Here is a 64359-nt window from a genome sequence, read left to right on the forward strand (position 1 = left end):
CAACCCCGCCACTGATGAGTAACATTAAAGTGACTCCAGCGCTAACATATATTCTTTTGTCTGAAAATTGGGCCTTTACTTGGGTGTCTTAAAAGTTTAAACAGACAAAACGCTGAAAAATATATCAAATGGGAAGGTTATTGGTGTCTTGAAATAGTTCAACACACAACTGTGCAAATTCACTTTATTACAGTAATTCTTAATTTTTGTATTTTTGAAAATAATTATGATGAGCACAATAGTATTTAAAACTTTTTGTCAGTAGGTTAAAGTATTGTTCACCGGTCCGAAGGTAATATCAATGTTTACCGGTCAGTGAGTAATAGCAATGTTCACCGGTCAGTAAGTACTAGCAATGTTCAACGGTCAGTAATTTATCATGTTCATTGTTCAGTTTGTTATAAAATTGTTCACCATTCAATTAATAATAACATTGTTCATCGTTCAATTAATAATAACATTGTTCATAATCATTCAGTCAGTAATAACATTGATCACCGGTCAGTAAATAATATACGATTACTGTCTTTTGATGAGGTAAATATGTGGTTTCATTGACTTTTGAAAAACTGATATGTCAGTTTTCAAAAGTCAACTAAACCACATTTTTACCGAAACAAAAGACAGTAATTGTTTTATTCCGTATTCCGAGAGAAAAACTGTATGTTTTGACAATTATCTACCAAACCATATGTACATCAAAAGCACGCGACGTTTTGAGCGGTGAATATACTTTTTCCGCAGGTGAATATGTAGTTTTATTCAAAATCTAGTCCAAATAATTATGACGTCTTGAAAGGCTATTATATTTTTTTCTTTGACGCCTTACATCGTCGCAGGGTCAAAGCAAAAATTTAAAATAGCCTTCCAAGACGTCATAATTATTTGAACTATTCAAAATCCAATTCATATAGAAAACCCTGCTAAAATAAAACCGATATTGAATAATAACATTGATCAACGATCAGTAAAAAAACATTGTTCATCGTTCAGTAAGTAATCACAGTGGTCACGTTCAGTAAGTAATAACATTGTTCATCGGTCAGTAAGTAATAACATTGTTCACCGGTCAGCAAGTAGTAACATTGTTCACCGGTCAGTAACTTATAACATTGTTCACCGGTAAGTAAGTTATATATAATTTTTACTGGTCAGTAAGAGTAAGTAATAACATTGTTCACGGGTCAGCAGGTCATGTCATTGTTGACGGTCGGTAGGTCAAATATTTGTTCATCGATCCGAAGGTAATATCATTATTCATTGTTCAGTAAGTAATAACAGTGTTCACCGGTCAGTAAATCATAACATTTTTCACTTGTTTTTCGTGATCAATTTTGAGATTCCTATATAAGGACAATATATAAACGGTTTTTTTTAAATAACGATGATCAACCGAAACCTCTTCGAATATTAGTTATCTATTTAATATAATCTTCACATCAAAATACAATTTTCACCTCTTTTTTCTTCCTCTGATAGATTTGTTTTTCATCAACAAAACAGGAGTATACCTCTTTCTTATCGTATAATGATATATAATGATCAGCTTTTAATTACCCCAACCAGTAAAAATTGCCGTCGATAAATGCCATTATGTATCTCTTATTCGGTTATATATTTACAAACTATTCACTTCTCAAAGAGTTTTACATAGCCTGCCTTAACAGTACAAGATAAGAAGATGTGGTATAATTGCTATGTAGACAACCATTCAACAGAGCCCACATAAAGTTGATTTAAGCGACTATAGGTCATTGCACGTCCTTCAACTATGAGCAAAACCAATTGGTACAGTCAACAATAAAAGGCCCCGACATAACAAAGTGTTAAAAAACATACGAAAAAACCAACGGCCTGATTTATGACAAAATAATAAACGAAAAACAAATATGACAGACAGCAACTAACGACAGCCCATGAATTACAAGCTCTTGACTAGAGACAGGCACATGTATAATGTGGCGGGGTTAAAAGTTTGTGAGCGCTCAACCGTCCCTTTAACCTGGGACAGTGATGTGACTGCACACAATATGAACAAACTGTAACATTAAGTTGGATATCACTTGACTCATAACGTTAGCACATAGCATAGAAACAACACACAAAAAGTCTGGAATAAAGAGTACTCGCAGTTAGTGAAAGCTAGTTCAAAGCCAATAACAACTAAAAAATACTAAGTGGATTATGTTCTTTCGAATTAAGGTATCAATCAGTTCTCTTCCGACGAATTTAGTGTAAAGACGTCATCAATAGTCAGAGAAAAGCATGACCTTGTGCAATGCAAAAATAAGTACATGAAATCGACAAGATGTAGGACCATGAGTTTAAGTTAAGAAATAGCAATACATATCTAGCTATATTTCAATTTATCAAAAAAAAAAACAGGTCTGTTTATGTACTTTTGGTTTAGTTGCTCCTAATTACGTTTGAATATTTTGTTTTCTTAACTACTGGTTCAGAGCATGCCTAATGAAAGAGGGACGAAAGAAACCAGAGGGACAGTCAAACTCATAGATCGAAAACAAACTGACAACGCCATGGCCAAAAATAAAAAGACAAACAGACAAATAATAGTACAGATGACACAACATAGAAAACTAAAGACTAAGCAACACGAACCCCACCAAAAACTTGGGGTGATCTCAGGTGCTCCGGAAGGGTAAGCAGATCCTTCCATAAACAACTGTCGTCCGTACTACAATCGGCACCAATCCCTCATACCACACATTCGTTGCCTAGTAAATAGGGAAGAGTAGCTATCGAGATATGAGAATATACACATGTACAAAAATGTATGCTGACCGTGCATGTAATTCTTTTGTTGAAAAAGATGAAAGTGCTTTTTCACTGATTCTATTTCAAATATAATTAAAGATGAAAATTACTCAAGATCATTGTGAACTTGAGCTTGAATTATCCATAATGCTTTGGTTTGAAATGAAACCTGAGTATGGAAAAAGATTAAAGTGAAAAAAGATATTTAATTAATAACATAGTGGAATATAAGCAAGTTTCAGTTGTGATGTAAGCAAATATGGTATTAATTGTTTGAAATGTAACATAGACAAAGATATTCATATTTATTTTTTATAAGCAATGGAATTTTGTTCTTTGAAAAAAGATAATTTCAAATATAGTATAGCCTGTCGAATCTTGTACTCATGTATTGGTATTACATCTTGTAGCCTATATTAAATCATACAGAAAAGACAACACATTGAATTACATATAAACATTAATAATTGGACTAGACTCGAGCAAATTCAATTTGTAGTTCTGAAGAATCTCAATGCTGTAGTATAATTCAATTGGGAAGTAGGTCGCAATTTGACAATCAATCCAACGCACGTGACTGAACAACAAAATAATGCACATTAAATCCTATATCTGACAGTAAATATATCATGAAAATGTCACCAAACTAACTCAAAGACAGACATCGCATCATACTGAAATCTTAATGTTCTTTCTGACTAAGTAATTGTATTATAGTGTAAAATAATTTTTCATAGACAACAAATTAAGTTGGAATATAAAATCTTTAAACAGTTTTTTCGGATTTTGTACATTCTGTAAACTTGGTAATCACCAGTGGCTGGATTGATGAAAGCAAACATAGACACTTGCTGATGTTCAAATCTCCTTACATGTCGTTCTAGTATCTTGCAACCTACAGAATCGCCAATCTTTCCAAAAATTATGCCGGTTGCCAAAAGATGTTTTATATAAAGACATTGGTGTTAGTAAAATGTCTCGGTAAACCTGTTGCTCAAATCAAAGTATAAAAAATGCCATTTTGGTCGAAAGTGCACATGTTAATAGTGCCATGTTTAAGACATCACAATTACATCGCAAATGAAACTGATGATCTTCTGCGACTACATCATTCTATTTATTTATAAACGAAAATAATAAATTTAAAGACTGAGGATTACGGAATTTTAATATTTTTTACAATTTTATTAGAAAATAATTACTGATATGCACCTCCTATGAAATTCATCGTTTGTTGACATTTTGTAAATTTATTTTGAAAATGTTGAACAAATGTACTGCACTGCAAAATGTGTATATTTAAGAGATTAACTTTGTAATTAAGAACTACATTGTGTTAGCTGCAAAGGTTATTGTTTATTGGATTTTTTTAACAACTGTATTAAAAATAATTAAGAATTAAAATATGAAAATTCCTTCATTTTTATAACAATGCTATTGTGAAATGTAGATTGTTAAGACCTATAACCATAATAACCTTCAAAAAAGTCAAATCAATCAAAAACTGATAAATAATAAAAACCCCAAAAACTTACCTTTACTCCCCTGTTGCCACATACATTAAATTGACAAAATCCAATAATCCAAAACGTTCATCGGTTTAAAAAATATTGAAAATTAGAACGCCAGCAATGCGATATTCTTACAGTTGACGAAGGAACTGTTCCTCGTCATAATTCGATATAAATCACCAAAATTAAATTGTCCAACGAGCAGACGAAAATTAAATTTGATTTCCACCAATTAACACAAAATCATTCCGTGCTGGTCTAGAAATGGTTTCTTACTGTTTAAATTGATTTAATGATTAAGGAAAAAATCAGTTTGGGGAAATGATTGCAAATTTCTACTTGCTATACCGGATCAATCTTTCTGTTTAATAGAAGAAGATTAAACACCCCAAACTGCAACATATTTAGTAAACCACATTAGTGGTCGTGGAATAAGGTGAATACTAAATGTAGTTACTCTCATTATATTAAAGCTCCAATGTCGCCGTAGGTTGAAATTTGCGAGAAACTGTCCGTTGATTGGGAGAATAAAATCCTAAGTTTCTGTAGCTAATGAGATACTGTTGTATTTATGGTTTCCTAAATGAGTACTGAAATATTGTACACTAAGTACCTTTCATGAAAGTCCTTTATATTGTTTAGAGGTAAACAACCCCCATATGTGTATGTATATAGGTTTTAAATTTTAGATAATTGACATAATCAAGGCAAACTTAAATTTAGGAAAATGACCTTTTATGAGCTATTGAAGTCTTATATGAAAAGAAAAATGGGTGTTGTGCGGCAAAATATTTTACCTTGTATCGTAGGAATAAAACCGAGGAGTCCGAACATCTGTCAAAAAATTCCTAAACCTCACCTAAGTACATCCTTAATTTTTAAGAGCAGATTTAAACCCTTGTTACACATGCTTGAAAGATTGAAGATATATAGTTGTAACCATTGTCGTAGCGTTCCTGTTTGGCCACATGATATTCGAAGACACATAAAAACAAACGTGCCACCGCGCAACGGCAGCAGCAGCAACAACAGCAATATCCCTCACTAGCAGCAGCACCCCTCTCCCAAGTAACAACAGCCATATCCCCTTCCCAAGCAGCATCAGCAATATACCACTTCCCATATGCAACATCCTTTCCTCCAACAGCAATATCCCTATTCAGGGCAGCAGCAGCAGCAATTTCCTCCCCCAAGAAACAAGATCAATATCCCCATCCCCAGCAGCATCAGCAATATACCACTCCCCACATGCAACATCCGCTCCGTCAGCAGCAATATGCTTATTCATAGCAGCAGCAATATTCCCCTCCCTAACATCGTCATCCGTTTCTTTTGTAGCAGTCAACAGCAAAATCTTGTTTTTAATCATTCATTCATCATTATGGTGTCTGCTCAGACCATCCTTTTCGATTGAGACTTGTTGATTATCTTCAGCAAAGCGTTCCTCTAATCCTTCTTGGTTGTTCTGCGCAACGCTACTAGAAAATGTATTTGGTTTTCAAATATTCGAATCGAGGTTCCCGTCGGGATTTGTTCTCTTGTGTATTGAAAAGTAGACAATCGGGTTCTCTGCCGGGAACACACATTCAGTCTGTAAGCGTCTTCGGAATAAGGCGACATATAACCGTACAGTGTCGAGGTATAGTTCTTAGAGCACTTTCGAACGTCCAGTATAAAGTTTTCAGTCTCCATGACAAAATGGAGCAAGGAAATGACATCAAATTTAGATTATTTTTAATCTTTTGCAATTAATTGAACAACGAAAGTTACGAGTATTCAAAACATAGGAACAGACCATATAATGACCAAGGTCTGTTAACGAGTAGGACACATCATGTCGTCACTTTCAAATTTAAAAAATAAATCTTTTGATACTAAATAAAAATAAGTGGATGTGGTATGATTTCTAATGAAACAACTATTCACAACAGACCAAAGTATGACGTTGTTAAAAACTGTAGGTCACTGTTTGGTCTTTAACAACAATTAAAGTAAACAATAAAAGGCCCCTGTATAATATTAAAATGTCAATTGTTCTTGAACAATTGAGAGGTCTGTCCTTTTCATTATGTAAATTATATGTTAAATAAGCGTATAATGCATTGAAAAGCTCTAAAACACACACAAAACCCGTAAAATATGGTCAAAAACACATAATTCGGAATTTGGGACATGACCTTGACTTTTGACCTTATGACCTTTGTCAAGGTCATTGGTCCACGATGTCATAACAAAAGACCCCATAAGTCTAGGACCTTTGGTTCATGAGTTAAAGCTTATTTTGTCTTTTCTAAAACAGTTAACAGGGGTTATGCCCCTTACGGATAGGTCAAATCTCTTCGGTCAAAACGTAAAAAAGTTGCGCCTTTATGTTTCAATTATTTTTCACTATTTACTATTTCTGTAAGTATTATCGTTTTTGAGATATCCAATAAATAAGTTTTAAGGTGAAAGGTCAAGGTCAACCTGAAAAAGCTTTAAAACACCCTAAAAATCCTTTCAATAAGGTCAAAAACACATAATTCGGTATCTGGGACATGACCTTGACCTTTGACCTTTTGTCCTTTGTCAAGGTCATTAGTCTCCAATGTCATTGCTGAAGTCGTCATGGGTCTAGGACCTTTGGTTTAACAGTAAAACCTGATTTTTTTCTTTTTAGAAACCTAAACTAGGGGTTATGCCCCTTACAGAAAGGTCAAATGTCTTCGGTCAAAATTTAACAAAGTTGCACCTTATTGACCCAAACATTTTCCACTATTCAAAACTTCTGTAAGTATAATGGTTACTGAGATTATCCCATAACAAGGTGTAAGGTCAAAGGTCAAGGTCAACATACAAATCTGACCTTGAGGCATTTTCAAAGTCACAAAAATTGATGATCATTGGTGAAGATCCTAGGTGGCTACGACTTACGGTTTCTGAGTTTAAGTGGCCAACCGAGATCGGTTAATTTTCATAGGGGCATAACCCTACCAATGAGTCGTTGAATCTTTTCGATCCAAATGTAACGAAGAACCAGGGTCTGGTCCTGAACAAATTTCACCCTTCGTTTTTTTTTGTACCTATTACGGTTACGGTGTTTGAATGATAGCAAGGTTTTAGGTTTCGGAGGGATAACTCCGGACCGACAAAATTTTACGACTCACAGGGTGAGTTCCGGATAGGTATTTGTGACACCGATACAAAGTGTGAACCTAAAAGCGACATGGCTTACGGTTACGGAGGGAAATGTTGTCAAAGTTTGGCGGAACAAAAAGAATAATAATAGTCAGAAGAAATACAGTAAGGTCTTTCCCGTTTGGAAAAGGAAAGACCGTAATAATGTAAAACCACTGAATAGACTGATTCATGCTTAAAACTATAAACGAAAAACAAATATGACAGACAGCACCTAACGACAACAGTCTAATGACATTGGACATGCATTTGGTTAAAAGGGCTTTTTAATGATAATACAAACCATTCCAAAGTTGGGAACAAGTTAAGAACATATCGTAAATTTGAAAACATTTTCAAATTAGAAAAATATTTATGTGTGGTAATGAAAATGAAAGAAGGTTGTTAACTAAATTTAGAGTAAGCTCACATAACCTAAACATTAAAAAGCGAAGATATTGTAACTTAGATATTTTGATCAATTAAAAAAAGTTAATAAGAATTTTAGTAAACTTTCAGATGAAAACAAATTAATTTGGCTGTTAAGCAACGAAGATATAGACATCATTTATATAATTAATAAACTTTTAAAACAACTGTCAAAACAAAGAGATGCACTATTATTGAAAAATTGACTTAAGAGCTGTCCCCCTTTATTATATTTTATTGTATGAAATTTTTGTGTTCCAGGTTGAATCCAAGTTGCTGGGTTTTATTCACCAGTTTTGTATATTTTATGCAGTTCTTATGTTTATATGTTCAATTTTTTAATCAACTCAATCATTCAAATCATGTTGAGTATTGTATGTTTTGTCTTGTAGTCATAATTAAACTGTAATTATTCTGCCCTAGTACAGGCACTGTGATTAGTCAATAAAATTATTATTTCTATTTGTGTTTGCACATGAACAATATGGCGGTTTAAGCATGTTTTGAGCGCTCAGCCCTCCTTCTAGCTTTGGACAGTGGTGTAACAGCACAATATAAAAATCAAACTGTAAATCTGTTTCAAAGGGCTTGACTGATTAGTTCGGCACAAAGTACCGCAAACAACTTGGTTCGTGTTTATCAGTATTTAGTTTTCTATGTTGTGTTGTTGCTCAGTATTAAGTTTTCTATGTTGTGTTTTGTAGACTACATTTTGTTCCAGAAGGAACAGATATTATGGCATTGTTTATAACAAAGTTTCTAGGGGAACTTCAGTGAGGCGGAACAAATATTCGTTGACATTGTCAGTTTGTCATCGACTTATGAGTTTGAATTAGACATATCAACGAGTTCGTACTTACATAAGCAACACGACGTGTTCCAATGTGGAGCAGGATCTGCTTACCCTTCCGGAGCACTTAAGATCACCTCCAGTTTTTGGTGGGGTTCGTGTTGCTCAGTCTTTGGTTTTCTATGTTGTTTATCTGTTTGTCTTTTTTTTTCTTTTTTAGCCATGGCGTTGTCAGTTTATTTTCGAACTCACTGTGAGTTTGAATATCACTTTTGTATCTTCTGCTTCTCTTTAGAAAAAAGAAAATAAAAGACAAAATACCAATCCAAGAGTACTCGCCAATTTCAACTAATGAATAAACTATGATTTCCTAGTATACTTTTAACGTGAAGTAGGCTGTCATTTCATTCATTGATTGGTTTTTATTTTTTATTTATCTACAGTGCAGATCTAATTTATGAAATCAATACTAGCTGTAATTGAATGATGTATTTATGTCACAAGACTATTTTGTCCTTTTACTACCTTCATACATAGCACCAGTAACCCTGGTGGTATATACTTTGTTTGACGTGTTCAACTATCTATCATCCCATTTTCATCTTATGAGTAATAAAATAGATTCCAATGAAAGAAATATAATCAAAAGAATAAATATTTGAAAAAAACGTCTGTTTGGGAAGGTTCTCATACAATACTGAACCATAAAATTGTACATTAAATCAACATGACGTTGTGTATGCGAACGATATTATGTAGAATATAGATCTATGTAAATATAAAACACACTTCGAACAAAAAGAGTCATCGCATGAAATCTAAGGATTTTTCAGTATTACATTTTTCTAAACGGAAGACTAAAATTTTGTCCTTACAAGTCGTATCAATTTGAAATATTTCAACAGCACGTGTAGTTTCAAGCACACATAATAAGTGATATACAAATGCTACTATGGCACTCAGAATGTACATCTGATACTTAGACACAGTCAGATATCGGATACATAGAGAACGTGTCCAGAATACAGTCGCTGTATTATGGAAGAGTCCTTGAATTGATTCAGCTGTATTTCCGTTATAAGCATTTTGAATAGAAGAATCTTGAAATTCTGAGTTACGATACAGGGTTTGTAAGAATAATTTAAGAAAAAAATAACACGGTTTAACTCCATAAATATTTAATACTTTTTTAACATTTTTTTTCTCTTAAGGAATGTTTCCAAAGAATGAAAGTCGAAAATTTATTTGCTCTGTTTCTTGATTAAATACTTTGTAAACATTTCATGCACCAGCAGGTCGAAAATGAATTAAAACAAAAAATCAAGAAAGTTGGTTCTGTCTTTTGGCTGTTTTACATTTTGTACGTGCAAATAGAATAGCACTTCTTGAACACCGGATATCGGAGTTTACGTCCAACTTGCCGTACCTGTGTATTCATACACCCCGTAGAGCCCATTCAAATCGGATCTGATAAAAAATGTGAATAATAATACACGATAAAATATTTATAAGGAATAAGTAGGACAACTTTTTCTTTCTGCTTTAAAGATAATCATAAAGGATTATTTTGATAAATGTTGATAAACACAAAGTTCTGCGACATCCTGGATTTAAAGCGCATATGCCATACTGATGAGGTCGTAATATATTTACATTAATAACACCTTAAAGCTTAAATCCACCGAATTTTCGGAATTTCCACTGTAACTGAGTAGAAAGGTGGTATGTTGAAATTTGTATGAACGAACGACTGAACGATTCATTTTCATAAACTGAAAATATAGTTGCAGAAATATAATACGATTTCATAGTTCTTCTGGTGAGTCCATGTCACCATATAATGCCATATCTGCGTTGTGTGTCGTCGGCTATTATCAATGATTTTACCACATAAAGACGTATCAGAGCGCTATGTTTCTTTGCCTATAACCGATGATTTCACCACATCATGCCAAATCAGCGCTGTTGGTCTTCAGCTGTAATCGATGATGTCATCACATCATGTCACATCAGCTTTGTTGGTCTTCAGCTGTAATCAATGACTTAACCACTTCATGTCACATCAGCTCTGTTGGTCTTCGACTGTTATCGATGACTTAATCACTACATGTCACATCAGCTCTGTTGGTCTTTATTTGTAACCGATGACTAAACCACTTCATGCCAAATCAGCTCTGTCGGTTTTCAGCTGTAATCGATGAATTAATCACTTCATGCCATATCAGTTTTGTTGGTCTTCAGCTGTAATCGAAGATGTCATCACATCAGCTCTGTTGGTTGCCAGTAATAATCGCTGACTTAACCACTTCGTGCCATATCAGCATTATTGGTCTTCAGCAGTAATCGATGACTTAACGACTTCATGCCATATCAGCTTCATTGGTTTTCAGCAGTAATCGGTTACTTAACCACTTCATGCCATATCAGCTCTATTGGTCATCAGCAGTAATCGGTTACTTAACCACTTCATGCCATATCAGCTCTATTGGTCTTCAGCAGTAATTGATGACTTAACCACTTCATGCCATATCAGCTTTGTTGGTTTTCAGCTGTAATCGGTTACTTAACCACTTCATGCTATACTAGCTATGTTGATTTTCAGCTGTAATCGGTTACTTAAACATTCCATGCTATACCAGCTCTGTTGGTCTTCAGCAGAAATCGGTTACTTTACCACTTAATACTATATCAGCTTTGTTGGTTTTCAGCAGTAATCGGTTACTTAACCACTTCCTGCTATATCAGCTCTGTTGGTCTTGAGCTGTTATCGGTTACGTAACCACTTCATGCTATATTAGCTATGTTGTTCTTGTCTTCAGCTGTAATCGGTTAACTTAACAATTTCATGCTATGTCAGCTCTGTTGGTCTTCAGCAGAAATCGGTTACTTAACCACTTAATACTATATCAGCTCTGTTGGTCTTCATCAGTAATCGATGACTTAACCACTTCATGCCACATCCTCTCTGTTGGTCTTTGGCTGTCATCATTGATGTAATCACATCGTGTCATGTTATGTTTTTTTTACAACAGAGAATGAAAAATATGTTAAACATTGTTGTTCTAAAATGTAATCATATCTTCTCAATTGAAAATGTTGTTGATCTCGAAAAATTCTGTAGATTTATAGGCGATCTCGGTATATTCCACTCTCTATTATCAAACGATAAGTATCAAATGAAGTAAAAAAAAACATTCAAAGAGGAAACTATGATAAGGTCACTTGTTTGACCTTTATGAATTGAAAATCAAAAAGTATTTATAAAATCAAATAATATTCTTTAAGAGAAGGTCATTATCTTTCCGAAATCAGCAATTAAATTTTCGAATTTTGTCTTGCATATTTGCATTAGGCTTTCAAACTTCTTGCGTCTATATAATTAAGGTTAAACTGTTTAAATTGAAAAGCAGATTGGATTTGGAATCATCACCATGCATTGATATTACGTTATGAAAAACTGCCTTTGACAAAAAGATATTTTGTTACCAGATGTCTAATATACAAAGTTATTGACGTGACAAACACATGTTTTTTAGTAAGGCTATTGCTCATACTTAATGTAACAATAACAGGTAAAACTTGAAAGTGAGAAATGTCAACTTGGAGGGGAGAAATGTCAAGTTGAAAGTGAAAAATGTAAAGTTAGAACTGAGAAATGTCAAAATGGAAATATTTTTCTTTTAATAGAATGTCCATACCAGTCTTTTGTAATTATTTTATTATATTACTCTCAATATTATTAAGAGGAAATATCTGTATATTTTATATAGATCACCAGATATCAACGCTTCAAAGAAAGAAATATGAATGTTCCTCAAAGGACATATTACTATAAAAGTATTATCCAGTCACCGTCTGTGATTCTGTAAAAAACGACACCGGACAATATCTACAGACAGACGGAGATTATATGTATCTGTCTTAACTGTGTATTGATGGATACAGAGTCAATAAAATGGACATTTATTATTATTTCTCGACTGGAGAGTTTCGGAACAAAATATAATTGAAAGAACAGCTAAATGGAAATTAATAGGATGGAATAAATGGGAATTGATAAAACATTGGAACATTTGAACCTTGGAAGATAACCGTATAGTTTTACGTACCAACGTTCGTGTGGATGAACGTAATATTCATGATGTATATAATTAGTAGACAGATATCAATTGTATTGTTGTGTATACCATAGCAAAACATATGACAAAAATAGAACTTTACATTTTTACTCTAATCAAAATATAAAAGCTAACATGATTTTTTTCTCCAGAAATCCTTGCCACTTGTTATGATCTAGCTAAGAAGACTTAAAATGAAATATATCTTTTAGATATAAATAGTTGACATTTTTTTATGTGAAAATATATTTGATATGAAACCGATTTAAAAGCTTTAATTATATCGAAATCATAACAGTTAATTCAATAAATTCATAATGTTAACTTTCATTGTAATAGAGAGGCGAAAGAGGGACACTCAAACTCATAAGCCTACACAACTGATTACGTCATGGCAAAAAACGACGAAAAGACAAGTAAGAGTCTATAAAAAAAAGTAAGAAACCTAAAGACTTATATTACTTTGTCATATGGCTGATTCTTACTTTTGCAAGTTCTTACATTACATTGTCATATGGCTGATTTATATTATTTTTCCTCTAATTTTCGTGCTTCTTTCACATTTCTCGATTGGTGTGAGAAAATTATTTCTCACTTCTAGAGAAAACTTCTCGGCAAATGATTGGTCGAAATTTAAAGTGGAGAACAATCGTAACACACTTGATGCAATGGTGGAATTTATATGTCATATGGCTGTTTCTTACACTACTTTGTCATATGACTGTTTCATACATACCTTTGTCATTTGGCTTTTTCTTACATTACTTTGTTGTGCGGCTGATTCTTGCATTACTTTTGTCATATGGCTGATTCTTGCATTACTTTGTCATATGGCTGTTTCTTACATTACTTTGTCATATGACTGTTCCTTACATTACTTTGTCATATAGCTGGCTGTTTCTTACATAACTTTGTCATATAACTGTTTCTCACATTACTTTGTCATATGACTGTTTCTTATATTACTTTGTCATATGACTGTTTCTCACATTACTTTGTCATATGGCTGTTTTTCATATTACTTTTTCATATGACTGTTTCTCACATTACTTTGTCATATGACTGTTTCTTACATTACAGTACTTTGTTGTACGGCTGTTTCTTGCATAACTTTGTCATATGGCTGTTTCTCACATTACTTTGTCATATGACTGTTTCTCACATTACTTTGTCATATGACTGTTTCTTACATTACTTTGTCATAAGGCTGTTTCTTACATTACTTTGTCATATGGCTATTTCTTACATTACTTTGTTGTACGGTTGTTTCTTTTAATACTTTGTCATATGGCTAATTTTTAATACATTACTTTTTTCATATAGCTGTTTCTTACACTACTTTGTCAAATGGCTGTTTCTTACATTACTTTGTCATATGGCTAACTCTTACATTACTTTTTCATATAGCTGTTCCTTACATTACTTTGTCAATTGGCTGTTTCTTACATTACTTTGTTGTACGGTTGTTTCTTGCATTACTTTGTCATATGACTAATTCTTACATTACTTTTTTCATATAACTGTTTCTTACACTACTTTGTCATATGGCTGTTTCTCACATTACTTTGTCATATGACTGTTTCGTACATTACTTTGTTGTACGGCTGTTTATTGCATAACTTTGTCATATGGCTGTTTCTCACATTACTTTGTCATCTGACTGTTTCTCACATTACTTTGACATATGACGGTTTCTTAAATTACTTTGTCATATGGCTGTTTCTTGCATTACTTTGTCATATGGCTAATTCTTACATTACTTTTTCATATACATGTAGCTGTTCCTTACATTACTTTGTCAAGTGGCTGTTTCTTACATTACTTTGTTGTAAGGCTGTTTCTTGTATTACTTTGTCATATGACTAATTCTTACATTACTTTTTCATATAACTGTTTCTTGCACTACTTTGTCATATGGCTGTTTCTCACATTGATTTGTCATATGAGTGTTTCGTACATCACTTTGTTTTACGGCTGTTTATTGCACAACTTGGTCATATGGCTGTTTCTCACATTACTTTGTCATCTGACTGTTTCTTACATTACTTTGTCATATGACTGTTTTTTAAATTACTTTGTCATAATGCTGTTTCTTACATTACTTTGTAATATGGCTGTTTCTTACATTACTTTGTTGTACGGCTGTTTCTTGCACTACTCAGTCTTATGGCTAATTCTAACATTACTTTTTCATATAGCTGTTAATTACATTACTTTGTCAAATGGCTGTTTCTTACATTACTTTGTCATAAAATTATGACTGTTTCTTACATTACTTTGTTGTACGGCTGTTTCTTAAATAACTTTGTCTTATGGCTAATTCTTACATTACTTTTTCAATTAGCTGTTTCTTACACTACCTTGTCAAATTGCTGTGTCTTTACATGACTGTGTTATATGGTTGTTTCTTCAAAAGAAATGCAAGTAAAATGTCGTAAAGCTTTCTTAAATAAACATCTGCATCCATAAAATTTGCGATTGATAAAAAAAATTTTAACTGTAATTGGTTTAAGACTAGCTATATTCATACTACTGGGATAAATATTCCATTATAAAAAGAAAATCGGATTACGATTAAGCCATTTTCAGGTTCTGTCAGATCCGAAAATAAAATATAAAATTTTAATCTTACCATTACTAAATGGTCCTTAACGCTTGATTGTATGTGACAGGGTGACAGCTCATATTAGATAAGTTTTATGGTGCTTTTATTAATCAAAAGACAGGCAATAGTCAGATATGGTTAATTGGTTTGTGGACAGTGAGCTAATGGTTCTTACTAGAGGTTAAATTAATTTATACAAATAAACGTCAATTGCAACCAGCTATTCCCAAACTTAAAGTATATATTCTTCTGAACTTAAATAAGAACAAAAATGACCAATGTGGAGAGTTGTCTCATTGGCAATCATACAACGTCTTCTTATCTTTATATAAATTCACGTGTTATTTTCAACCATTGGAGCGTATAAAATGTAATTTAGATCTTTTTGGAAGGACTCGATTCAAACATAGATTTGAAAGAGGTCCCCGACAGCTAGCTTAGCCTTCAGCAGCTTCAGAAGTATGTCTACCATATGCAAATTAATACATAATAAAAAACTACACAAAACACATTTACAATGAGTTTTTTATTTAAATTTACATATTTTCACTAATACTAATATAACTTTGCTTAGAATTCTGTTAGGTAAAACTGTAAAAGTATGATGAAGTTGTTTCAGTTGTTTTATAAAAAAAACCACCATTGTATCAAACTACCATTGTCTATTCCTTGTGAAATGCTGGAGATATCGTCTTTCCCTTTTGCATACTATCCTTAACCCATGCTTAACGAATTCTCCGTTTGGAGATGTAGAATGTATAAATACGAAGTCACGCCCGGTCTAAATTGGAAAGATAAATACAATGCCACGTGTAGGTAAAATCCCAAGTTTTGTTCACGTTACAGAACACTTACATTCACTCTTTTAGGGGTCCGTAGGTGGCATGTTGCAAGGCAAAAACGTTGCCCCTATCCAACACTTTTCAAGTGATAGTTTAAATTTTACCATCATTCGTCCAGGTCGACCCACTTTGCATATACTGCCTACTGGAATTATTAATGAAATATTTACCACTGGACCTTTGGTGAACACAATCCATCATGTATCCCTTCAACTAGACAACAATGGAATAATTTAGTCTACATTGATTCATAATTAATGTAGGACTACCGTCACAATTCAAAACTGAACTTGAAAATTTATAAGATTTTATGTAATAGTCCATAAGCACTTTTCCCCTTTCTTAACGTCGACCTTTCTAAGCTCAGTATCGTTTCTGATATATCTTGTTGCTGTGGAGATCCACATGAAGACTCAACACATTTCCTTTTTTCGTATACAACATCAAGTTTATTTCAAACCAGAAGCAGTACAGCTTATATTATATCAGAAATATGTGCTTGTAAATTATAACAGAACATGTTAAATACAATCGGAGGTAAGACTATGAGTTTTAATAATTCAAAGGATTGTCATGAAAATTTTATATCTGTTGCGTATTTTAAATATTTTCGTAAGTTAGATAATTCCTTTACATCCTTTGTTGACAATAAATGAACCAATTTTAAAACATTTACATTTGTTTAATAATGCTTTTTTATGTACAATTTTTTTATGTTATCATATTTTAAACTGTCTCTTTACTCTGATTATAGGACTGCATTAATTCATAACATATTACAGCACTGACGATTTTCCTTTCGGTCTAAAACTGTTGATTCGCAGAAGTATAATGCTTACGTACGAGAAATGTTCAGAAAAAGTTGATTCTATGAATTTAGATTTTCACATACCGAGAACTGACTATAGTATGCTTGAATCGGTTATCTAGAACTTTAACTGTTGGGATTGGAAAAAGTTAGTTCCATTTCGATTTTGGAAACTTCCTACCTCGCTAGGTAAACCCAATTTGCGACAGTAAAAAGATGCGGAAATAACCAAAGGAACAATCAAAATTCATAAGTCGATAAATCCTTCAATTTCACTTTGCCAAGGTAAAAACACCATACAGTAGTATTTCACACATATTCGTAATTATGTATTCCATAAAAGGGGTGCATCGGTCGAGTTGTGATCTTAATAGATTTTAAGTAGATTGATTGATCTTAACTTCCAGTGGCAAATATTTCATGCAATGACGAGATTTTAAGTAGAAGAAATAGATTTGTGGGTGAAGTACACTTTTTATATTGTGAAGATAGTCTGTTGACGATTTATGGAAAATGATGGAAAACCCATTTGAATTCATTTCAATCCATTAGTTGCTGCGATAACCTTGTCCTTTGACCAAATGACCTTGGGATATTTTCCCCCAAAGGCAAATTTTAATCCAGACTGGTAAAGATCTTGATCTATTGCTCAATAGATAATTTCCTATAACGAATCTTTCAAACTTTGTAATATAGGAACGGTGACATTACCTTTCAATATTAGCAACAATATTCCAACTTCACCCCGTATGCGATATTCAAAGCTTGCAGCAGCTGCTACTCAGACTTTGTAAAACGTCGATGTTTGAGCAAAAACTTAATGAGTCACGGTTTTGTCAGAGTACGTCTCGTCCTTTTTCTCAAAAAGTTCATCGGAAAGTACCAAGACCTAATAGATAAATATTCAGTGTCTACTTTACAAATTAATAATACAAAATTTTCTTGAGTTATAGATTATAGGTGCTGAAGCTGTGTAACTTTTTATTTTACTTTATTTTCCCGTTATTTGTCTTCGTGCTATTCTGTTTCTATTGATCGTATGACTTTTGACGTGACTTGGTATTGATGCATCCCACCATAGGGTTTTTGACTTTTAACTTTGTGCATTCCCGGTGCAGGTGGGTCCTGAGGTGCGATTTGGAAACAAAGGGTGTTTATTGTGTTGTTTCTGTTTTGTTTACCCATGTCTTTAGTTTACCTAATCCTCACTTTATCGAGAAAGTGTATACTATATACGGTATACATGTACTATCAACGACAAAAACCTTTTTTTTTTGTTGCTGACGTCATTGTCTAACTGTCTAAGTTACGTCACTGATGAGTCTTTTGTGTACAAAATTTAATCCTAGCATCTATAATGAGTTTATTACTATCTACTTCACCTTTTTTGTTGGAGTCTTTAGTATATCTGTTTTATTTTTTAGTCAGTTGTGTTGTATGTCTGCGATGTATGTTAATAAAGGTTTGGCTGCTGAATCCCAAATATTGTCATATTAACCTATTATGTCTGTTCGGGTTGCTTACCGAATTTTAACAATATAACGGAACTATAAACAACTGTCACACAAGGGGAAGGGGAAGGAGGTTAGCTTACTATAAAATCCAATTAAACCCACCATTTTCTTCGGGAAATGTCTGAAACAAGTCAGGAATATGGCGGTTGTTTTTCACTAGTTCCATTGATTGATAGTGTTTGATTTTGTCAGCTTTTATGGACTTCCCCTTTTTGAATTTGCCTTGGAGTTCAGTATTTTTGTTATAGGTTTTTCTCAAACCTTAAGTTGTACAAGGCCAGACAGGGTTCCTATTCTTTGCAAGGATCATTTCTAACTCAACTTTGGTGTATGTATCAAGAAACTAAAATTTTGCATAAATTTCAGTATATCAATAACTGTTGTGACCTTGACAGTAGACCTTTGACCCCAAAATCAATAGTAGTATTACTAACTCCATGGAGTATTATAGAACCAAGATTGGTTGGTACCATATATGTTGACAAGTGGATAATCCAATGCCTTTATAGGACAGCATTCATCATGTCATAATCCTAAAGACTTCCTCATAATTCAGCTAATAATTGCTAGTTGGTTTAAGCTCAACCTCAAGTAGTAAACAACTTACATGGTAATGAACTTTTACCTTCAAGTTGCCTCAACCTCTCATTAAACAGCATTTAACATTCATGGTGATTACAATTGTTGAAGGCTGACCTATAGTTGTTTACTTCTACGTCAGTGGTCTCTGGTGAAGTCTTGCCTCATTGGCAATTATGCCACGTCTTCTTATTCTGATACAAAGTCTAATCAATGGGGTTGAATCATAAATTTGGGTGTTTGCTCAGGAAGTTTAGCCTCTATCGAATTGACATATTTGCAAACTGGACATTAACCTCAGTTTAGATCTTAGACATTTCTCCATGAAAACAAATAGGAGTCATTATCTCTGGAAAAGTTTGCCCACAATGGTTATATCCGACTGAAAAGGATTCATCTGTACTAATTTAAAATAAATGGAGATTAGCCTCTCTATGGTGATCAAATATACCAAGTTTAATTAGGATTGTCAAATAAGTTACAATACGAATATATGTGTTAAATTTCAAATCTTTTCCTAAACAATAACTTGTTTGGTTGCAGAAAAAGGCAAGACCATTGAAAATATAAACACAAATTTGACAATATTTGCTCCAAATAAATTTAAAAGAAACACGTTTTGATATTGGAAGTTTATTTCTGGGAAAAAGACATGAACTTGTAGAATTTAATAACTTCATGGAAAAAGTGAAATCAACAACATTAGGTTGATTTACTATAATCTCTTTAAAAGAATTAAAAGGATGCTTATAATACAATAAAATAACACATTATGTCACACAATGGTACAAATTTATGTATTTACAAATCATATTTACAGTATTTACAAATAAATAGCAGTAAAGTGCTTAAAATTTACAAGTTAAAACAATAATAAAACAATATTAAAAATCAATTTTCTGAATTTTTTCAAAGAAACCTTTGTTGGGTGATGTCTGTTTATTTAATAATATGGTCCAATGTAACAATCAAACTGCACCTTAACCAAGATGTTTATGAATATTACTGAATATTCATTAGCTGCCGACAGATATGGGAACTCTTTAAGATAGATGAAATCTGTACTTTAACGAATCATTCTGAGGTAATATGATTTCAGGTAGTTAAAGTAAAAAATTAAAAACATAAACTCAACTTTTTATTGGCCAGTTTTTTAATGTAAAATTTTTTTGAATGAGCAATTTATCATAAGAACATACTTCATACTTAGGGAAATCACCTAAAGTCTTTGCATTTTTTTCAAAAACAAAAAGGCAGAATGGTCCTAAAAAAAACCAAACATATAATGATTTCCCTCTGAAGTGTATTTGATAAATGAATAGCCCAAAAAGTTATCTTCATCACTATATGAGCTTAAACCTATTAAATTGCAGTTATTTACCTAGTTGTATTGAAAGTAAAATATAAGGGCCATAAATACAATGAATTTCAACAATTTAATCTTTGATCGGGAAAATTCAGCTATATTGCTAATATCTAAGGTCATTAGGTTTCATTTTCTACAATCAAAAAATTCCTAGTTGCCTGTTCTCATGAAAAAAATATTCCATAAGTAATATGGAATGAAATTTATACTAGGAAAAGATTAACTGACAATTTAATATCAATGCAAACAGAAATGTTAGTTTTAAATTCACATCTTAAAACAATATGAACGGAAATTGTCTAGAATGTTCCCACTATCAATTCTTTTACATTGTACATAATCTTATGGAAATAGCTACACACAAAGTTAAGCTATTTTGTATGACTTTTGTATATTGTTATGTAATCGGTTTGAAAATATCACCACTGCTTGTGTTTTGTATTCAGATTATTGAATATCAACTTTAAATAAAACTTTGAACTGAATTCATTTCAACTTCTAAACAACAATTTACCATTTTTTTAATACTGTTCAGTCAACAATGTATTATAACCTGTAAGTAATGACAATATATACCATTCAACTGTTACAACTCTTATGCAAAAATATAGTTTATGATAAATATGAGGTGTAGACATAATCATTTTACTATAATTGACAATAAAAACAACAAGTTAGGCCTTATACAATAAACTATTTGCTTCTCAAGCAAATCATAGTATCCAGGTGAGACGACATGGCCCTTTTTATTTAAATCAAACATTTAAATTAGACAATAACCTCGTCTTTACAGATATTTGTTTATTTCATTCAGTACAGGATTTTTACAGAGGTGCTGGGTGTCAGCTAGGTTAACCATTATCTTTTGATGTCTTACTCACAAATATATTACAATCTAATTTATCATTTTCCAATCCATTCTTACCCTGTTGTTCCATTGTTTATAAAGTCAAAATAAGTCCCCTCAGCTGATCTTATGTAATCTCATTAAAATACATTGTGTGTCGAGGCTGTGCTTACAAGGATCTGGCAATGCTCTTGTGTACTCTCTTTTGTGATCATTGGGTTTCGAGATGATACACATCTTAAAAAAAATTATGAGGCAGAAATTTGATTGGCTGACATAATTAATGATATGAACAGAAGTAGAAAGTAACATTGTCAATAACTTGTAAGTGAAGTGAGGACATCTGTATGTTTTATGTTTAATATGGAAATTTTAGTGTCATGAATACAATTTACAAAATGTGTACTTTGCAATTATTCAAACTATGTTCATTTGCAGTTTTTGTTCTAGGGCAATCAATAAACAATGGTCTGACTGTGAGATAACTGACAATATTTCAGTTTCATATTCAAAGAGTCAATGCAACAGTAACACAATTATTTATTTACTAATAAACTGTTATCACAGAGATATGTCTCGCCTTTTTGTAATTTTGATAATGCAAATGTTGAAATTACAATAGCAATACTTTAACATGTAAGTTATGCAAATATTCAAAGATCGATGAACCATGACTAAGGGTACATGGCTAAACAATCTCCATGGAATGAGATGTGCCAATGCTAATACAACTGCATACCAAATACCATTGACTTATTATAAGTCGTTCCCTTTAAACAAACCTAAACACAAACATTAACTTGTAAACTATGTAAAAGTTTCAAAGTCAATGAACCATGATCAGGGGTGGGGCTATATAATCTCCATGGCAACGATACTTGCAAATGCCAATACATTTGCATACCAAATATCATTGAAACACATTAGCAGTTTATCTTAAACTGATCTAATCACAAACTAATACATGTAAACTAAGCAAAAGTTTCAAAGTCAATAGACCATGACTGAGGGGGCGGGGCCAAATATTCTCCATGGAAATGAGATGTGCTAATGTTTATACAACTGAACACCAATTAACATTGGCCTACCACTAATGGTTCCCCTTGAACTGACCTAATCACAAACTCATACATGTTAACTTAGCAAAATTTTCAAAGTCTATAGACCATGACTAAGGGGGCGGAGCCAAATAATCTCCATAGAAATGAGATATGCCAATGCTTATACAACTGCATACCAAATATCATTGACCTAATCACAAACTAATACATGTAAACTATGAAAAGTTTCAAAGTCAATAGACCTTGACTGAGGGGGCTGGGCCAAATAATCTCCATGGCAATGAGATGAGCCAATGCTAATACAACTGCATTCCAAATATCATTGACCTACCACTAGTGGTTCACCATTAACTAGACCTAATCACAAACTAATACATTGTTGACGCTGCCATCACCGCCGCCGCCGGAAACAGCATACCTATGTCTCGCTTTTTGACTACGTCAAGGCGAGACAAAAATAGCCCGTCTTTTTCAACTGACTTTTTTTGACTACTGTGAATTCATTTTTTTTTCTGTGGGTACTGATTTTCATGGATTGATGAAAACTGACGTTGCGTTTTAACAATTTTCTGTATATAATCCTGTAGAAAACTTGTTTTATATTTATTTTGTATATATTTTATTGTTTAATTTGATTTTAATTTTTAACCATGAAATCTATTACCCTATAAACAATAATGACTGCACATGTGGTTTGTATAGTATTAACACTGTAGGTCTTCTGTCCCTGACAATACCTACAGTATTGTCATAAACAGGAAGTGCATGAGAAGTAAAACATTTATTTTCTGGCCAATGAAACAACAGGAAGTAATGTCCATTTTTAATGAACAATCTTACCTGGCAATAATTAAAGAGCCACAAAAACTCAATAAGTTATAACAGGACAAAAATCTAACTTGGTGTATCAACAATGTCTTAACTCATGGCACAAAATTAAATATCTATGAAGAAAAAAATTTAGATTAACTTCTATAAAAAGGATTGGTCAAGTGTCGTCCATTTTATTTTGACCTAATATATTATGAGATGAATCTGTAGTTTTTGATGCAGTCTGGTGAGGCGTGAATGAGATCAGATGTGAACTGCTGCTTGGTAATGTTGTTCCTGGAAAAAACAAAAATGTAACATTAATCATTTATATATCAGAAATATAACAAGTAAACAACTGGCACTGCTAAATTAATCTCTCCGAAATTGACATTAATAGAGAGAAAACTTTTTTTTTCTAGGATCAAAATTGCTAGTCCGCTTGGAAAGATAAATAAAACGTTGAATTATTGCTTATTTTTCACCTGTAAAGTAAAAAAAAAAAATATTTTCAGTAAAAGTGAACTTGGTTTTAGACACATTGCCCTGAAAATCAATAGGCTTCTTCCTTTTTTCTATATCTTCCATCTGTACAAGTTTTATTCCAATCAATCAAGGGAAATTCAAGTTACAATATTTAAACCATTTCCACCCAAAAAAGTCATGACCTTGACCTTTGACTCTTAAGATCGATAGGCTACTTTTAACTTCCCTTTATCTTTCATCTGTACAAGTTTAATTATGAATAAGCAAGGTGAACTCAAGCTACATTATGGAAACAATATCAGATACCTTGACCTTGACCTTTGATCTGTATAAGCTTCATTCCGATCATTCTAGGGAAACTCATATCACCATCGGGAAAACATTTTACTTAACAAAATCTATTTATATTAACAGTGACATTGAACTTAAACCTATCGACCTCAAAACCTTTAGTCCCTATATCTTCCATTTGAAAAAGTATCATTCCAATGGTTATGAAGCAAGAGAAACATGAGTTACAATCAAGAAACCCTCATTCATAAAACTAGAGGCTCTCAAGAGCCTGTGTCGCTCACCTATATATACTGATGCTTTGGAAATCATGTAAAATAAGGTTAAAATCATAATTAATAGTATTAGATATTAGATATTATAATGATATCTAAGATAATAAAAAAAAACTGCAAAATTTTTGTAAAATTACTAACTAGGGGCAGCAACCCAACAACGGGTTGTTGGATTCGTCTGAAAATTTCAGGGCAGATAAATCTAAATCTGATGAACATTTTTGCCACCCTTGTCAGATTTGCTCTAAATGCTTTAGTTTCAGAGATATAAACCAAAAACTGCATTTTACCCCTATGTTCTATTTTTAACCAAGTCGGCCATGATGGTTGGAAGACGGGGTCATCAGACAAATTTTTTAAACTAGATACCCTAATAATGATTATGGCCAAGTATGGTTAAATTTGTCTCCAGTAGTTTCAGAGAAGAAGATATTTGTAAAAGATTAAAAAAATTTACAAAAAACTGTTAAAAATTGACTATTAAGGGCAATAACTCCTAAAGGGGTCGACTGACAATTTTGGTCATGACAACTTATTTGTAGATCTTATTTTGCTGAACATTATTGCTGTTTACAGTTTATCTCTATCTATAATAATATTCAAGATAATAACCAAAAACTGCAAAATTTCCTTAAAATTACCAATTCAGGGGCAGCAACCCAACAACAGGTTGTCAGATTTGTCTGAAAATTTCAGAGCAGATAGATCTTGACCTGATAATCAGTTTTACCCATGTCAGATTTACTCTTAATGCTTTGGTTTCAGAGATATAAGCCAAAATCTACATTTTACCCCTATGTTCTATTTTTAGCCATGGCGGCCATCTTGGTTGGTTGGCGGGGTCATCAGACACATTTTTTAAACTAGATACCCTAATGATGATTGTGGCCAAGTTTGGTTAAATTTAGCCCAGTGCTTTCAGAGGAGAAGATTTTTGTAAAAAGCTAACGACGACGGACGACGACCGACGGACGCCAAGTGATGAGAAAAGCTCACTTGGCCCTTAGGGCCAGGTGAGCTAAAAAACCAGCTGCCTACCTGTACTACTTGTAGATGACAGCATGGTTGTTGATGAGACTGTTGATGCGGATGGTAATGCCACCTCCTAAAAAAAATAATATAAAGAACTCTTATGAAATGTTTGTCTGGCTATCTAAAATCAAAACTATTTATCTACAATATCTAAAATTGGTTGCTTAAAACATTTACCTGGTGTAAATTTGCTTGATATATATACAAGGTTTAAAACTGCTTAAGTTCCAAGAAAAACCAGTTCCGTACTTAAGCAAGATTTACTTCTCAACTGTAAATAAAGAGCTTGAATTCTTATGAAGCAAGAATCTTGCTATCTGATTGGTTAAATACCTGGGGATAAAAAAATCCAAATTTCCAAAAAAATTAGAATGCAAAAATCCCCCCCCCCCCCCCCCCCCCCCCCAAAAAATAAAAAATATTTTGCCAAAATTGTTTAAAAAAAAGTTTCCCACAATTTTTTTCGCTCAAAAATTCCCCCCCCCCCCAAAAAAAAAATTTGACAATGCACATCAACATCGGTGTTGAAAAAATGTATAACGGGAGTTCTTCGTAAGAAATTTTCAATTTTACACCCCGGTATAAAAATGTGCAAAGGAAAACTTCATAAGAAATAAATTCATAATCTTGGCATAGATAAGAATTTATTATTTTCCAAATTAGGTCCCCAGGGGGGCATACACATATAACAATTATAATCTTTACAACCTACTGTATTTTACATGACATTCATAAAATACACCTAAAATATTGATAGAAAGTGATACAGGCTGTTATATGTTAAATAAAAATAAAAGTGACGCTTCCCAAATTTGTACTTGATCTGAGTTTTGTGGTAATAAGTATTGTGTATAAGTTTCATAACATCTGGTTGAGGCACACTTAAGTTAGAGAACGGAAACGAAAAATTCAGCAATTTTTCCATTTGTAAACAGGCACAACTCTAGAATGGAAAAAGTGACACCACCAAAATTCAAACTTGATCCGTATTTTGTGGTAAGAAGCATTGTGTACAAGTTTCATAGCATTTGGTTGAGGCTAACTTAAGTTAGAGAACGGAAACAGAAAAAATCAGCGATTTTTCCATTTGTAAACGGGCATAACTCTTGAATGGTAAAAGTGACACCACCAAAATTCAAACTTGATCTGTATATTGTGGTAGTTACCATTGTGTATAAGTTTTATAACAATTGATTAAGGCAAACTAAAGTTAGAGAATAAAGGGGCATATCTCTAGAACGGTTAATGGACGTCATACTTAACTCCAAATTATACACAAGAAACTAAAATTAAAAATGATACAAGACTAACAAAGGCCAGAGGCTCCTGACTTGGGACAGGCGGGGATAAACATGTTTTTTGAGATCTCAACCCTCCCCCTATACCTCTAGCCAATGTAGAAAAAACAAACGCACAACAGTACGCACAGTAAAACTCAGTTTAAGAGAAGTCCGAGTCCGATGTCAGAATAGGAAACAAAAGAAAATAAACAAAATGACAATAGTACATAAATAACAACAGACTACTAGCAGTTACTGACATGCCAGCTCCAGACCTCAATTAAACTGATTGAAAGATTATGTCTTCATCATATGAATATCAGGCACAATCCCTCCTGTTAGGGGTTTAGTATTATACCATCATAAAATATATGAGAAGAACATAACCCGTGTCATGCCAACAACTGGTTTTAGAATAAATATGTTTAATTCCGATGCAAAGACCCTATAAGTGAATCAATTCACCAAAGTTTCATTAGAATTGCTGAAAGCATTTTTGAGTTTTTGTCCAAAAACTGGAAAATCCCCCCTTTTTCTATGAATAAAACCATGTAACTCGGAAATGTAAAATCTAAAATTTATAAAAATTGAAAGGGAGCTCATGTCAATAGATATAAACAATTCACCACAATTTCTTGCAAGTTGGTGAAAGCATTCTTGACTTATTGTCCGAAAACTGGAAAATCCCCCTTTTTTTAATGAATAAAACCCCATAACTCGGAAACGTAAATTTCTAAATTTTATAAAAAACGAAAGGGAGCTCACGTCAATAGATATAATCAATTCACCAAAGTTTTATGCAAATTGGTTAAAGAATTTTTGAGTTAATGTCCGACATGTTGACGACGGACAGAGGTATACCATAATACGTCCCGTAAATGGGCGTATAAAAGTATTTAAGAGTTGCTACTCCAGAGATGTGGCAAATGTATTTTATTTTTTAAATTTTTTGCTGGAAATGTATAAATATAATTGATTGTTTATCTGCAACAGGTACCAAGGGACGATGCTCTAGGATTGTGAGCTTAAGAGCTTAAGGTGCTGAAAATTCTGTACACTGCTGATTACAGTAGAAAGGCTTGTATAGTTCGCACTGGTACATAGTCCGCACCCCCTTCTCCCCACGAAATTTTAGGTAAAAAAACTTTTTGTAACTGTTAGAAAAGGTCTAATGAAACTCCAGTAATTTCAAATCCTGTGCGGTCGTTTGCGGTATTTTCTTGGAAAAACCTGTTTTCCATCATCAAACAGAAGCTGAAACTGCTTGTCAATGATTCTAGAACGCTTCATGATTGTTAAAATAAGTTTAATTCACTTAAAAAACAATTTAGAAACTTGTGTATGTTTAAACAGGAAGTTTAAAAAGCATGTGTAAAAGAAGAAATTAACCGGTGAGAGTCAAAATCCGTACATAACAGATATCACTATAATACGACTTTGAAAGTAAAACAGTTCCATCCTTTTGTAAAACAGTCTTTAATATATCTATCACATTAATGTTTGAAGGGTCTTACGCTAATACAAACCATATTAGTCAGTATGAAACACCAAAACGGAACGAACAATAACCGATTACGTTTTGTAGTTTACAAATTCTAAGCTGGTTTACGGTTGTCTTTTTTACTATGTTTGTATCGTTTCAATCAAGCAGATGCCAGTTTATTTCAACCAATGCATTGAAAAGAAACGAGAAATTTGTAATGAAAGGTTTAGTTTTTATATTTATCAGTATTAATTTGATATTGAATAGAAATAACTTATTAATATGGATGAGTTAAAATTATTATTCTGAAAAATGATAAGAGCGCCCTCTACAATATAAATAACAAAGATGGCTGAACGTAAACAAACCACCTCACCCGCGAAATTGAAATTTTTCTCTTATTTCTTGCTTATTGTACTCTATAGTCCGCACCCCGTCTGGAAGGTCCAATTTTGGAGAATAAAACCACGGACTATACAAGCCTTTCTACGGTACACAAAGTTAACTAATAATGCTGAGTGCAGTGTAATGTAACCACACAATGACAACATAGAAATGTTTAACAAAACTAAATAACTAAACATGCCTGTTCCAAACAGTGAACCTCATCAGTGGTTGTTTTTAGTTAACTTAATTCATGTTTATCCATTGAAGAATTGGTTGTTGATGACCGATTTTTGGATAATGTGAAATTTCTTTAGTTTGTTTAGTGGGGATTAAGATCTTTACAAATGGTGTAGAAACTTGTCTCTTGTTGAAGATTGTATAATCAGATATCTTGTTTTGTTTTTATTTAATGTATGTTGATCTAGATGCTCAAAGTAGGCAGTATTGTTCACTTATGACTAAACTTAAAACTGCCTAACGTTTTAAGGATTTCATAAATAGTAAGGTGCTAGGTCAAGTGCAAGGGTCTAAGAAGTCTAGATAAAATGCTCCGCTGGGGCGCAGCTTGATACGACCGCAGAGGTCGAACCCTGAACAGTTGGGGCAAGTATGGACACAACATTCAAGCTTGATACAGCACTGAATTTGGATTGTAATTAAATATTTGACACAGCATAGGTTTCTGACACAGAATAAATGTGGTCTAAGAACTTAAAAATTTTTAATTTATCTATTCAAACCATATCATTATTATTTGCTTTTATATATAAATCAGAAATAACCAATTTAAAATGGAAAATTTTAAAGAAAAAAAGGGGAAAAAAATCCCCCCCCCCCCCCCAAATTTTTTTAACCCCCTTATGATTCATCACCCCCAAACTCAATCCCAGCCTTCCCTTTGTGGTATGGTACCTTGCAGTACACATACATGTGATGGACTGTGAAACTAAGATCAGGAGTTTTGGAGATTAGGACTCCGATCAGGATGTTTTTAATCGACATAAATTCTGTCGTAAATGTAACCGTGTGCTGTAGAAATTGTCTGTTAAAGTGTGTTTTCTTCAACTCTCCATCCGAATGTATTATGTTTATAGTACCTTTGTACTTATAAATTTTCTCTATCTTTTTAAACTTTCAACTTGTTCAATCTAACATTCTTCTTTTTCAGTATGTTCTTTAAATTTTTTAGGTCATATCTTTTTTACCATTATTCATTGCAATCAGAACATTTGCTTATCTATCTGCAAGTAGATCTTTTATTTTTATCTTTATGCAAGTAGATTTTTTTTTTTATCATTATATGCAAGTAGATTTTTAATGCATGATAAATAACACATTCAAACTGTGAAAATGGGTCATAGTTATTATATAAATTTCAATTTAAGCCTTGAAAGGAAGTATAGAACCCTCAAATAATTTTCAAATTATTATTTTTTTATTTGTCCTAAAACATTTAAAATCATTTAATTACCATCCTTTTATGATTATTTGTTCAATTTATATTTTATTTATATTCTTTTTAAAAAATTTACATTATTTAAAGGAAAGTAACTTAAAACAGGATAAATCAAGGGAAGTAACCCAACATTCATTTTAAATAAACAAAGTTTTATTACACAACGGCAGTTAGCCTGAGGTAAAAATCGTTTATTACCAGTATGTTTGACACCCAAGGTGACAAGTGAGGCCATATAATTATGCATGTTAATTGATTTACAGGTAAAATATAACTTCAGTAATGTCAGTAACACCAGATATGTTGGGCTGAAATTTTTCATTCATGAAATATTTCATACACGGGATTTTTTTGTCTTCAACGGGAGGTCGGGAGGAGACCCCTGAAAACGGGATTATTGTACTCCCGTCGGGAGGTTCACATGTATGAACTGTACAATTTCAGAGAGATCCATACACTTGAACACAAGTTATTGTCTGGAAACAAGAAAAATGCGTTTTTTGGCCCCAAATTCCTAAACATTTAGGGCAAATACCCCCAATCTCAAACCCAGCTTTCCCTTTGTGATATGGAATCTTGCAGTACAATTTCATAAAGATCCATACACTTACACACAAGTTATTGTCCTGAAACTAGAAAAATGCTTGTTTTTTTGCCCCTTTATGGCCCCTAATTCCTCAAATTTCTAGGGAATTACCCCCAAAATCAATCCCAGCCTTCCCTTTGTGGTTTGGTACCTTGCAGTACAATTTCAGAGAGATCCATACACTTGAACACAAGTTATTGTCTGGAAACTAGAAAAATGCTTATTTTTGGCCCCTTATTCCTAAACGTTGTGGGCAATTACCCCCAAAATCAATTCCAGCTTTCCCTTTGTGATATGGAACCTTGTAGTAAAATTTCATAAAGATCCATACACTTACACACAAGTTATTGTCATGAAACTAGAAAAATGCTTGTTTTTTGCCCCTTTTTGGCCCCTAATTCCTAAAATTTGGAGGCAATTACCCCCAAAATCAATCCCAGCATTCCCTTTGTGATATGGAACCTTATGGTACAATGTCAGAGAGATCCATACACTTACACACAAGTTATTGTCATGAAACTAGAAAAATGCTTGTTTTTTTCCCCTTTTTGGCCCCTAATTCCTAAAATTTGGAGGCAATTACCCCGATAACCAATCCCAGCATTCCCTTTGTGATATGGAACCTTGTGGTACAATGTCAGAGAGATCCATACACTAACACACAAGTTATGTCTGGAAGTTACAAAAATGCTTATTTTTGGCCCCTTTTTGGCCCCTAATTCCTTAACTGTTGGTACCATAACCCCCAAAATCAATCCCCACCTTCCTTTTGTGGTATTGAACCTTATGGTAAAATTTCATAGAGATCCATTCACTTAAACTAAAGTTAGAGTGCGAAAACCAAAATGTCTTCGGACGACGACGCCGACGACGCCAACGTCATACCAATATACGACCACAAAATTTTTTTGCGGTCGTATAAAAACCTACTGAAAAAAATATTCAAGAGGACTTCTCAAAACTTATCAAAAACAAACATTTAGAATAAAAATAAAGTCAATTAAATCAATTTAAGCCTTGAAAATAAATGAAAACTACTTTTGGAACCCTTTAGGACCAGACAATCTAGTGATATATAATAAACAGTTAAAGGCAAAGAGTGGCATTATAGTTGCCATGTGGCATCCAATCAGTACAAAATGAATAATCTTTAGCCTTTAAATAGGACCAGACAATCTAATGATACATCATAAAGTCATATGAAACGAGTTTCTTGTAATTTAATGTTATCGAAATTATTGAACCAATGCATGCACATATACTAAACTAAGTCCTATATGCACGTTTTTTTTTAATATTTATTACGAATCTATAACGTATTATCGACAAATTATCTTTCATTCAGTGAATGTTGATCACAAGCTAATTAATTTTCAAGTATGTTGCCGAAGTTTACTGGATCATGACATTGATAAATATTCAAGACTGAACAAATAAGTGAGTTGATAGCACCTATGATATATTTTTTTTATATTTTCCATGCGTTTACAATTGTTAATTAAACTTTTCCTAAATGGTTGTTAAATGATTTGTTGTATTAAATTTGTTCTTTAAGAATCAGTTATTACTAATCACCTTCCAGTGCACATTTGTTTAATTTCTTTCATCACAATCCCCCCCCTCCCCTCTAGATTCTGTAGAAGTTCTATTTAAAATCCTTTGCTAGTCTTTAGTTTAGGAGGAGTTGCCAATACTAAGTGAAGACAGACAGACAGACAAATGAACAAATTAGCACACAGACATATAAATAAACATAAAGATTGAGTTAGCAGGGGTATCTTAAGCCTTCATTTTAAAATAACCTGTGTAACTTTTCTGCACCACGTACACAGACTATTGCATACTGCATTCTTCCTTGAACCAAGAAATATGTAACTATCCTTTAAAGTATGACTTTGTTTTATACCTCTTTGGTTTTAGCTGCTCCTTGTTCTGTAGTGTTAACAGAGAATGGTACTGAAAGTCTGGCATTGACAGCCAACAGATGATCACGTCTGGCTGTTAAGGATTTTACATGGTCCTCCAAACGATGGTTTTCATTTTTCAATTGATGTAAACAATTTAATAAGGATGCAACTGAAAAATAATTAATGTTACATATTTCATATTTCTCAACTTCTATTCCTAGTGAGCTCCAGAGGATTATTAATGCATGTATGTTATACTTATCATCAATGATATCTTTTGGTAATCAGATATTCAAATTTGCAGGAAAATGTAAGCTCCTCTTGGTGTAATCAGTTAGAAATTTGTAGGAATGCATGTGCTTCTTTTCTGATATTTTGGAGGAAATCTTGATAAAAACGAAAACCGGAGAAGAGTTTGAGATTGAAGCTGACTCAGAGCAATGATTTTTCTCAGCTAAATTTTTCATGAAATTATAAAATGACATTTTTACTGAAGACTTGTGTCAATGGCCAAGGAAATGACAGTAAATGAAAGTATCACAGCAGATAAGGTTAGATAACCATTTCTCTAATTTTCATGCTTTTTTTCACATTTCTCGATTGGGGTAAGAAAATATTGCTCATCTCTAGAGAAAAACTTTGTTCTCACCAAATGATTGGTCGGAATTTAATTATGACGTCAAATTTTCTTGTTTTCTTCGGATTTTCCTATTGTGATGTCATGATAAAGGCGGCCATGTCTGATGACGTCAAATATAAAGAACACAACTTTCTGCAAATCTTTGAAAAGGAAGGATAAACTTTGTTTAGATATTGTCTAAATATCATTAGAGAAACAGATTCCACCACTATAATTCGTGTATTACGATATTTCTCCACTCTCAACAGTTAAATTTTTCAGTATTTAAAAAGCTTGGCAAGCTCGCGCTTTAAATATTAAAATTTAACTGTCTCAAGTGGAGAAATATTGTAACTTGATGCAGTGGTGAAATCTATATATTAATATTAAACTATTTTAGCCTTATGAGGTATTCTGATACTTACTATCAAAATGTTGTCCTTGCTGCATTAAAAACTGAGATCCTTGTTCCCATTGTCTTTCCAGTAATTGTTCCATTGTTGATGGGAACTCACTGCAAAATCAAATTTCAACAAATTTTAAATTCATTTAATGTTTTAATTATTACAAATGAAAGAAGGAGTATTTAATGTTTTCATGTATCATCAAAACTCTATATATATAAAATCTAAGTATCGGATGTCCTTCAATACAATATTATTTCTTCTCATTTGTATATATTTTTATCAGTATGGTTTAAATATAAAAGTTAGTTTTGCCAAGCTTTTAAAAGTTTAAAATTGAACTGCTGAATGAGGAATCATATTATAGGAGGTGGAAACTGTTCTCTAATACTTTTTAGATGATGTATAGGCAATCTCCATCTCTTTTTCAATGATCAACGAAAACTTTATTTTTGTCTATGTGACATCGTTGGACATGGTTGGCTTCATTCCAAGTCACAAAAGAGAAATCTAAAGAAAGAATGAAAATTTGACAAGGTACATGTGAGTGAGTTTTAACCAATAAAGAACTGAAATTTAACAAACCAGACATTGATCATGAAAAAATTATCAACTGTTCAGGGAAGTACAAATTGGCTAAGAATTAGATAAATATATATATTTATTCTCCCCACAACTAGTCCACATGTGAATAATTGTTATATATCATGTATATTTACTGAGAAATAAACCTTATTCTGTGAACTGACTGTTGAAAGTATGGGAATAATGGACACACAACATGCATGATTACTACTTATCCTGAAATTTAACCAGTCTACTGAAGCATTAAAATGTGGTCAAAGTTATATGTGATACTGTAAATTCAGAAATTATTGCGTGCATTTATTATTGCGATTTTGTCATTTTAGACTAAAATGCGATTTTAATTTTTGCGACATTGAGAAAAATCCTGTTTAATTCATATAAAAAAATTCAAAATGCGAGTTTAAATTATTGCGATTATAACTCTGTCGCACTTTTCGCAATAATAAAAACATCGCAATAATTTCTGAATTTACAGTAATAAATGGAAAACAGTCAATCATTAAAAGATTACAAATGAAAAAAGTTACATGAAAAGAAAACTAGTTAAAAATTGCTTACATCCACTTCATTTGAAATTTGGTGGATAGTTGTCTCATAAGCAATCATACCACATGTCCTTATTTTTTTAGTTGATACACTTGGGAAAATAACATTCAAAGGAGTAACTACAGTGAATTTCATAAAATAAAAAATAAAATGGAAGTCACATAATATATCGTTTTCTTGTTATAATAATTAAATTGAGGTAAATATAAATTAAAAATCTTTTATAAAATTAAATAATCAGAGTTGCCTCTCTTTCCATAGATTTATAACATAACATGTGCCAAAAGTTGTTGCTTTCTGATTTCTTATCCTTTCAGTGTTTAAGCCTTTCTGTGTCCATGTAGTTTGTAACTGTCATAAATCTGATCAAGCTTTCAAACAGCAAAGATACTGACCTTGTTTGGTTGACTTCTGATGAGGTAGATGAAGCTACAGATGGAAAGACTTTTGGAGGACATGTCAAGTTCAGGTTACTGCTTGGTGCTACCAAAGAAAAATTACAAAGTTATAAATTATTTTTGGAGGACATGTCAAGTTTGGGTTACAGCTTGGTGCTACCAAAGAAAAATTTTGGTCATGTTGACTTATTTGTAGATCTTGTCTTGCTGATCATTATTGCGTTATAAAGCTTCAATCTATCTATTATAGTTTTTATGATATTAGCAAAAATGGAAAAAAAATGGTAAAAATCGTCATTAAAGTGCAATAACTCTAATAAGAAATCTACTGAAGATTTCAACTATGTTGCCTTATTTGTAGATCCTGCCATGCTGATCACTTTTGCTTCAAAAGATTCTATCTATCTATTATAGTTTTTAAGATATTAGGCAATAACGCAAAAATTTGGTATAAATTGTCATTAAAGGGCAATAACTCTAATAAAGAGTTGTCTGACAAATTTGGTCATGATGACTTGTTTGTAGATTTTGTCTTGTTGATCATTGTTGATATTTAAAGTTCCTGTCTATCCATTATAATAATAGATAATAGACATATAAATTTAAAATGGTAAAATTTGTCATTTAAAGGGGCACTAGCTGTCAAATTCATATTCAACGATTTGACCCAAATTCTCATATTAGATTTATAACAATGTAAAGCATTTATCCAAATTATAAAAAGTCTAAAATAAACAATTTACAGCGCATGGGCTCGATGATATGTAGCTTCGTTTCTTGTGTATTTTAGTCTAGACGCCATCTAATCAACTATCGAGATGACCCCGAAAACAACCGACAGTCACATAACACGATATAAACATAAACATAAATATAAATAGATATATGGACCTTGTGCAAATGGATTTTTCTATGTCTGTTTGATTTTAATTTTAAGGTTAAAAAAATAAGTTAAGTTTCGATTTTACCTGTATATGAATGATTTTTTGTGGACCGAATCAGTCAATCAAATGATTTACCTTTGTTTCACTTTCAATGTTGACATTCTTTTCTTTTAATAGCCTAACACGCATCAATCATGCATAATCCATCTCTAGCTAAGGGGTTAAATTGAAGTTCACATGAATACGGATTCAATGAGGTCGAATTATTCACTTGCAAGTGAATAATTCAGCATCTATGTTTCTTAGCTTATTTTGACAAAATTGAACCATAATGGCAGCTAATAGCGAATTATTATTTCACTATTTCACTTTCATTAATGATTGAACAAAAATAATCATAATTTGAATTTTTTATATATCTGGTAGCTAGTGCCCCTTTAAGGACAATAACTCCTATAAGAAGTCCTCTGACAGTTTTGACATACATGAACAATATGTAGAGCTTAACATTCTGAACAATTTTGCCCCCCTGTCAGCTTTTCTCTATTTATAGAGGTTTTTAAAATAATAGTCAAAACTTGCATTTTACCACTATGTTCTATTTTAAGCCATGTCGGCCATCATGGTTAGCAGACCGGGTCATCAGACATATTTTTTAAACAAGATACCCCAATGACGATTGAGACCAAGTTTGGTTAAATTTGGCCTAGCAGTTTCAGAGAAAAAAAATTGTAAATGTTAACAGAGGACGACGGATGACAAGTGATGAGAAAAGCTCACTTGGCCCTGTGAGCCTGGTGAGCTAAAAAAGGGGGATAACAGTGTATTGAAATGACGGATTTAGTATTAAAAGTGGTAAATTTCACTGATGTATCTAGACAAATCTGTTCTGTCTTTACAAAATTTATTCATAAATTAAGATTGATATCACTACAAGAATAAATCTGTGATAAGCTGACACAATAAATCCTTTAAGATACTCAATCATTTTAACTCCAATAAATCAAAAAGAAAACTGCTTTTTTTTTTCTTTGCTTGTCCAATTTTTCATGAAAAAATAAATGTTCAAAAATATTTTCTGATGTGACTATTTTATCTTTTGTATTTTGTGCTGTTCTTTTTAAAGCCTTAATTGAATAAATTCAGGATCTTTTTTGGGGAAAAAAGATCATATCCTTTCACACATATTTATCTTTACTCATTAACTGACTTTTTAGGGAAATAGCAAATCAAAAACCTGATTCTTAATTGAGGTAACATGTATATTTTGCTGTATAGTATTTTCTTTCTATTTTTGTTACCTGTTTTAACAAATGATGACAGTTGTAGTGATCCTGATGTTCCAAGAGTTGGAAATACTGGACTTCCACCAAATACAGAAAAACTAAAATCATAAACATGATTAATTACATTTGAATACAGGAAAAACATGTTTATCATTTTACAATGAGAAGATAAGACATGGTGGAGATAAATAAATGTACAATTTTACATGTAACACTACACTGTGTTCTGTTTATGCAATTAAAATCACACAATGATTCCCAATTACAGTAGAAAAGTTAAAGCTTCTACTGCATGTTTTGTAATGAAGGATCCTATATATATTTAGTCCACAATACATATAAGTAGGATTTATTTCTACTGCATGTTTTGTAATGAAGGATCCTATATATATTTAGTCCACAATACATACAAGTAGGATTTATTTCTACTGCATGTTTTGTAATGAAGGATCCTATATATATTTAGTCCACAGTACAGAAAAGTAGGATTTATTTCTACTAACATGACTAATATGGAAATAATGGTATTGTATATAGCTCGTTTTTGTGTAATTATAACTGACCCATTTGAACTGAAAATGGTATGTAATTCTTTCATATTCATTAGACAAGGAATAAAATTTATATCACTTTTGAAGGATTTCAAAATATTAACATTTGAGAGTTTTTTGGTCAGAAAGTGGCTCTGATTTTTTTTTTTTTAATTTGATATTTTAGATATATAAGAGATAATTGTGTCCAGTCAACTGACAGACCTTAGTTATTGCAATGGGCCTAAACACTAAGTTACAGAGAATGGACACAATTAAATGTCTTGCTTGCTGTAATATAGGAATTGTATTAAAAGGGTCAAACTGAGGTAAACTCATCACTAGTCAATGAATTCTGTCTGGTGCACATGTTCATATTATAAACATTTAACAATATTTTTGACCAATGACAAAATATCCCTGACAGAAGAATAAACTTTATTGGTAGAAGTTGATATACAAACCTTGATGCTTGTGTAGTTTCTGGTTTAGATTTAACTTTATTGGTAGTAGTTGATATACAAACCTTGACGCTTGTGTAGATTCTAGTTTAGATTTATCTTTATTGGTAGTAGTTGATATACAAACCTTGATGCTTGTGTAGTTTCTGGTTTAGATTTAACTTTATTGGTAGTAGTTGATATACAAACCTTGATACTTGTGTAGTTTCTGGTTTAGATTTAACTTTATTTCTAAAAGTTGATACACAAACCTTGATGCTTGTATAGTTTCTGGTTTAGATTTAACTTTATTGCTAAAAGTTGATACACAAACCTTGATGCTTGTGTAGTTTCTGGTTTAGATTTAACTTTATTGCTAAAAGTTGATACACAAACCTTGATGCTTGTGTAGTTTCTGGTTTAGATTTAACTTTATTGCTAGAAGTTGATATACAAACCTTGATGCTTGTGTAGTTTCTGGTTTAGATTTAACTTTATTGGTAGTAGTTGATATACAAACCTTGATACTTGTGTAGTTTCTGGTTTAGATTTAACTTTATTGCTAAAAGTTGATATACAAACCTTGACGCTTGTGTAGATTCTAGTTTAGATTTAACTTTATTGCTAGAAGTTGATATACAAACCTTGATGCTTGTGTAGTTTCTGGTTTAGATTTAACTTTATTGCTAAAAGTTGATATACAAACCTTGATGCTTGTGTAGTTTTTGGTTTAGATTTATCTTTATTGCTAGAAGTTGATATACAAACCTTGATGCTTGTGTAGTTTCTGGTTTAGATTTGTTCTTTTTACAAAGGGGAGGAGAGTTAGCACCTAGTTTTTTCTTTATCACAGCTGGCTTTGTTCTCTTACACTTTTTACTATTCTTATCTAAAGACCTGTAAATAATAAATGTTATACATTTTTTGTAATTAATTGATTAAAAGGTCATTTACAATACAAACTACATATACAAATCAATACAATGTATGAATAAGCTGAATTACTAATGAAAGTGCTAATTTATCAGTGGGAAGTCAAAATAAATATTGCATTGTACAAAGCATTGGTTGTAGTTGATTCAACTACAATTCTGGGCAAAGGAAGATAACTCCAATTTTTAATGATGACTTTAACAAAATTAACAATGACATCAAAATTTATAGAACAGATACAAGATTCCTGCACCCTGCAAAAGTTATGCAATTTTCTTGACAAGTATAACATCATTTTGTGACTTGAATATCTGAGTGTTTATTTATTGATAAATTTCTAGAAATGTTCATCGATGGGATGTATAGAATGTTATGATCAATGCACTATATTTTTAGTATCTCAAAAGTAGTGATAAACCTTGGAAGATTTAGATATCAAGTCAGTACCATAGGGTTTTTATTGCATTTCATGCAATCTTTACCCAAAAATATGTCTAGCATTTAAAACATACAGATATTCTGCCTTAATAAAATAACTTTTTAGAAGATAAGCTGCTTGTGATACAAGATGATTCAGTTAAAAACAACTCAAAATGTTTTACAATAAATTCTGGTGAATGTGGTTGATTTATTCTGAACTATTTCTGTGAATATCTAATAGACATCATATGGCAGAATCATTAACCAGTGTAACAACTGATTACGAAATGTAATCACAATGTTTCATGGTGATAGTCAACAACAGCAACAGGAATTTTCCAGCTTAAAGGTATGTTCACTGATGATCATCAATCACTTGTATTTAGATTAAATTTCAATAATACTATAGCATGTTAAAATATTTCTGAGTATTAAGAAATTATCCAGAGATTTATAAAATCATAAATTGCAAGTATATTGCCAAAAAGGTGCAATAATTTCACTAAAATCATCATTTTACAAATCCTATTCTACAAATTCCATGAAAATGAAAATTTAAAATTTGCATTTTATTGATGATGTTTATTTGCAGTCACTGAATTAAAATTTGAGCATAAATAACCTATCCTGTATACTTTGTCTTAAAATTGATGGGAAGGCAAAAAAACAAAAACAAAACTTGAATGTCATGAATCAAAAGAACCATTCAGTGAAATTTTGTTTTAATTCTTTCTTTCATTCTTATATATTCAAGCATGCATCATCAAGAGCTATGCCAAAATGAATCTTAACACATGTTTATTTGCCAAAGAACCTTATCAGTGGTTGTCTTTTGACATTTTAAGAATTGTGTGCCTCGGAAGGAGGCAGATATTTGAGTGTCTGTTATTTATTTGCGTATTTTTAGGCTGGGATTCATACCTAACTTGTTGTATTGCATTGACACCAACTCTTTTTTTCTTCAAGACTGCATGTTGACATCTAGATGTCTTCCTGTTTTTTATGTTGTTGGGTTGATGTCTCATTAACATAACCCCACACATTGCCTTTTATCATACACATTTGTATAATAGCTAGCCTCTAAGACATGAATTGAAGTTGAAAGTAATTAAAAATACTGTTGATCAATGTTATGTTATGAAAAGGTAGTTTGGTTGCATTTTGAATGTTATTTAGGTTTTCAGGTTGTCCATTCATTATAATAATTATAGACTTAATCTACACTCCAACCAACTTCATAACTTTCTAAAACAACAATTCTTATAATTTGGCTAGCTTTATATCAATTTCAAACTTGGGGTGAAAACATTCTACAACTAAATATAGAGATGAACATCAAGATTATATACTAACCTTGACCTTGGACGCTTAGGTAAACCAGGGTCTAAATCTTCCGTTTCTGTATCTGAATCTTCCTCAGGCGGTGGTTCTGCTTGTTTTGTAGAGGCTAGAAATTTCTCCAGATTTCCAGTAAAAACATTGTTCTGAGGAGGTAGAGCACTATTAGATAAGTCAGGTCCTCCTGACAAGAAATTAGAATCGGCAGAAAAAAGTTTCTCTGTTTTCCCAGAATTAGGAGAACAATTACTAGAATTATCAACAACATTTATTAAATGATCTTCACTATTTCTGTCTCGCCATTCTGCATCGTCCTGAGATGGAGACTCTGTAGGACTTACAGCAGAAGAATCTGTTCCAATACCACTACTTGTATTAGACAAGGGTGGTGTAGTAACTGGCTGTCTAGCTTTCTCATTGTTAGTGGCACTAGGCGATGGAAAATTAGATAAAAATGGACGAACTGTTTGTGTATTAAATTCTGAACCTTTTGCCTCAGCTTTGTTTTGTTTTGGCTGCAAATAAAAAGAGTAAATTATATGATTACCAGGGTTGTATCTGATACTTAATACTATTTATCAAATTTTTCTATGTAACATCTTTTGACAAAAATGACATCAAATCAGTCAGTTATAACTTGCCTTTCGAGATAATAATTATTAAAGTTGCTCCTAATAGCCCAGTGGTTACAGTAGATTTTTGAAAAGTTTAAAATGGACAACAGAAGATGAATGGTAAGTGATCACATATGTGAATAAAGTGCTTTGCTGAGCGCAGCCTGATACGACCGCAGATGTCGAACCTGAACAGTTGGGGCAAGTTTGGACACAATATTCAAGCTTGATACTGTCTGAATTTGGATTGTGATCAAATTTTTGACATAATATAGTTTTCTGACACAAAATAAATGTGGTCAAAGATCTTAATAAAATGCTTCGCTGAGCGCAGCCTGATACGACTGCAAAGGTCGAACCCTGAACAGTTGGGGCAAATTTGGACACAATATTCAAGCTTGATACTGTCTGAATTTGGATTGTGATCAAATCTTTGACATAATATAGGTTTCTGACACAAAATAAATGTGGTCGAAGATCTTATAAATCCATTGCGCAATACTGTGCAATTGAAGATTTCTTCTTGAAACTTTTCAAAAATTCGAAATTTTAAAAACTTTGAAAAAATAATATGAATCCCTTAAAAATCCCCCTCCCCCCCCCCACTTTTTGAAACCCCCTTGAAGCAATAACCCCAAAACTCAATCCCAGCCTTTCCTTTGTAGTATGGAACCTTGTAGTACAATTTCAGAGAGATCCATACACTTACACACAAGTTATTGTCTGGAAACTAGAAAAATGCTTGTTTTTGGCTCTTTTTTTTGCCCCTAATTCCTACATGTTTGGGGCAATTAACCCCAAACTCATTCCCAGCCTTCCCTTTGTTATATGGAACCTTGTGGTACAATGTCAGAGAGATCCATACACTTACACACAAGTTATTGTCTGGAAACTAGAATAAAATGCTCCGCTGGGCGCAGCTTGATACGCCGCAGAGGTTGATCCCTGAACAGTTGGGGCAAGTATGGACACAACATTCAAGCTTGATACAGCACTGAATTTGGATTGTGATTAAATATTTGACACAGCATAGGTTTCTGACACAGAATGAATGTGGTCTAAGAACTTAAAAATTTTTAATTTACCTATTCAAACCATATTATTATTTGCTTTTATAAATAAATCAGAAATAACCAATTTAAAATGGAAAATTTTAAAGAAAAAAAAAATCCCTCCCCCAAATTTTTTGAACCCCCTTATGATTCATCACTCCCAAACTCAATCCCAGCCTTCCCTTTGTGGTATTGTACCTTGCAGTACAATTTCAGAGAGATCCATACACTTGAACACAAGTTATTGTCTGGAAACTAGAAAAATGCTTGTTTTTTGGCCCCAAATTCCTAAACGTTTAGGGCAATTACCCCAAAACTCAAACCCAGCTTTCCCTTTGTGATATGGAACCTTGTAGTACAATTTCATAAAGATCCATACACTTGAACACAAGTTATTGTCTGGAAACTAGAAAAATGCTTGTTTTTTGGCCCCTTTTTGGCCCCAAATTCCTAAATGTTTAGGGCAATTACCCCCAAACACAAACCCAGCTTTCCCTTTGTGATATGGAACCTTGTAGTACAATTTCATAAAGATCCATACACTTACACACAAGTTATTGTCCTGAAACTAGAAAAATGCTTGTTTTTTGCCCCTTTTTGGCCCCTAATTCCTAAAATTTTGAGGCAATTACCCCCAAAATCAATCCCAGCCTTCCCTTTGTGGTATGGTACCTTGCAGTACAATTTCAGAGAGATCCATACACTTGAACACAAGTTATTGTCTGGAAACTAGAAAATTTCTTGTTTTTAGGCCCCTTTTTGGCCTCAAATTCATAAACGTTTAGGGCAATTACCCCCAAACTCAAACCCAGCTTTCCCTTTGTGATATGGAACCTTGTAGTACAATTTCATAAAGATCCATACACTTACACACAAGTTATTGTCCTGAAACTAGAAAAATGCTTGTTTTTTGCCCCTTTTTGGCCCCTAATTCCTAAAATTTTGAGGCAATTACCCCCAAAATCAATCCCAGCCTTCCCTTTGTGGTATGGTACCTTGCAGTACAATTTCAGAGAGATCCATACACTTGAACACAAGTTATTGTCTGGAAACTAGAAAATGCTTGTTTTTAGGCCCCTTTTTGGCCTCAAATTCATAAACGTTTAGGGCAATTACCCCCAAACTCAAACCCAGCTTTCCCTTTGTGATATGGAACCTTGTAGTACAATTTCATAAAGATCCATACACTTACACACAAGTTATTGTCCTGAAACTAGAAAATGCTTGTTTTTTGCCCCTTTTTGGCCCCTAATTCCTAAAATTTTGAGGCAATTACCCCCAAAATCAATCCCAGCCTTCCCTTTGTGGTATGGTACCTTGCAGTACAATTTCAGATAGATCCATAAATTTGAACACAAGTTATTGTCTGGAAACTAGAAAAATGCTTATTTTTGGCCCCTTATTCCTAAACGTTTTGGGCAATTCCCCACAAACTCAATTCCAGCTTTCCCTTTGTGATATGGAACCTTGTAGTACATTTTCAGAAAGATCCATACACTTACACACAAGTTATTATCATGAAACTAGAAAAATGCTTGTTTTTTGCCCCTAATTCCTAAAATTTTGAGGCAATTACCCCCAAAATCAATCCCAGCATTCCCTTTGAGATATGGAACCTTGTGGTACAATGTCAGAGAGATCCATACACTAACACACAAGTTATGTCTGGAAATTACAAAAATGCTTATTTTGGCCCCTTTTTCCTTAACTGTTGGTACCATAACCCCCAAAATCAATCCCAACCTTCCTTTTGTGGTATTAAACCTTACGGTAAAATTTCAAAGAGATCCATTCACTTAAACTAAAGTTAGAGTGCGAAAACCACTGTGTATTCGGACGATGACGACGACGCCAACGTCATACCAATATACGACAAAAACATTTTTAATTTTAGCGGTTGTATAAAAATGCTTGTTTTTGGCCCTTTTTGGGCCCTTAATTCATAAACTGTTGGCCCCATAACCCCTAAAATGAATCCCAACCTTCTACTTGTGGTATTAATATCAGAGCAAACGAAAAACTTATACACAAGTTATTATCCTGAAACTAGAAAAATGCTATTTTTGGGTCCCTAATTCCTAAACGGTTGGGACCATCAACCCCAAAATCAATCCCAACATTCCTTTTGTGGTATTGAACCTTCTTAAAAAATTTCATAGAGATCCATTCACTTAAACTAAAGTTATTGTCCGGAAACCAATGTGTCTTTGGACGACAAAGCAGACGACGACATCATACCATTATACTATCCCCAAAAATTTTTTGCGGTTGTATAAAAATTTGAAAAGAAACTTTTTATTTACCTAGTATGGTCTGGTATCCAAAATCTAACAACATGGTTAGATTCAGCATATAAAAAACACCAAAAATTCAATTTTAGTTGAAATCAAACAAAGTTTCATTTTGGACCCTTTAAACCTTAATATGGACTTATTTGAAAACAGGGCCCAAAATAAAAAAATCTAAATGCACAATAAGATTCAGCATATCATAGAGCCGCAAAAATTCAGTTTTTGATGAAATCAAACAAAGCTCAATTTTGGACTCTTTGGACCTCAATGTAGACCAAATTAAAAATGGGGCCCAATATCCAAAATAGTAATACAAGGTTAGAACTCCCAAAAATGAAATCAATTGAAGATTTCTTACTAATGCGCAATACTGTGCTGTTGCACAATACTTAGTTTATCTGTTATATATAATAATTTACACACCCTGTTTGGTGTGTATCTCCTGCCATATCAGTATTTGTTGCTTTTATATATAAATCAGAAATAATCAATGCAAAAATGAAAATATTTTGGGATAAAAAAAAAAAAATTAATTATGTAAATATAACCCCCCCCCCCAAAAAATTGAAATTTTGAAAAAATAAGAACTCCCAAAAAAGTTTGAACCCCCCCCCCCCCCCCCCCCCCCCCTCAATTTTTTTTGAAATTTTAAAGATTATCTTCTTTTCAGGAAAAATGTACAATTTCAGAGAGTTCCATAAACTTTAACACTAGTTATTGTCTGGAAACTAAAAAAATGCTGTTTTGGGCCCCTTTTTTGCCCCTAATTCCAAAACGTTTGAGGCAAATACCCCCAAACTCAATCCCAGCCTTCCCTTTGTGATTGGATCCTTGTGGTACAATTTCAGAGAGATCCCTACACTTACACACAAGATATTATCCAGAAACCACAAAAATGCTAGTTCTTGGCCCCTAATTCCTAAACTGTTAGTACCATAACCCCCATAATCAATCCCAACATTCCTTTTGTGGTATTGAACCTTCTGATAAAATTTCATAGAGATCCATTCACTTAAACTAAGGTTATTGCCCAGAAACCAAATGTGTCTTCGAACGATGACGACATGATAGCATTAAACGAATGCAAATTTTTTGCGGTCGTATAAAAAAGCCAACACATAATGCAATAAAACTGTTGTTTCATGTTTTTCTGACAAAAATCTTAAGATTGTTGTCTTGTTTGAATCAAACCCATATCCATTCCCCCCCCAACCCCCCCCAAAAAAAAATCTTTTTTCTTATTGAAACTTTGACATATTTTACTTTTAAACTTGTGTTTTTGGTGCATTTTCAAGTAATGATAACTGCATTAAGATCCATTTACTGAGTGAAGAAAAAATTTAGGTAATCTGATCAATCATATTTATTCTACTGGCACAAAAAAAAAATGCTTTGGCATTGTTTTTCTTGTATTTGAAAATCCTTTGTCAGAGCACCTAAAATGACATTTTACCTTCATTTTATCAAAGTTGCTTGGGAAAGTTTTCTCTGGTGTTGAATCAGGTGTTGCATTGTCTGCTGGTATTGGCTTAAATGGAGGAATTATCTTAATATTGGCATCTTTTTTCTAAAAATTAAACAAGAAATTTTTTTAATGTTCCATGTTTTTTGCATGTTACTAAAATGAAAACAAGTGTGAGTTACTGCTCTACCAATGTATTATATTTTGTAATATACACTCACTGACATCCATTGGTCTTTTTTAATAATTTGTTTATATTTACAAGATTAGTTTTTACGTATATGTGTCAGTAAAAAATCAATGCCTGCTAGCCGAATCGTGAAAAATTGATCAATATAGATATATGGAAAGAGATTTAGAGACAATTATCAAAATGAGATGAATGTAAGCAACTATATGTCACTGTACAGCTTTCTACAACAAGAAATACTCATACCATAGTCAGCTATAAAACACCCTGACAATCAAATACCCATACCATAGTCAGCTATAAAAGACCCTGACAATCAAATACCCATACCATAGTCAGCTATAAAAGACCCTGACAATCAAAAATAAAAGAAGCAAAAATCATGATTTTTCATTAATGTGCCGAAAATTAGATTTTCAGACATGACATAAAAAAGACAGTTTTCATGAATTATACAAGTCCACTATGGTCTCTCATTCTGGGAAATTCAGTCAGTCACCAAGGCTGAATATAAACTAATCATTATACACTAATGTACCAAAAATGACCTTATAATCTGCAGGCACTACAAAAAAAAATTTTTGAAAGAGTAATTTTTTTTTACAAAATTTTTAAAATTCAAGGGCCACTAATCTGCCTAGAAGTGGGCCAACCATTCAAAATTCCCATTTCTACATAAAGGCCTTAAAATTATATGTGTGTTTAAGTTTCCTCCCTGAAAATAATAGGGTCAGTAGCCTAGGATTTTTTTTGTCAAATGCGGGGGAAAATATGGTCTTTAATGACTAGGTCACGTCCTCGATTTTACATTAGGTTTTTTCCAGCAGTTCACCATTTGCAAACTTCCAATAAATAGAGTGCCAATGTTTAATATGGTTTAGAACAGTTCTGTCAAGTATTTTGATAGAATATAATAGAAAAGAAAGAATGTGGGGTATCCATCCGTGACTATTACCATTAAGATGGCATTTAAATTACAACAACTGATATGTTGGTGAAAAGTCTTAAAAAAGAAATCCTTGCATAAAATTTTAAATAAGCTGAGAAACCTAATACACACAAATCTTTTAGTCTAAATTTAGTGCATTATATTAAACATCAGTTAAGGACTAATTTAAAATATAACCCACACTCTTAGAGAGGGGTATAATATTAATGATCAGATATGAGTTAACTTACTAATTTTTTGTAATGATAATCACAATAACCACAGTATTTGACATTGTCACCATAGTTACCAGCTTCTTCACACAACAAACCTTGGGCCTGGGCACTGTAAAAATATATAAAAAACATATAGGCAAACAAGATTTTCTTATAAATAATTTCATTTTTATATTGGAAGTTAAAATTTTGTCTTCTTTTTAGACTACACGAAATACGTCGGACCGTCGGACAAATCCGGTGAATAATGGATCGGTCTGGTTAAATTTTGTTGAATTCCGGTCCGAATGTCCAGTGTTGTTTTTTTCGTGGATTTTTTAAAAACCCTACATTTTTCCCAATTTTTGGAGCAAAATTCCCAAACGATCTCAAAATTCATTCTCATCTTTATTATTCATGACAGCGATGTTTATTTTGTTCAACCACTAGCTTTATGCCGAAAATCGCATACAAGTAATGTGTAAATCAGAGTAAAAACATATCTGACTGACAAAAACAACAATGGCTGCCATCAACCGGAAATATAAACAATACCGGATCAGATTCTGGGAACGGATAAGGTCAATTTCCGGGTTTGCCGATCAAATACAATAGAAACATAAAAAAAATCCAAGCAGGTTCACAAAATACAGCTATGAGATATAAACACTAGAATTGAAAACCAAAAGATATATGAAAATGAAAGAAGATACAGGAAATATTTTATACAGAAACTCAAAATTTTTTTTAGTTCACAAATAATTTTCATGTCAAAATCCAATAAAATGTGACATTACTTATCTTTATCACTGAAATGCATTCAGGCAATTGTGCACAACTTTTATCAAAATATACACTCTTGTCACATGATTTTGTTTTTGTGCATTTTGGAGAGGAGTAGGGCACAACAAGTCATAAGATTATTGTATTTTGTCGGATAATATACAATTAGATGTAAAAATAAATTGTTAGCTGAGCGCAGCTGGATACGACCGCAGATGTCCAACCCTGAAAAGTTGGGGCCAAAATGGACACAATATTCACGCTTGATACAGGTCTGAATTTGGATTGTAATTAAATTTTTGACACATAATAGGTTTCTGACACAGAATAACTGTAGTCAAAGAACTTCAAATTGGTTATATGATTTGAATTTATATTCAATTTTTTGCTTTTGTGCAATACACTATATGAATTGACCCCCCCCCCCCCAAATAAAAAAACAACATTTTACCCCGTTTTTTTGCGTTTGTGCAATACACTATGCTGTTGAATATTAACCCCCCAAAAAAAATATTAGAAGAAATTTTCTTTTAATTTCTGAAATCTAAAAGGAGAAATATTGTCCCTCTCCAATTTTTTTCACCTCCCCCTTTCCCTTCTTCAAAAAAATAATTCTTTCCCTCAAGTTATGGTCAGTATCTCAGACAATCATCATTTCTTAATACATAATTTACAAGCAGTGTAAGGGAGGTAATCAAACATTGTTATTTGAATTGATTTGGATTACCTCCCTTACACTGCTTTTAGATTGTCTCAATTGTCCTTTAACCAGAAAAACCTGTTTCCCCCCTTTTTTTGCCCCTAATTCCTAAATGGTTTGAGCCATAACCCCCAAAGTCAATCCTAACCATCCCTTTGTAGTATGGAAACTTGTGGTATAATTTCAGAGAGATTTATACACTTTAGCACAAGTTATTGTCTGGAAACTACAAAAATGCTTATTTGGGCCCCTCATTCCTAAACAGTTGGGACCATAACCTCTAAAATCAATCCCAACCTTCCTTTAGTTGTTATAAACCTTGTGTTAAAATTTTATTGATTTCTATTTATTTATACTAAAGTTATTATACGGACACCATCTGTCTTCGAACGACGCTGACAACGTGATACCAATATAAACCAAAAAATTTTTAATTTTTGCGGTTGTATAAAAATTGGTCTTGTAAAATTTCATTCGGTCTGGTCTAGGTTGTTTACCAGACCGAATGTCCTGTAAAAATAAAATTCATTCGTGTAGTCTGCTTTTTAACATAATTATTGTTATAAATGCAATTTCAGTTATTCTTTCAAATATCTAACGCACATTTAAACAAAGGGATTGAACAAAAGGCAAAGCCTATACCATCTGTTCCCATACGCAATAGATTGAATAATCTGAAAAAAAATATTTCTGATAATTCATAGATAATTCATTATTGCAGTGAGTCAGGGGAGGCAACCCACCAGCTTCTTGAAATATTTTATTGGGTACGCATATATAATCGATTCTCGTTATCTTGAAGTCAGCTGGACCAAAGAAATATTTTGATACACCCCAGAGCTCCAGATAAGCTGCGTATTTGCGTGATTACGCAATAAAAATAATTAAAAACCCAATGCAATTGCCCATTGCAGGGTTCAATAACCCAATTAATTCAAAGGAAAACCCAATTATATGCCAAAAACATGGGTTCTTAACGCTTTTATTCGATATCGTTTGCGTTATTTACCCTTACTTGATTACAGTCGTCGCGTAAATCTATTTTTATAATATTTATAATTGGAAATGTCCTTTCGTTCTAAAAATAGAGCCCTGCATAAAGTAGCTGTAATGGGTCCCTGTTGGAATTTTCCGTTGCTCAAAAGGTACACGTGTTTATGAAAAAATTTCGATCTTTTCAGCGTTTATCCAATTAGCGTGTGACATGCTGTCATATTTTTTCGAATTGCTCGGGATTTATCATAACATACAATGAATTAAAATGAAAGTAAATGTCCGGTAAAAATATTGAATAGAAGCATGTTTTCGGCTTCTTTTTGATAGCTGAGGGAAAGTTATGATGATAACAAGACTCAGCTAGTGATTTTAGTAAGCGGCCATTGAACGCATGGGCGTGTTTGCGTACCATAACGAGAACATTGCTAGAGCGATAAACACAGGGTTCCGTCAAAAACGAAATCAGTTGGAAAAAGTGAAAGGCCAAATCAAGGATTTGTATAGTGGACTATACAAATCCTTGGCCAAATCAATTATGACATGATATGTAGTTTGAAAGCATCGGAAACCAAAAGATCTGATAAGGGACAACTTAACCCAGATTTATGTAAATCGAAAACAGTTTATATATTATTTTTTTCATTTTAGTTGATGAGTGAATACACATATCCGTTTTTTACGTCAATGCAGCTTGACACTTTCTTTGTTTTTGGTCTAATTGTTCTAGATGCTTAAGATAGTTGTCTTATTGGCAAGTGCAGTATAACATTGTCATTTATTTACTTGATGTTGCAGAATTATTTGTAAATTTAAGGTTTTGGGGGTATATCTTAAATCTGGAAACTACTTTTTATTTTTATGAAAAAGTAGATCTGGCAAATAGGTGAAAGGACTGGCAAAACTTTCTTACAGCACCTAAATTTCACATATATTACACAAAAATCTAAACACTTAGCCACACCTACCCCAACTATAATTAAACTAGGGTGATCATATGGGATCTAGAAAGGCAATTAGTTCCTGTCCAACTAGTGACACCAGCTGCAGTTTACATAAGTTTTGAGAAAATACCAAACTGACAGAACGTTAAAAACGGGACACAAATTAAATGTACAATTGCTCGTCAGTGAATAAACCAAATAAAACAGCTAGCACATATTCTACAAAGAAAGAAACACATTTAAGATGGAAACACATCTGGGGTTGATATAATGTGATTATAACATGCCTAAATATTCAATATTGTGTTGATGAAAAAACCCTATACATTAAGGAGCTTGGTGGTGAAAAACCCAATTTGATATTAGCGTGAGGGGTGAATTGGAATTGATAATGCAATTAAAAAACTTTATCACCCAATTACATAAAAAAATGGTGGGTAAAAACCCCAATTTGTGAATTCTTATCTGGAGCTCTGCACCCCTAGTTATACTCAAAACGAAAACCTCAAGTATGAAAGACCAAGGGACACAATTCTTGCTTAGCTTGGTAAAGATAAAATAAATTCGGATGAATATGGGTAGGGGATCAATATTTTGGTCGCAGATCGATCGATATGTACGTTGTGGTCTTTTATTTTTCCCTGTGTTTTTTAGCTAAGAGAGTAATTTCCAATTGATCTTAGCTTTATATAAAGTTGACAAAATTTTTCATTCTCCTATACAAGAGATTTTAAATTTAAATTACTGCAAGGTACAAACCAAGTAACATGGAAATATTGTTTACATCCATTTTTATTACACTGCATACAGGCTCCAGTTGATGCTTTGCTTGCTCTGTCCTTCTCTTCACATACATAGCAAATCTTTAAATATCAATATAAAGTAATTATTCTTCTACATGCTCTAGGGTATCCTGTTCAAACTGTACCCATTATACTTATAGTCATAACTTATTATGAATTAGCATGATTAGTCAGATATCATTCATGTTTATCAATTTTATGTATAAATAGTACCAGATCCATCTATGTTTAGTGTTACTTCAGTTTTACAGCTTCTGTGTGTGTGTCACTGTCAGAAAATTTTCAGTATCAAATGGATACATATGTACACATGTATTCCACAGCAATGTCATGAATGTGACCTAGTTTTTTTAAAGAAAAAAAGGTTGGTCTTGGATAAAGGTTTTTTTTTTAATTGTAATCGTCTTGGAAATAGCTTTCAGTAACTGCCAATACTCTTAGATCTGTACTGTGTGTCTTCAGTGATTCTGTTAGTTGTTTGTTTTGCTTTGTATATTGATCTGATGAGTCAAACCCTTTTTAACTGATTTTTATGGTTTGTTCTTATGTTGTGCTGTGGTGGATAGTTGTCTCATTGGCAATCATACCACTGCTCCTTATCTTATATTGAAGGCAGGTTTGAAGTATAGGTAAGACAATACTAGGTCATGTTTTAAGAACAGGGCTCACGCTAGCAGGTTACTGGGGCGATAAAGTCGCTTTCCCATCCGTAACGCCGCTTTGCCAGACCGTCAAAAGCGAAATCTAGTCGCCCTGTTGTTCATCATACTCGCTTTTGTCATCAGCAATTTTCCATTTTGACCAAATCGATGAAACATTTTTTTTTATTACTTCCAGTACTTGTTACTCAATAGTGTACATCAAATCATTCCAACTTTCGGCAAAATAAGTTTGTAACTTCATTAGAACATGATGAAAGTTGCCTTTAGTAAATGTTGAATCCATTTATTGCATTAAAACGTCATATTCCTTTCCAAATAGCTTGTCAAACATCGTTTATTTTTGTAAATTTTCTTCATCCACCACTGAAATATTTTACGAACTACGGATCGGAGGCGGGATTCATCGGAAACAGACCAGCTATGACCGAAATCTGTATCATTACGATAACAACTACGGACGCATGAATGGCACAGCTGACAGAACATTGATCCCAAAGGGAATAAAATGGGCGCAGCTTGATATGACCGCAGAGGTCGAACCCTGAATAGTTACACACAAGTTATTGTCCTGTCACTAGAAAAATGCTTGTTTTTTGCCCCTTTTTGACCCTAATTCCTAAAATTTTGTGGCAATTACCCCCAAAATCAATCCCAGCCTTCCCTTTGTGGTATGGTACCTTGCAGTACAATTTCAGAGAGATCCATACACTTGAACACAAGTTATTGTCTGGAAACTAGAAAAATGCTTATTTTTGGCCCCTTATTCCTTAACGTTTTGGGCAATTACCCCCAAACTCAATTCCAGCTTTCCCTTTGTGATATGGAACCTTGTATTACAATTTCAGAAAGATCCATACACTTACACACAAGTTTTTGTCATGAAACTAGAAAAATGCTTGTTTTTTGCCCCTTATTCCTAAAATTACCCCCAAAATCAATCCCAGCATTCCCTTTGTGATATGGAACCTTGTGGAACAATGTCAGAGAGATCCATACACTAACACACAAGTTATATCTGGAAGTTACAAAAATGCTTATTTTTGGCCCCTAATTCCTTAACTGTTGGTACCATAACCCCAAAAATCAATCCCAACCTTCCTTTTGTGGTATTGAACCTTACGGTAAAATTTCATAGAGATCCATTCACTTAAACTAAAGTTAGAGTGCGAAAACCGATGTGTCTTCGGATGACGACGCCAACGTCATACCAATATTCGACTGCAAATTTTTTTTGCAGTTGTGTAAAAATTACGCATTCCACACGCATTAACAGACTTTTGACTAGATCTACCCAATTAATGTATATATTTCCATGTATATGCATTTATTGATTAAAGTTGCTTCACTCTGGGACTTTTACACTAATATCAATATGTAGTGTCCCAGCTTAACTTTGTTAAATTAATATATCTTTTTAATGAGAAACACTGAATTTCATAATCATGATTTAATTGAATTTTAATTCATATACTAGACTTTCATTTCATTTTTTATATAAAAAAAAATCTTTTTAGTGCTAGATATTTAGTTGGAGGACTTATATAATTGTGCAACTAGATGTGATAAACTTAAACCACTTTTAATTTGAACTGTTACTTTAATTGTATACTCAGATATGAATTGAATATAGTAAAAACCAAACATTGTAGCGCCTCGAACAAGCGAACACTTCTCCTTCAAATCTCACCACTTCTCCCTATCAGTTTCAAAAAGAGAAGTCACTTCTCCCTATGATTCTGAAGTAGAGCCCTGATAAATATTTAAAGCAAAGTGATAACTATTCAACAGATAAGTAGGGTTTAAAGCCATCCATGAAAACCACGAAAATTGGTACCCCACGAATAAAAGTACCCTCACAGTATTTGCTTATCCACATATACCTGTACACTTGTATGTGTGGTGCAATTCATTTAGGCACAATCAATCAAAAAATTCCTACCTTGTTAAATCTTTCTTGAGGCAGATTTTTCAGTACTATTGGTTCCATTGTTTGTACATTAGCAAACCATGCTTCTGGTATGAACAAAGCACAGACAACATGACACCATCCTGAAACATGAAAATCAGAAAATTAAAAAACATCACTAAGCACAGCTCTAGTTCCTAGTCAATGATATAACAATTATAACTAAATGTCAATTAATTCTTTTTATTTCTACTAGTAACAACATGGCTACAAACATAACTAAGATAACCATGAGACAACAACATGGCTACAAATATAAATAAGATAACCATCAGACAACAGTAGGGCTACAAACATAAATAGGGTAACCTAGAGACAACAGCATGGCCACAAACTAAACTAGGATTACAAAGAGACAACAGCATGGCTACAAACATTTATAGGATAACCTAGAGACAACAGCATGGCTACAAACATAGCTAGGATAACCAGGAGACAACAGCATGGCTTCAAACAGAACTAACATAACCAGGAGACAACAACATGACTACAAACATATATAGGATAATCATGAGAAAACAGCATGGCTATAAACATAACTAGGATAACCATGAGAAAACAACATGGCTCCAAACATAGCTAGGATAACCAGGAGACAACAGCATGGCTACAAACATAGCTAGAATAACCAGGAGATAACAGCATGGCTTCAAACATAACTAACATAACCAGGAGACAACAACATGACTACGAACATATATAGGATAACCATGAGAAAACAACATGGCTTCAAAAATAACTAAGATAGCCATGAGACAACAGCAGGACTACAAACATTACTGTGATAATAATTAATGAGATAACAACATGGCTACTATGATTATTAGGATAACAGCATGGTTACAAAATTTACTGTGATCAACAATGGAAATAGCATATGAACACCATATTGTACAGAAAATAACATACCTCCAGAATCTGTTCTTTTCAAGGCACCATCTTTTTGTTGACATAATTCACATTTCTGCAAAGAAACAGCAGAGGCTCAGGCGGACTGCATATAGTTTTTTTTTTTTACCTTAATGGCTACTGAAATGTTCTATTACAAAAGTATTCCTTCACTTTAGTTTTCTAAATTTTGAAAATTCAATGGGAAACTGCTAAGATCATTTGCCACAGTAGTGGTACACAAGATGGAGGAAACAATAGCAACAGGATAGGGGAAACATGCCAAATGGTTAATAGTTTCCCAAATGAGAAACATTTTTCTAGTGTTACTTAAATTTGTTCCATTTGAATAAAAAAGATTCAGCTAAAAAATATAATTTTTAGCACTTTCAAATTATAACTCAATTAAGGGATGGTTACTCATTTTAGGATCTGGAATATAGTTCCCCTAGCCTGTGATCCTGGCCCTACCTCATCTTTGAATCAGTAAGGCCAGTTGTGGAAGAATCCATGTGACCAACTTTCAGCACTGAACAGGACAAAATTACTGTGCATGTACATATTATATAAACAATGTATGATCAGATTCTAAATCAATAACATTAACGGTACCTTTTTTGGGGTTGTAGTAACAATGTACCTGTTAGTCCTTCTGTAAATCCCTCCTCTATCAGGAGAACCTTGAATTCTTCCAGTAGTTATTTTATAAGATACACTGTAGTACACTATTCAACAAGTCTGTTTTCTTCCACCTCAATACCACTATTATTTTTGGTTAATTAGTTAAAAATTCAAATTTAGTTTATAGTAAGTTTAATGTAGTAAGAAAACCAGGACGGGCTAAAACAGAAAGACTTTGAAAGCAGAGAAAACTGTGCACCTTACAATCAGCATGACTTTATCAGAAGACAATACAGTTATCAAAAATCAAGGCTAAAAATAAAGCATAGGTACTTTAATTCAGTCACAGACCTGCGATGTTGCAGTGTGTTCTAGTATCATTTTATTCTGCCTAGACAGAGTTACATGTTCCATTAATTGAATGACTTGCAATAGATCAAAAATAACTTTGGCATACTCAAGTGTAATAAAGTTATTTGCTCTCATGAATCGAATTCAATAATAACGAGAGAATATCAACAAATTGTACCATTTCCACATTATATGAGAATTTTATTTAAAATTATATAATTTTGATGTTGCACTCCTCTCTTAAGAGGTCAATCCTGATTTTTACGTAAAAAATTTGTTGATCTACACTTTAAACCCATATTTTCTACTGTTCTGATGTTTCATTTCATGATAGTTTATACATGAAAAGATTTTATCATCTATTTACTTATTGTCAACTAAAATGAATCAACAAATATAAGATTTATAGTTATAAGTATGAAATTGGCAGTTATGAAACTGAATTATTACCCGGTCTGTAGATTGACCGACACAGTGTTAAGTTATTGTATCAAATTTGACCTAGCTCTACTGGCAAGCTTTGAGCACAGATAGCAGGCTTTAGTTTAGATTCCCATTTTGGCAGATTGTCTCCAACCTGATGGTAAAATTGTATCCTGAGGCAGTTGCAAGTATCAGTGAAAGATACTGCCATGGTCACTCAAAAGGATATGGACCTTTTCACTTTTATTTCATAAGGTGCTGCTGCTCCTGACACATTTAAAGTTTCAGTCTATTTCAGTACACAACAGTCAACACATTTACTTTCCATCAAAACAAAACAACGTGCTTCCGGTAATAAAAAAAATGGCGGACTTACCACTCTAGCGGCCCTTTCTTGAGATTCGCATTTTCTGCAAAACCATGGCCCTGTTGGCACCTGCACAATACCATAGCATGCTGTAAAAGATAAAAATAGCATATTTTCTTAACACACAAGTTCGCAAATAACCAATCATTCCCGATCGACTGCTATGAAACTGAATATTTGGCAACTAAACAATAACAAATGACAAACCTTGATGGACTGCAACATTGCAACCATGTCCATCGCAATAAACAAGGGGGTTTTCGGCCCATCCTCTTTCATCGGAACATACACAACATCCGCCGACCATTTCCTTCATGCTGATCGGCATAAATATACTTGAATTTTAAGGATCAAGCATGAAGACGTGTTGGTCTTCATTTTTTCTCCTTTAAGGTTTCCGGTCTCACGAAGGTCGTTGCACACGCGCGCTTAAAATAAAATTATAGTGCATGTTGGGATTTGTTTACATTTTACATAAATAGGGAGAAAACTAGAGGCTCCATGGGTAAGATAACTCTGTGACTATTATAATAGTTCCAGATAAATACAACATAAACTTAAAGAATTTATTTTGACCGAATACAAAATATATGTAAAATACAATACAAGACAATCATATTATTTTTGGTACATTTTTGTGTTCACACTTTGCCCAAGGATTTTAATGGTGACTGTGAATATATTTAATAAAAATCCATGCTTAGCCGAAATGCTTTGTACTGAAAACTTTTTTCAGTATACGGTTGTGGAGGACAGTATACTTTTTTTTGTTTTTGTTTTGTTTCATTATACAAATATTGACTTATCACACAATTAAATTCAAATTAAGTTATATTTTAAGTAGCGGCCAGTCAAAACAGCAAACATGTAAGGTTAAGGAATTCTAAGGTTCTAGAATTATCGTAATTAAACGATTCCACGCGCTCGTCTGTCTTTTTATATTTATGTTTATATCAGGTCATATGACCATCGTCATTCTTCAACAGGTTATCTCGATGTTTATATATTAGACTGTTAGATGGAGTCTAACATGAAATACACACGAAACTGCTGGTACATTATAACGGCGACGTCGACTCTATGCATTGTTAATTGTTTCTTTCAGATTTCTGGTAATTTGTATATACATGAGTATTTAATAAATCAAATATGAGAACTTGAGTCAAATCGGTGGACAAGGATTTGACAGCTGTTGCCCCTTTAACAACCAAAATGCACTAGATTTACCAAAACCCTCATGCGAAACTATAACGTCACCGGTACCCAAATTGCACCGAGTACCCAAATTGCACCTATTTAGCAAAAATAGCAGCGGAAATCTTACAAGTTTTCCTATAGACTAAACAGTTTGTATTTTTGAGATTTGACACTATGCACGTCTTTCAACATATATAGATAAATATATTTGAATATACACAAAACGTTCACAGTATATAGCAACAGATGAAGTGTTCACTGGAAAAAGTAAAATGTACGGAAACGTCGCCATGCGACGTCCACAAAAAGTCATCTTTTAAAAATTAGCAAACAAATTATGTTACAAGCATTCATTTCATAAAAAATGAACAGTAAGCATGGACTAATGTCAAATTGTTCTAAATATTTTAAGAAATAAAACAAAAGATCTGTTATTCGACTTTGAAGGATGTGAATTTAAGCATGGATGCAATTTGGGTACTCCTCATTACAGAATCATGGATCGTTTGAAGGTTCGTTCAAACCCATTTTTCTATGATTCATTATGGATTCAAAATTGAATTGGTGGAGCCATATAGTAAATAATGATACATCTACAAAATAAACACAGAATGGAAACTTTTGTCTGGTTCATAAAAAAACGTAGGTGAAAAAACTGTCAAAATAGGTGCAATTTGGGTATCCTCACGTTATACATTTTACATTTAGACAGGGATTTTCCATAAAAGCCTTACCAAAACAGACTTGGATTATCCGCCAAAAAATTGGCATAGAAATATAAATAGAAAAATACATTTCATTTGCAACAGTTTGTGAGCATTGAAGGTAAAGTACCGTCATTCAGAAATATTACCCCAATACACACCGCTTCTTAGGGGAAGGCCCTTTAGTCAAATTTTCTTGCTAATTTACGTTCGCGTGTGGTCTAGGGCGCTGTACAGAGTGCAGGTGGTGTTGCCATAATGTCTCAGATGCAGGGTCTAATCCCAGTGGCGGATTTAGAGGGTTCTTCAGGGGGCCCGGCCCCCCTTTTTTTGGAAAATATTTGGTAGATTATATAGGGAATCACTGAAGCATGACTGGAACGGGCCCCCTCTTAGGCAGTCAGTGGGCCCCCTTATAAAAATTTCTGGATCCGCCACTGAATCCCGCTTGCAGATCTAACATTTTTGGGCTAAATTTGAGACGAAGTATATATATATATAAACTATGATGTTAGCCCTGTATAACCACAGGTTATCCGATGGAGAACGTCTGCCGCAAAGTTGTTACATATTTAGATGTATGTAATATATACTAGTATTTAGACTTGATTTGACCCTTGGTAAGTAAATTCATCATCCTTAACAACAGGCAAAAAACAGCTGATCTGCAAGGTATACCATCTACTTGCCACTATATATATATACATCATGTATATATATTTATGTGTTTTAATTGTTTTGATAAATATTCTTTAATATTTTGATTTATTTTGATTTATTTAATGTGTTTTTGATACCATTTTACATTAATAGTAGCTTATATATGATGCCCCTTTGTTCGTTTTTAATGATATAAAATTTTTTAAGGTGCAATTCGGATTAATTTTTCAGTAAAAATCTGTTGTATAGTCTCAATATGTATAGAGCAAAAAAAAAAGCGTCAAATCGAATGAATAAGCGTTACGTCGTGAAACGTTTAATTGCAATATCGTAGTAGTTTTTTTAATGTTTTTTATGTAGCTTTCAGATCAATAAAATATAAAACAGAAATGTTCACAGGCAATTACATATCATTAGTAAACAAAATTCTATGGACGAAATTTCGTAACATTGAAATTTAAAGTGAACACAATTCCTTTTAAGTTTATGACACCTTCAGTTAATTTTAAATTCTATAATATACTGATCCTCGATCAGTTACCCTCAGCAATTCTCAATTTATTTAAAACATTTTTTAGATGCTGTCTGTCGTATTCGTTTATTGCTTTGTTATAAACCAGGCCGTTGGTTTTCTCGTTAATGTTTGGATGGTTGTTTCATTGGCAATTATTCAATTTTATATTGAACAAAAGGCCTTTTGAAAATAGTCTTTTAACATAACAAGGGTTCCTTAAAATTCGTGAAAGCACCATGCATAGCCTAAGTCTGTCAATTATCTTATTCATCATGAAAAAGAGGGTCACTAATGTGTCGATTTTGACATGCTATTTTATGGATATGAATACTAGTTACCACCACCTTTGAGTCTACATATTGAATTGTAGAACACACAACAAGTAAAGAAGATGATCACTTTTTGGTGAACCAAACATATCGTTAATCTGTCCACCGGTAAATTCTTAATTAAATTCTTCCATCTCAAATCTGAAAAGATAAAAACAATTTATGTCACTTGAAATCAACAATATATACCGTCTTGTGTCCTATTGTTCAGGACATAAAGTTTAATTTGGAAATTTGTATATGTCTATTTTCATTCTTTAGTGAATATATGTATCCTAAAATACTTTTATATATTAACTTTTCTAAAAATGTAAAGTATTCTAACATCGGAAGCGTCACAAAGCGATGACGTCATGTCCCAAGTCGCCCCTGTGTAACTTCCCAAGACACGTTAAAACAGAGGTGCGAGACGAGATTTTTAAATGTATAATTTATGTATATAATGAATACACTATAACAAGGTCAACAACTTGCCTTTTTAGCATTTTCATAAACGGATGGTTGGTTTGACCTGACATTTACACTGTTCGAAAGATGTACATATTTGGTTTTTTTTTTAATTTAGGCAAAGAAATAAAAAAAAAATCTGTTTCACGAGTATTGCAGAAAATTTCCTAAACGGCCGAAGTTGGACACTTGCTGGAACACAGACGCTTTATCTGACTGGAAACATTTCTGCATGGTATACTGAATTATACCTCATAGCCGGTTTAAACATGTAAATTACATAAAATTAGCCTACCTTCACAGCGTTTCTTTTTCCTTATTATAGTTTGATCATTTCCATTAATTTCACTCCCCCCATAAATATATGCAACCAGAAAAGCTTAATTGACAAGTCATAGCTATTTTCTAAATAGTGGCTTCTTCTTCAAAATATTGCCCACATTCAACATAATGAATATTCTGGCAAGTTGCACATTATTAAAAACTGGTTAAAAACAAATTGTTGAATTGATTAGTTAGAGGTGTTGGTCACTTGAGACTTGAATATCTCAAGAGAATTTGCTGTGGCGATATCTGAAGGCATTTTGTTTCGATCCTTGATGGTGTTTACGAAGAAGGACCATTTCTACAATCTTGGTAGTTGGCTGTAATAAGTAACTATGACGGCCTTTCCAACTGGAGCTTCTTGTTGGTTTTTATAGGTATTTACTCTTGTCTATGGCTACAAGGTCATTTGTTATTTTGTAACACATGATGAGTCGAGGTTCTTTTCGTCTTGTTTATTTATAAGCTTTTCCTTCCTAACTCATTTATCATATTGATGATCTCTTTCTATGTCTGTTGGTTACATATCGTGCAGCTCGTCTTTGTACTTTTTCGATTTTATCTTTGTGGTTTTGATGGTCGTGGGGTATTCCATTTGTGGTCTTACTAATATTTTATATGCATGTGGAGTTGTCGATGCAAGAAACCAAGGCTTCGGCTGGCTGTACCTGTGATGTTGTTTATGTGTTCTCCGCAATCCAGATCATTTCACATGGTACAGCCCAGGTATTAAGTCGATGTTTCATGCACTAGAGTATGGCAGTGAAGTTTGTAGTCCAACTTGATTGGATTTTTCTTTTTTGTGACTGTGAGGACGGTGTATTTTTCATGGCGGAACTCCATTTTCTAAAGTTTTCCCCATTTTTCCAGTTTGTCGAGGTCTTCTTGGAGTTTATGGCAGTCGTTGTCTGAGGAGATGGTAAAATAAACAACAGTGTCGTCCGCAAACAGTCTCATTGTTGATTGTTGGCCTTCTGGTAGTCGTTAATATAAGAAACCGAGACTGATCCTTGTGATACTCCAGATTCTACTTTCACTTTGTCTGATGTTTCACCTTCAGTCACTACTGTCACTGCTTGTGTTCTGTTCGTGAGAAATTCATTTATCCATTTGTTTGTTTTACTTCTGATGTCATAATGGTGTAGTTTATGTAGGAGTAGACTGTGGGACACCTTGTCTAAAACTCTTGAAAAGTACGTATTTGCAGGTCTGATTGCTTTCCGTTTTCCAGATTTTTTGTGATATCGTGATATCGTGGATACATTCAATGAATTGTGTTTCGCATGATCTTTTACTCCTGAAGCCATGTTGTAGAGGGTATAGGATGTTATTTACCTCTGCATGTTTAATGATTTTACTGGTGACTATATGTTCTATTATTTTGCAACAGATACATGTTAGGTATATTGGCCTATAGTTAGCTGGTATGTATTTCTGGCCTTTTTTTATATGCAGGAGTCACATTAGCTGTTTGCCAGTCATCGGGTATCTTTCCTTTCTCCATTGAAAAATTGAAAATGATGGTGAGGATCGTAGCATTTTCACTGGCTAGGTCTTTCAGTATCATTGGTTTGACGTTGTCTGGTTTTACAGCCTTGTGTGGGTTAAGATTTTTTCATTTGTTTTTCCACTCCGTTATTAGTGATGATTATTTGTTATCTATAAAATTGAGAATGGAAATGGGGAATGTGTCAAAGAGACAACAACCCGACCATAGAGCAGACAACAGCCGAAGGCCACCAATGGGTCTTCAATGCAGCGAGAAACTCCCGCACCCGGAGGCGTCCTTCAGCTGGCCCCTAACTGTTTGGATTGTTTTCTGGTAGATCTGTCATGAGTTTTTTTCTGTCAAAAATCTCTTTTACTGATAGGACATGCAGCGGAGAAGACCTTTTGAAATTGGCCATTTAGTGTATTTGCTTTGTTTATTGCACCAGTTTCTAATTTCGAATCCCCATAAGTGTTGCTACTCCGTTTTTATCACTTTTCTCGTGATTGATTTATAGGTCCATAATCTTTGTTGATGAACGGATGTCCTCATTATCTTCTGGAGTTAGTATGTCTTCTATATATTTCTAATAGTCTTGTCTTGATTTTCTTTGGATGGTTTGTTTATAGTGTTTAAATCTTTTAATATCAGTAGCATCAGTGGTTTGATTTCTTTTTCTTTTTATAGGCTCGATCTCGTCGCCTCGTAAGATTACAGCTTTGAATTGGATATAGTAATATTTTTTTTTTCTACTTCGGAAGAGCTTATATCGTCTCAAAGCTGATGCTATAAATTGTCTCTTTATGAGGGTCTGGATGGGGTCCTACATTATTTCTGTATTCTTTAATTTTATAGGTCATTTTTCTGTATTCTTAAATTTTATAGGTCATTTTTCTATATTCTTAAATTTTATAGGTCATTTTTCTGTATTCTTTATATTTTCTGCCCATTATTCTCTATTGTTTATATTTTAGCACCCCATAATTCTCAGTCTATTCTTTATTTTTTTACCCATTTTTCTCTGTTCTTTATTTATTTTTTTTTGCCATTTATTCTGCACCTTTTGCCCATTTTTCTCTATTCTGTAAACCCCGGCCATCAGGCCAGACCTTCATTTATATATTGTAGTATTATCCAGTCTGACGTCACGACGAATGACAATTTTGCGTCCATTGCGTCGCAAAACTGATAGCATTTCATCTTTGCCAATTGCTAAATTATAGTAGCTGAAATCTTGTAATTGGACAAATGACAGTTTTTCTCAAATCTTGAAATTAGAAAACTAGTAGCTTTTCTAAAAAGCTTGAGTTATCATTTACTGAATAGATTATCGTGTCAAATCTGATTAAAATAGATAGAATTTTTTTGATATTTTGGTATTGTTATTTCAACCATTTAGAATATTCACTGTTACATATCAAAATTGTATTTTTGTTACAAACTAGGACAGAAAAATGGCTAGTACACAGCCCTGGTGAGATTTTACGGTTTCAAATATTTTTAAGGTAATGTATTACATAAATCTTTGAAAGGAGGTAATTTCTAAATCACCGGCACGTTTACCCTTTTCCTTTTTTTTTAAGATTTGGTACCCATACCTTGTAATAACGTTCTGCAGTCACATTAAATAAAATGCTAAAAGTCAGACAAGTTTTCAAAAAG

The 64359-nt window shown here is 33.0% G+C and overlaps 1 protein-coding gene and 1 long non-coding RNA gene across 2 annotated transcripts; both read right to left on the bottom strand.

Annotated features, from left to right (window-relative positions):
* Positions 1-19744: 19744 nt before the first annotated feature.
* On the bottom strand, positions 19745-57444 carry LOC127730995 (protein AF-10-like). The gene is made up of 15 exons (XM_052239702.1): positions 57241-57444; positions 57043-57122; positions 55293-55347; positions 54357-54466; positions 51712-51815; positions 47569-47662; positions 46191-46304; positions 40796-41295; positions 38858-38986; positions 37135-37217; positions 34947-35034; positions 33439-33527; positions 32394-32563; positions 25302-25368; positions 19745-23508 (listed from the first exon to the last, which is right to left on the bottom strand). Exons 1-15 carry the CDS (start codon positions 57359-57361, stop codon positions 23390-23392), a joined length of 1923 nt encoding a protein of 640 aa, XP_052095662.1. The 5' UTR covers positions 57362-57444; the 3' UTR covers positions 19745-23389.
* On the bottom strand, positions 30078-31658 carry LOC127731008 (uncharacterized). The gene is made up of 2 exons (XR_007995412.1): positions 31111-31658; positions 30078-30949 (listed from the first exon to the last, which is right to left on the bottom strand). It is a non-coding gene; the product is annotated as an uncharacterized LOC127731008 (long non-coding RNA).
* Positions 57445-64359: the final 6915 nt, after the last annotated feature.

The sequence above is a fragment of the Mytilus californianus genome, unplaced genomic scaffold (assembly GCF_021869535.1).
Source record: "Mytilus californianus isolate M0D057914Y unplaced genomic scaffold, xbMytCali1.0.p SCAF_2, whole genome shotgun sequence".
Lineage (NCBI taxonomy): Eukaryota > Metazoa > Mollusca > Bivalvia > Mytilida > Mytilidae > Mytilus > Mytilus californianus.

What these genes read in the sequence shown, in the direction of transcription:
- LOC127730995 (XM_052239702.1), bottom strand. Translation starts at nt 57,361, where the DNA reads ATGCCGATCAGCATGAAGGAAATGGTCGGCGGATGTTGTGTATGTTCC. An exon ending in GCAACTTTGATAAAATGAAG is followed by an intron (nt 41,296 to 46,190) that starts GTAAAATGTCAT and finishes TTTTATTTGCAG; the next exon opens with CCAAAACAAAACAAAGCTGA. An exon ending in GCAAGGACAACATTTTGATA is followed by an intron (nt 32,564 to 33,438) that starts GTAAGTATCAGA and finishes ATTATTTTTCAG; the next exon opens with TTGCATCCTTATTAAATTGT.